Here is a 72,089-nt window from a genome sequence, read left to right on the forward strand (position 1 = left end):
GAAAATTACTTATTTCAGGAAACAAAAGTAGGATGAGAAATGCCATTCTCTGTGAGCCAGAAGGCATGGTCTCTTTGAAGAAGCCACAGAAGCCACAAGGAGAGACAAGTCTGAGAAGGACAATAGCACTGCTGTTAGAAATAATACCACATAAAAAATATTGCATCCTGCTTTTTCACACATATTTATGTGATAAATATTTTCCCAAGACATTCAGTACACTTCCACAGCCTTTGGTGGCTTGTTTTATACATCTGAAGATTCACAATCGAGACTTTTCAGGCTGCTTCGTTTTCTTCTTCTGCAAACTTTTAGACTTATGATAGCTTCTTGATGCCTCTTAATATATTTTAGAATTTAACATATACATGTGTATTGGAAAAACTGATATCTTATGGTATTGAATCCTCTTATTCAGGGATGTACTATATTTTTCAATTGATTCAGGCTGTCTTAGGGGCCAATTAATAAAATTTGAACATTATTTTCATATTTTTGTATATTTGCTTACTAGTAAACTTTAGGCAAGTCATTTGATCTTCTGAAGTCTAACTTTTCTCTTCTTAATAGGATTAATAAGAATATCTTTATAGAAATTGTATTACATATTAAATGAAATAACATATGCAAAAGCATTTAGCATAGTACCTGATATCATAACTGTTCAATAAATGAGTGCAATTGTTACAATTATTGCTAGATTTATTATGATTTTATTTATTTACTATTATATATATTTTATTGTACTTTAGGTTCTGAGGTACATGTGTGGATCATGCAGTTTTGCTGCATAGGTACATACATGGCAATGTGGTTTGCTGCCTCCATACCACTGTCACCTATATCTGGTATTTCTCCCATGTTATCCCTCCCCAGCCTCCCCACCTCCCCATAACTCCCCTAGTACCCCCCACAGACCCCAGTGTGTGATGCTCCTCTCCCTGTGTCCATGTGTTCTCATCGTTCAACATCTGCCTATGAGTGAGAACATGTGGTGTTTGATTTTCTGTTCTGTGTCAGTTTGCTGAGAATGATGGCTTCCAGATTCATCCATGTCCCTACAAAGGACACAAATTCATCATTTTTTATGGCTGCATAGTATTCTATGGTGTATATGTGCCACATTTTCCTTGTCCAGTCTATCATTGATGGGCATTTGAATTGTTTCCAGGTCTTTGCTATTGGAAGCAGTGCCGCAACGAATGTACATGTGCATGTGACTTTATAATAGAATGATTTGTAATAATTTGATTATGTACCCAGTAATGAGATTGCTGGGTCAAATGGAATTTCTATTTCTAGGTCCTTGAGGAATCACCACACTGTCTTCCGCAATGGTTGAACTAATTTGCACTCCCACCAACAGTGTAAAAGTGTTCCTATTTCTCCACATCCTCTCCAGCATCTGTTGTCTCCAGGTTTTTTTAATGATCGCCATTCTAACTGGAGTGAGATGGTATCTCAATGTGGTTTTGATTTGCATTCACTCTAATGATTGTTTCTTTTGCTGTGAGGAAACTCTGGAATTTAATTAGATCCCATTTGTTTATTTTGGCTCTTGTTGCCAGTGCTTTTTAGTCATGAAGTCCTTGCCTATGCCTGTGTCCTGAATGGTTTGGCCTAGGTTTTCTTCTAGGGTTTTTACGGTGTTAGGTCTTATGTTTAAGTCTTTAATTCATCTGGAGTTAATTTTAGTGTAAGGTGTCAGGAAGGGGTCCAGTTTCGGTTTTCAGCACATGGCTAGCCAGTTTTCCCAACACCATTTATTAACAGGGAATCCTTTCCCCATTGCTTGTTTTTGTCAGGTTTGTCAAAGATCAGATGGTTGTAGATGTGTGGTATTGCCCCAGAGGTCTTTGTTCTGTTCCATTGGTCTATATTTATATGTTGGTACCAGTACCATGCTGTTTTGATTACTTTCGCCTTGTAGTATAGTTTGAAGTCAGGTAGCATGACGCCTCCAGCTTTGTTCTTTTTGCTTAGGATTGTCTTGGCTATGTGGGCTCTCTTTTGGTTCCATATGAAGCTTAAGGTGGTTTTTTCCAGTTCTGTAAAGAGGGTCATAGGTAGCTTGATGGGGATAGCTTGAATCTATAAATTACTTTGGGCAGTATGGCCATTTTCACAGTATTGATTCTTCCTAATCATAAGCATGCAATCTTTTTCCATGTGTTTGTGCCCTCTCTTATTTCCTTGAGCAGTGGTTCATAGTTCTCCTTGAAGAGGTCCTTCACATCCTTTGTTAGTTGTATTCCTAGGTATTTGATTCTCTTTGTAGCTATTGTGAATGGCAGTTCATTCTTGATTTGGCTCTCTTTTAGTCTGTTATTGGTGTATAGGAATGCTTGTGATTTCTGCACATTGATTTTGTATCCTGAGAGTTTGCTGAAGTTACTTATCAGTTTTATCTATTTATTTTGAGAGGGAGTCTCGCTCTGTCACTCTGGCTGGAGTGCAGTGGCATGATCTCAGCTCACTGTGACCTCTGCCTCCTGGGTTTAAGTGATTCTCCTGCCTTAGCCTCTTGAGTAGCTGGGATTATAGGCGTCCACCACCTTGCCTGGCTAATTTTTGTATTTTTAGTGGAAATAAAGTTTCACCATGTTGGCCAGGCTAGCCTTCTAACCTCAGGTGATCCACTCACCTCGGCCTCTTAAAGTACTGGGATTATAGGCATGAGCCATCACATCTGGCTGATTTATTGTCATTTTATTTGTCTATTTATGTAAGCATTTATGACTGCATTTATTTACCTATATTTTTAAATTAGTTTTTAGAGGTATATAAAGAGGATTTTTTTGCATATTTACTGCATTCATGATTTTCCAGATTCTGAATATTTCTAATATTTTAGTTGATTACCAGTTTTATCATGTAGGTATCAGAAAATATTATAATAATAAAAAGGATGGATCTTATTTCTAATACCTAAACTTTATTTTAATCACTATTATCTTGGCTGAAACTTCCAGAACAATGCAAAGTAATAGTGACAGCAAGTGCACCTGCCAATGGTAGGAACAGCAGGGGTGTCTGTCTTGTTCCTGGGTTATAAAACATGAGGGATATTTTTGTTAAAGTGTAGTATATGGTCCTGCTTGAGGTATATGATATTTATCATGTTAAAAAGTCAACCTATACTCCTATTTCTTTCTGCATGGGATTTTTCTAATTTAGTGTTTTTGAAAACTATATAAAATAGAATTGCTTTCGTCAAATATCATTCAGGCGTTTATTCTATGATTTATTTTTACAATATTGAGCTAATAACATTTTGAATTAGTAGTTTTGAACCATTTTTACATCAGTGTAGTAAATCTTGCTTGGTTAATGTATTTTTACAATAAACTTCTGGGCTTGAATTCTTAATGTTTGTTAAGAATAAATGACTTGGCATATATAAGTAGGATTAGACTATAATTTAAAAAATTCATTATTTGTCAGAATTTGGCATTGAGTGTGAGGAATTTATTAAATGATTTCAGTCTTCTCTTTGCATATATTCGAAAATAGTTCATACAATAAAGAAAACACTTTTTTTAAGTTTGAGGTAATTAACCCATAAAACCATTTTCAATTTGCACTTTTCTGAAATTAACTATTGAGTATCATTTACCATTTCTTCTTAGTTTATTATTCTATTCAGATTTCCTTTTTTTCATCTTCAGCCCATTTTAAAGTTATGTTTTCTGATGAAATCATTTTATTTCACCAGGATATTTTTTTTTAAATAAGAGAGATAGGTAAAAGTATACTTTTAGTTAAAATACTTTTAGTACACTAAAAGAATACTTTTAAGTATACAGTTACTTAAAATGTTTTCTTAATATGAATTCCATTTTTCTTGTCTAAAAATCAATTGATTGGCTAGGACAAATTCTGGAATCCATTAGAACTGTAACAGTTTATGTCTGTGATTGCTTAATTAAAGCAAATCATAAATCCAATGAAAACATTATAAAATAAATTTCTAGTGCTGGATGTATCTCTATCTTCCCATCTAAGTATCGTCACTCAGACTCTTCCCATTTCCTTACTGAGACACTACTAACTGATTTCCTTTTATTAAGTATCCTCCTGTCAAATTTAGTTGTTTCAATGCCAAATTTAGCTTCCTAAAACCATTTTGCATATAATCCCTGCTAGCATTCAGCCTACTTTCACCTACTTTCATTCTTGTCTTCGTCAAATCCCAAGATTCCCCTGATCTCCAAAGCCCTCTGTGTATGCATTCGTGATTCTTTCCACATTATGGTCTCTTTCACATGTATGGTCTATTCCACCACATTTGCAAATGGTCCCATTATGCTATATTGTCATCTTTCTATGCATATGTCCTGTTTAACTGAACTGATAATGTGATATTGGTAGTGGTGGTGAGCCTGTAGGGTCAGGTGTATATTTGAAAGTAAAAGTCATCGTGCATACTTGGCTGATGGCAGCCTTTACTGAAGGCAATTGGAAAGACAAATGTGGCACCTCTGAGACTGGAGACATTGTCTTTGATAAAATAGTTCCTTTGATTTCCTCTTCTATTCACCCAAAACATCACCTCCACAAATACTTCCAATGTGACAACTAGTTCCTAAGTCTTTAGGAAAGGGGAAAGGTTTCATTAGGATAAATTAATGTAATATATGATATGATATAATAAATATTATAACACAACAAAAATACCCCTAAGCAAAGAGATGATGTGGTAGCTCATGCAGAAGAGTATTCAGTCACTGCTCTGTAAAGTACTGTAGCTGGGCAGAACAACGAATGGCTAAAGTAACTTTTACTCTCCTTAGAAGGAAGACAAAAAGATTTTTTGTGCATAAAATCTTATCCTGACTTTTAAAGGCTGGAAGTGGACAAAACATTTGTGTGTGTGGAGCACCCAAACCTCAAGGTTTTAACTCACTTTTTCCCTTCTATTACCCTTTTCCCCAGTTTCCTCCCAATGGCTATTAATGCCACAGTGAGCTCAAACAAGTTCACAATTCATCAGTGATTTACTCATGGAGCAGCAGAAGATAGGCTATCACATTAAAAATAAGACTAAGCCGAAGACAGATAACAAAACAGAAACTAATGCCAAAATTAACAACTGACTACTTTTGTTTAGTGATAAAATCTCTCAGGATGTCTTGATGGAACTGAGGTCTCCTTTCATGAAAGTTTGGGGAAGGATATAACAGTTTGGAAACTGAAGGTAGAAATAATAAGATCAAAGAATTCTAGAGCATGAAAGAAATATAAACACACCGATTAATGTTTCAGAATAAAATCTAAATTCCTGACCTAGTCCCAAAATACTTTGAAGGACTTGAACCTCTCTTTCCTCTTGGAATTCACCTCCTGCTTCTTCCTGGGCTTCTCCTTACTTTCTGGCTATTCCAGTGGCCTTGTTCCTCTTCCAGCAATGAAAGTTTTATTCTGCCTCAAAGACTTTTTACTTTACTCAGTCTTTGTTCAAAATTTACCTTCTCAGTGTGTTTATACTCAGAGACCATTATAGACAAAAATCAATTATACCGTATTCTCTAACCCTGCATTTTTATTCTTCGTTAACACTTACCATGACCTTGCCATATTAATAGTTGTGTTTTTATATTTCATACATCCTCCTCTGAAAAGAAAGCTCCATGAGGGCAAGTACTTTGCTGGCTCCCTTCAGGAGATGAGTACAATAATAGTCCTTGAAATGTCCTTGCAACTACTAGTCTCTCCCTTCCAATTCATGTGAACATACACCATGATAAATATTCTGAGAGCCAAGTTTCACTCTCATGATTACACTGCTCAAAACATTAAATTGTTGCTTATTTCTTACGGAATTACATCAAAGTTCTTCACCACTGTAATTTGCTTCAGTCTCAGACTAGTTTTTGTAATATTATCTCTCACCATTTCTCTGCAATTTGTTTAAACCAAACTGGATTTTGTAAAGTGCAAAAAACAATGTGCTCTATATCCTTACCTTGTCTCTTTGTGTTTCCTCCATTCAATTATGAGACCATGTTTTACTTATCCCTGTGTGGCCCCAATAGGGCAAAGTGCATGATTCATGGCTAATATGTATTTATTGAGCACTTGTTGGTTGCTAACAGACCAGGTGAATGCTGGATTAGAAATAAAGTAATTAGCTGAGGAGGAAACTATTATCAATTCCATTGTACAGATGAGGTTAGAAAACTCATCTGGGGTTACAGTGAGCTAGGATTTCAACCCAGTCACTTCATCACCATGGTCAATGCCACAGCCAGGACATACCCAAGGAACATGACCTGAAAGATCACCAAAAGTTTTACTTGTGAGAAAACCACAGAATCTGGAGATATAACCTCTGGTTATTTTTGTTGTGAATTTGGGGATTTATGTTTTTCTTTTTTTTTTCCTCATGGCTGGTAGAAAGAATTTATTTCTGAGCTTGACACATCTATGCCATTTTACCTTTTTGATGGAAATGATATATCATCCAGATTTACAAAGCTGTTCTGGAAAATATGCATTTTATATTGCTGCTCCATTCAGCCACCTGATACTTTAAGCCAGTCAATGATGCTTGTTCAAGACAATCAAGGGACCAGCAAACAATTAGTCAGGAGACCTTGACAGCCAGAGAGTAAATTACATTTATGAGCACACTCTGCAGCCATCACAAGAAGCTCTTTAATGAGAACAGGAGCCATTTGTTCTCATCCATTAAACAATGTCTATATGGATGCTTGTTGTTGGCTTGTGCAACCCCCAGCTTTTGTTTTTACAGATCAAAGTGGATGTTCTTTCTGCATATTGTAGTACAGACCATTTGCAAGGGAACATGAACTGTAGTGGACAGGATATTGACATTTCATGGACTTGGAATCCATACGAATCTTTCGAAGGCATTTTAGCACATTTTTATTAGCCATTTGGCCATAAGATATAAAAAAATGCATTGAACTTGAATTTAGGAGTCTAGATTTTAGATATCCTCTCACAGTTTGTGATCTGGGAAAGTCATTTTACTTCTGTGTTGCAAAATTGGAGATAATTGAAGTTTCTCCCACTTAAAAATTCTGATTGTATGCTGGCCATATCGTGGTATGAAGGTGCAAAACTATGGTTTGTAAAAATCTAATATAATTCATAGAGAGTTCTATCTAGTTTCCTAAGCTCCAGAAAGAGATATTAAAATATCTGAAACCATGTCTTGGTAGTTATAGTAAGGAGAAGAACGGGGTTAGATGTGTTTGGTGAAAACCAAGCACGGGAGTCTATTTCAAGGGATGAATTAAGGTAAGTCTATGTGCTTCTGTTCCTTAGATTGTGCTGCTGTTGTAGGAAGAAGTATGTGTAGTATCTCTGGATATAGAGTAATAGAGAGTACTGTATCTCTTGAATTATCTTAAGGTATTCAGCTTTAGGGAGCATGTCATTAGAATGCATTGAAATAGAAGTAAAATAAAATCCAACTCAAACTGTTGTTAAAATCAAATAGAGGAATTAAATTAAAATGTTGTATACATTTCATCCAGAATTTTTTTAAAACACGTATTCATACAGTATATTTACAAATGCTCCTTGACTTATGATGGGGTTACATCTGGTAAACCCATCACATAAATTGAAAAGATTATGGGTTGAAATGCATCTAATACACCTGACCTACTGAACATCATAATATAGCCTTGACTACCTTAAACATGCTTAGAACACAACCTATAGTTAGGGAAAATCATCTGGCAACACTGCAAGTTGTTTATCCTTGTGATGGCTTGGCTGACTGAGCGTCGTGGCTCACTGCTGCTGTATAGCACTGTGAGAGAGTGTCGCTAGCCCAGGATAAGATCAAAATTTGAAATTTGAAGTATGATTTCTACTGAATGTGTATATCATTTTTGCACCATTGTAAAGTCAAAAGATCATCACAAGTTTAACCATCATAAGTTAGAGAGAGTCTGTATATACAAATGTATGTGTATGTTTATAGTATATCTATACAATATACACACAAATATATGGTTTGTGTATGTTGTATGTTTTAAGACATGTAGCATAATATATAAATGGCTTTTAATCTTTTTTTCTGAATCATATATTTTGGATTATAACTTGGGATATAAAACTATTTTAATTCAATTAGATTAGTGTGCAGTAGTAATCTATTTTTAACTTCTCTCCATACGTATATATGGACATTTAGGTTGTTTCCATTTGCTTGCTTAAAGAAAATGTATCCAATGAATTATTTTCCCACCAGGACGAAGAGGTTTTCCAGTTTGGGCCAATTGCATGGTGAGGTCCCTCTTGCTACTTTTCCCTGGCTGTTGGGTTTTTGGGTTAAAAAATTTTTTCATTCATTTGAAAGAAACGCCTAGGTGTGGAATTGTTGAGTAATATGATAGCTGTGTGTTTTACAGCTTAAGACACTGCCAAATTGGTTTCCACAGTGACTATACCATTTTACATTCCCTCTAGCAATGTATGAGTGATCTGTTTCTCCGCACTTCAGCAGCATTTAGCATGTTGGTTCTTATTATTATTACTTTAGCCATTCTGATTTATAGAGATACAGTAATATCTATTACAGCTTTCATGTGTATTAGTTTACATTTATATTTATATTTAATGATATTTTAATTTACATTTATTTAATTGGTGAATCATACTGAACATCTTTTCATATGCTGGTCATCAGTGTGTCCTCTTCAGTGAAATGTCTCTTCATGTGTTTTGCCTATTTTCTGATCGGATTATTTGTTCTAGATAACAGTCCTTTGTCAGATACATGACTTAAATATTTAATCCTAGTCATCTGATTCTTTTCACCTGGGCTTTCACAAGTCGGAAGTGTAATGTTGATGAGATCCAGTTAATCATTTTTTACTTTAACTGATTGTGATTTTGTGGTCAATCTAAGAACTCTGCCTATCCCTGAATCCTGAAGATTTTCTCTCATTTTATTCTTCAAAAAGTTTTTTGTTTATTTGTTTTACATTTTACATTTTACATTTAGGTTTTTGTTTGTTTACATTTTACATTTCGGTCCATGATCTACTGTGGGTTAATTTTTGTGTGAGGTGTGAGATTTAGGTCAAAGTGCCATTTTTTTAATCTGTGATTGTTCAATTTGCTCCATAACCATTTTGTTAAGACTTTCATTGAAGTGCTTTTGTACCTTTGTCAAAAATCACTTGAGCATATTTATGTGGGTGTATTCCCAAGTTCTCTGTTCTGTTTCATTGATCTATTTTTCCATCAACATCATGCTGTCTAGATGACCTTAATACAGGGTAGACAGATTACTCCCACTTTATTCTTCTTTGCCAAGATTATTATCTAGGGCCTGTGCCTTTTCATAAAAAATTGAATAATATGGTCTATGTCTACAAAAACCTTGCTGGGACTTTGATACAAATTACATTAAACCTGTAGATCTCTTAGGGAGAATTCCCTATGTTGAATCTTCTAAGCTGTGAAAATGTGTCTCAACTTTTTTTTTAGGTCACCTTTGATTTCTTTCATCAGTATTTCATGACTTCCAGTGTACAGATCTTGTACCTATTTTACTTGGTATATACATTTAATTTCTTTTGGCACAATTTTAAATGAAATTATTTTTTGAAATTTGGGCTCCACATGTGAATTATCAGTATATTATTTCATTTATTTTGGCATAATTTTAAACAAAATTATTATTTGAAATTTGGGTTCCACATGTGAATTGTCAGTGTATAGACACATGACTGATTTTTGTGTATTGATTTTGTATACTGTCATCTACCTGAACTCAGTTATCGTTTCTAGGAGATTTTTGTAGAATCTTTGTGGCTTTCTATATAGATAATACTGTCATCTAGCAATAGGAAATATTTTATTTATTTATTTCAGTATTTTTGTCATTTATTTTTTCTTGCCTAATTTGTTGCAAGTAAAGTGCTATGTTGAAAGACAGCAGTAACAGCAGACATCTTGCTTCATTCCTGGTCTTACGGAGAAAACTTTTAGTGTTTCACATTGCTGTAAGGTTTTTTGAAGATGCTCAAGTGGAGGTAGTTCCTCTCTATTCCTAACTTGCTCATGGGAATAGGGGTTGATTATTTTTTTTTAATGCTTTTAAAGTGTCAGTAGATAAAATCATATGATGTTTCATCTTTGGCAGATTTCTTCTTTAGTGGATTACATTGATTGATTCTCTAATGTTTAATCAGTCCTACATACCTCAAATACATCCCACTTCATCATGGTGTTTGGTTGTTTTTATACATTGTTGGATTTGGTTTGCTAATATTTGTTAATAATAATTAATGTTATTAATTTTGTGTAGGTTCATAGAAAATATTTGCCAATAATTTTCTTTTTGTGTACGGCTTATGTCTGATTTTTTTGCATATCACGATAATACTGGACTCATAAAAGTGAGTGAAGAAGTGTTTCCTCCCCTTCTATCCTTCTAATTTTTCTTCCTCTTCTACATAATTCTTTTCTGGAAAATTCTGTAAAAGGTTCTACCGTGTGGCATTTTCATTGTCATTTGTCATTATTTGTAGGCATTCTGCAATTTTACTCATGATTTCCAATTTAACTCAAAAATTTATTTCAGAGAGATTATTACATTTTCCGGTTTGAAGGGCCATTTTGTCTTCCAGTTTTAATATTAATTTCTAGTTTTATAATACTGTTGTCATAAATGTGGTATTTCTATACAGAAGGATTTACTGTGGTTTGCTTTCAGGTTTCCTATATAGTCATGTGATTGAAAAGGAGGTTTATTTCTGTTTTAAAGTTATACTGTGAACTAAAATCTCCTGTGACTAGTATGTTACTTACAAAAATATTTATTATAATTTTTATTCTTTATGGGCTCTTTTTCTATGTTTTTTGTTACTAGTTATCACTGTTGTATGTTCAGTGTTGATTATTCCATTTATTATAAAGTACCTTTATTTGTTTCACTTAAGGCTTTTATTTATGAGTTCAGTTTTCTAATAGAAATAGTTACAATTTGCTTTATTTTATTGCATTTTTTGGCATGCCATTGCTAGTTCTGTTGCCTTTTTTAGATTTTCTAAGTTTGTTTTAGATATGTCTGTTGTGTGCAGCATATAGTTAGGTATTGCTTTGTGATCAGAGACCCGATCTCAGAGCTTTCAACTTTTAATTAGGTGATCTTATTTCATTTGCATACAGTGTTAGAGTACATAGTTGGATTTTGTTGTCATTATATTTTATTTTATGCATTTTTACTTAACTTTTTAAAAAATATATTATTCTACGTGGTACAAATTGGCTTTGCTTAATTGTATGTTTGTGTGTGCACATACACATATGCTTTCTCGTTAACTTGGAAAGCTAGTTTTGTGATTTTAATGTAATTTTAGTGTAAACATCTAGAATACTCAACTATTTCTTTATAGAGTATTAGTATGCCTATTATAAACAAATATAAAATTAATATACTTCCATCTGTACCACTCCCTCCTTTCTTCCCTCTACCACATAATTTTTCATAGTTTTTTCTAATAATTACCTTTTTGTCTTTAAATACAATTTCACATCTGTTATTTGATTTATCACCTTTAACTTACATATTTTGCATTCCATATTTATAATTTCTTCCATTTCTTACCACTTTCCTTTCCAAGTTTTATTAGTTATTTTATTTTTATGAGTTTATTGTATATCGCTTTTACGTTCTGTTCTTTGGCCACTCTTCCCATTGCTGTTTCAGCTACATGGTTTTGTGCATATTACTAGTCCTCTTGCTAAAGTTTCTGCATTCATCTCTTTGGTAACTAAAATTAGCCCTGGAAAAGTATCTCAATAATGGTGCATGAAATGTTGTTCCCTAATTCTTGCTTATTAAATTTTGTGTATGTGTGTGATTGGCTGAGCATAAGGTTCTCAATTCATATTTTATTTCTTTGAGGAGTTATCAGGTATTATTATATCATTTTATATTTTTGTGTTTAGGCCTAGGTGATTGTATTTCCTCTTTTAGCTAAAAATCTCTTTGCCTGCATACTCAAATTACAGTATTCTTCTTGTTTGTGTGAGACAGGGTCTCACTCCTGTCACTGAGGCTGGAGAGCAGTGGCACTACCATGGTTCATTGAAGCCTTGATCTCCTAGGCTCAAGAAATCCTCCACTTCAGTCTTCCAAGTAGCTGGAGCCACACAGAGGTACAAACTACCATGCTGGGCTAATTTTTAAATTTTTATAGAGAAGGGGTCTCGCTATGTTTCCCAAGCTAGTCTTGAACCTCTGATTCCAAGCAATCCTCCCACCTCAGCCTCCTAAAGTGCTGAGATTACCGGAGTGCACTGCCATGCTTTGTCCTCAAAATACAGTGTTTCTGATTTAGCTTTAAAGTCAGTAACTTTCTTTGCAAACGTCTTGATGGTGATAATCCTGTTGTTGCTGTTGTTGTTTTAACATAATATGCTCATCATCCAGTGTTTTTTTTTTTTTTAACTGTAGCCTCAGTGGTGATGGGGTTTCATCTGTCTTCCACACTGCTGTATCCCCTGTGTATAGAGCTACCTGATATATAGGAGGTACTCAATAAATTGTTGTTCACTTATGACTGAAACAATTTCTGAAACTATAAAGGTTTCTTTTTTCTGGTCCATAATACACTTATATTTTGAGGGACACTAATTTTTCTCATATTGTATAGCCTTCATCTTTCAAGTTGATTTTTTCTAGTCCTTTTAAATTCTGCCCATTTCAATTTGTTCAATTCCTTTTACCTTGTGTTTTGTTACATTTCTATAAGTATCTCTTCTCCAGTTTCCAAAGGAAAGCTCATTTCCTTAACAGTTTTATATTTTCTTTCATTTCTTTTCTAAGCTAAATCAACTAATTTTTCTCCTTTAAATGTCCGTTTTGTAAAGTTTCTTTTAATACTGGCATTTCTGCTTTTGGCAGGTAGTTTTACAATGTGAATATAGTTTCTCCTTGAACAATGCAGGGGTTAGAAGTGCCGAGTCCCCACATGGTTAAAAATATGAGTATGACTTTTAACTCCCCCAAAACTTAACAACTAATAGTCTACTGTTGAACAGAAGCCTTACTGATAACATAGTTGATCAACACTTGTTTTATATATGTATTACATATTATGTTATGATAAAGTAAGCTAGAAAAAAGAAAATGTTGCTAAGAAAATGTATTTACTTTTTATTAGGTGGAAGTGAATCATCACACAGGTCTTCATCCTCATCATCTTCACGTTGAGTAGGTTGAGGAGGAGGAGCAAGAGGAGGGGTTGGTCTTGCAGTTCCAGAAGCAGCAGAACAAGATCCTCAAGTTACTGGGTCTGCAAAGTTCAAACCTGTGTTGCTGAAGAGTCAGCTGTGTCTCATAACTTTTTTGACTTAATGGCTATGAATTGTAATGCTTTTTTTCAGCTCTATGGCAACACAAGTATCTGTTATTGCCATTTATTTTTCTCTGACTTTTGACTCTTTTTAAAAACTTTTTTAGTTTCTACACTGTCAACATATTTTATTTTATGCATATTTATTTTCTCCTTTAAACAGTATTGCACTACATGGTGTGGATTTGTTTTGCCTAATTATTTGTCAGATTGTGTTCTCAACTATTTTATGTTTGAATGAGTCATCTTCATAGGTCAACTATTTCAAATATGGAGGGGTTTGACCCCTATTTTGAGACAGTAACAATTTTCCTTGATTTCAAATGAAGTCCTTAATGACATCTTTTTCTTATAAGGACACTTGTGATTACATTTAAAGTCCATGCAGATAATCCAAGACAATCTCCCAATTTCAAATCCTTAACTACATTTTCAAAGATCCTTTAAAACAAATACAGTAACATTTACAGGTTTCAGGGATTAGGAATTGATATCTTCAAGGGCCATTATCAGACTACCACACTATGAACCCCTCCCACTATTTTGTTTTTGAGATGGACCCTAGCTCTGTCACCTAAGCTGGAGTGCAATGATGCAATCTTGGCTCACCACAACCTCCGCCTCCTGGGTTCAAGTGATTCTCTGTCCTCAGCCTCCTGAGTAGCTGGGATTACAGGTACCCACCATCACACCTGGCTGATTTTTGTATTTTTAGTAGAGATGGGGTTTCACCATGTTGGCCAGGCTGGTCTCAAACACCTGACTTCAGGTGATCCACCCACCTCAGTTTCCCAAAATTCTGGGATTACAAGCATGAATTACTGCGCCCGACCCCTGAAAAAGTCCATTTCTAACACTTCAGTCATTGGCACATAAATCACATCATGCCGCACACTCTCTATACATATAGAAATGAGTCTTACCAAAGTTTCAGCTAAAAGAAAAGCTGGCTATAATAGAGATAGATAGCATTACATGTGCTAAAATGGAAAAAGACCACCAGAAAATATAAAGCAATGTAACTGGCCCAAAGACTCAAATAAAGGAGACTTGAATTTAATTTATACTAAAATTTATAACAGAGTCAACAAGATTAACTCATCGAACATGAGAAAAATGTAATTGAAGGGAGGATGGTTTCCTTTTCCAAGAAGCCATGCAGGAGAATAGTGTAGGGGAAATAGGATTGGAATGACAGAAGATGAACATGAATTCTCATTGACTAAACAGCTGTGTGACTTCACTTCTCTGGAAGTCCTGGCTTACATTTGAGGATAGGGTTATAATGAGGCAGTTTAAAAATACAATCTCCTTTAGTTGCTCAAGGTGTAATAGTGACGATGCTGGCATATCATACTTTCCCATGTCGTTTGTCTAGGAGCATGAACTTTTGGGTTTTAGAAGCTAAATATGGATAGAATATTGCAATTGATAATGACTAAGACAAGGACAGTTGAATTAATTGCAACTTTTATTTCTTCAGCTGAGTAAAACATGGTGCTAACTGAGGTCGATAATATGGGTTCAGTTCCTCTGAGGGGAAGATGGTTTTGCTTAGTCTGGGGGCAAGAGGCTATCACACTGGCCCCCTATCAGCCACCTCTCTAATGTGGATCGTTGATTCTAGTGGAGAAGAAAATAAATCAGAGTCCATGCCCTATGAACAAATACATCACTATCATTATAGTATCTATGGCACTTAAATAATCTCAGGATTGAAGTGAATAGTGTGACCTTCAGAAGAGAAATTAGCATCGCTATTATGATAATAGTTTAAAACCTAGTGCTTATAATTATAAATTCTTGGATCTCCTTTCTTTGAATGTAAAATTTTTTAGGTTGGCATATTTCCATTACGTTTTGATCAGAAAAATAAAATCATGGTATCTTATATAAAATAGGGAACTCATGATATAAACAGCCCATATAAGGCAGTTATTTCTGCATCTATGCAGGACCTGAAGTTAGCAGGATTGGGAGTCAGGAAAGTGAAGGATGGCAAGTAGGGCAAGCAGGATGGATAGGAACTCACAAGCTGAGCTGGAATATGCATCTGCCTCTCACCACCTCCAGGTCCCAACTTCTTTAGTGTGAGTGACCTGCTGCAGGAGAGACTGCTGTCCTTCCACCATGAGCTGCACATAAACCTGGCCAGGATTTGGAGCAATTGGAAGAGGAGGTCTGGCAGGAGCTAGGGAAGTTGAGGGCCCGGCTGCTGCCTCACACCAATAAGATCAAGCAGCAGTAAGCATGAGCTGCAAAAGCACCTGGTGCCCTGCATCAACCTTGAGAGTGTAAAATGTTGCTTGTTGCTTCAAGCCTGCCTATTTCTGAATCTCATACAAAATGTCACTTGTAGACCTTGCTAACCTGCACATATACAAAGGAGAGGATTCAGGGAAACATAGCTCTGGCTTAGCTAAATTCACATAGCACAAGTCCATGATGGACAAAATGACTGATTTAATGAGTCTTATAAATAAAGTTTTATCAGCTTCATGTAGGTACTTACGCATATATGTAATGTATACATATGTTCATATAAATGTGTGTGTGCTCTTCTCTCAAGAACAATGGTTTGGCCATTTTCTCCCAAATTTCTGGATGTGGACTATCTCACCTGGTAGGTAATGGGCAGGTAGTTAATTGGCAGGTAGATAATTGGCATCTTTCTTTCAGTCGTATAAAGCAGGGATCAGCAAATTATAGGCTCTGAGCCAAATCTGGACCACTATTTCTGTAAAAACAAAACAAAACAAAAAGCCCTTTTATTGAAACAAACCAATCCTATTTCTTGTCTATTGTCTATGGCTGCTTTCCCATTACATTGGCAGAGTTGAGTAGTTGCAAGAGTGACCACATGGCCCACAAAACCTAAAATATTTACTATCTGCCCCTTTACAGAAAAATGTTGCTGATCCCTGGGATAAAGCCCTACATTAGCTTGTTATTTTGACACTTGTAATCCTGAACCTTCCTCAGATAGCTCACAGCTTCCTATTTTGGTGACCAATGCTTGGTGGCAAAATAAAGCCCTCTTACTCCAAATATCTCCCCCATTAATCCAATTATTTTAGTACAATTCAGAAAACGCCATACTGGGATTCAGGAAAACTTCCAGAAAGCATCAAGTAAAACTGCTAATATATCATTAGGTTTTCTACATTTACATTAAAATTGATTAGATTCCACTGAACCAATTAGTGAAGTTCACTTAGTGAGCACTGTCCTGTCGAAACAGAATGCAGAGGAAGAAGCTGTTGCTGGAGGTTCAGGTTGATGAGACAGTCTGTTCAAATCTCAAGGCTTTGTTTGGATTCGCCAGACTTACCTTGGCTCTTATAAAGAAAGCTATGAGTGCCTGTGACTTGTGGCCAATTTAGGAGAGAAACTAAAGTCGAATGCAAGTTCATCTTCCTCTTGTCATCATTTTGTTAAGGACCAGCCTGTTAAAAGAGACTGCTTTCTTTTTCAAGATATGCCAGCTACAAAAATCAGTCCAGAAAGGCCAGTATTGTAAAAGAACACTGCTCATTTACATCAAAGTAGTTAAGTTAGGGTGTCTGCACCCAGGGTATAGCTGTAGGTCCATGTATTAGGCAGGTTATCTCTAACTCCATCAACTTCATGTAATTGGGCAGTCAATGCTGCTAGTTCAGACAGGAAGTAAATCAATGGTCACTAGTTTTTGTAGTTTTTGTTTGTTGCTGTTGTTTTTTAATGGATCCCTGTCACTTTTATCTTCTTGGCCTTCCTTCTTCCCTTATTGTTTATGCAGCATGGTTACTTATTTAGTTACCTGAATTTCTCTCTGAAAATTGAAAACTTTATTAATATGATACAGGTGAAATCTTAGGAGTGTTCCTCCTGGGAGCTGACTTTTAACTCAGCGTGAAGCTAACAACATGGTAAATAAAGTTTATTTCTCAAGGTCTCATGGGCCAAAAATTAGAGCAAAATAAAGGTCTTGCGTTAACTGTTGCAGGGACTGTTTGGCGTAGCTGTACAGCTTACTACTACTTCAGACCACTTCATGAGCAGGAATGATTGTTCACACTGCTCAATTGCAGGGCTCAGTGTGTGTATTTTGAGGTTGCAGTAATTCTACTGCTTGTCCAGGGGTTTCAAACTAGCCAGAGCTCTTTGATTTTAATCCTTGATATTCTTTCAATCTCTCATTTTCAACTGCTGTGATACCCAATCTTAGAAAAAAAGCTCAGTAGAAAAATGCCCAAAGCATGTGAGAAAATCTGCATAGAGAATAACTGTAGAAACTTGTGGTTTCCAAGGAAATGAAATGCCAGAAAGTCACTTAGCTTTCAAGAATGCAGTGCTTAATCCAAGTAATCCAAAAGCAATCTACTTGGCAATCTAATTATATCTTCTTAGGAGGAAACCGCAATAGTGTTTGTTTGTATTTAATTGCCTCCCTTTAATATGTTTGTGTTGTATTCATTTCTGACTCCGTTCCCAATCTAAAGGTCCCTTGTAATATTTGCCTTAGCTTTCCACACTAACCCAGGGCGTTATATTTGGACTCACACGTGATAGGACAAGCAAGCTTTCATTTTGTGTATGTCAGAGCTGGTGTCAGTTTCTAGAAACAATCACTTCTCTTGGACAGGTAGAAAGAAAAATTGTAGATGTAAACTGACTCAACTGTTTTGTTCTACTTATGTATTGAAGCATCAGCAACACATAGAGAAAAAATTCCCTGCCTCTCTTTCTCCCATTATGTGAGGGTGGAGGACTCTAAGAAAATGATCCATCTTCTTCAGTGCTATGCAACAGAGAAGTACCTGTTTAATGATTAGATTTTGATATGAGTTCTATTCTTCTATATCAATGACAGTGTAATTTAGACTTAATTGGAAAAACCACAGTTGCATATCATTCCTGAGGATTTTTTTGTTGTGTGTGTGTGTGTGTGTGTGTGTGTGTGTTTTCCCAGAGATCTCAAAGGAGTTGGGTAAAGGTTGAGGCCAGATGTTACTTCTGACTATCAGGAAAATCACACCACAGGTCTTGAATTCACATAGTCTTGCTGATTTGGAGAAATACAGACATTACTTTTAATCCCAGGCAAGGGCTTCTCTTCTATCTTGTATTCTAGAATCACAGTGGAATTTCAGTTCTTGCCAGACTTCTCTTTACCTCCTCTATTTTCACCACAGGGATGCTGCTACCCCACAAAGATGGAAGACAAACTTCCCTTATTCAGAAAATCCCACTCGTATCTTCAACTTCTAATCAGAGTATTACACATGTCAAATGTTGAATACTCTGATGATGCAGAGCATATTAATTTTCTTTTTAGGGTGTATAGTTGGGAAAAATAAAAAGACATAACAAATGGGCCATTGGGTCAGGAGTGTTACTAGAAATGGAAAGGGTGGAAAGAGATCATTTATTTCCCTTTTTATATTTTTGGATCCTTTTCTTTCATTATAGTAAGCATACACTAAATTTTTAATTTTTAAAATAACCAATACAAACAAGTTTAACATTAAACTTTATTAAAATAAATAATACATCCGTAGAAGGGATTATAACAAAATGTTCTCAAGTCAACTAGGTAAATTGATAAAATCTAGAGCTCTTGGTATCAGTAAGGGTGACGTTGGTTGCACTAAGCCATCCCGTGCCTCCCTGATTGGTTCTATAGACAAATTACTTATGGAACAGGGTCCATCTGGATTGAAATGATCTACTTGTTATCTTTTCATTTTTTTTCTCCACATGACCCACTCTTGAGCGATAATATAAAAATAAGTAAACAAGTAAATAAATAAAACAAAAATGAGAGAACTAATTCAAATACATAAAACTAAAGTGGTAGTAGCTAAGGAATCCAAGGCAGTAATAAGAAACGCCAGCCCCGGCAAGGGGAATTTCCGCTCAGCTTGGCACTCTGCCCTTGGGGTTAGCTAGATGGCCCTCTTCCAGAAGAAATATCAGTAATTCCAGGAAACAAAGCTTGTTTTTCTTGTCCTAGCTTTCACCCTGGTAAAATTCTTGACCTCTAGATTCTGCTTACTTAAAAGCCACAACTTGGGAATTGATATAGAATATGGACGTAGAAATTCTTCAAAGTGATGTAAATTTGGGGAAGAATTTTTCTACTTAAGAACAAATAAACCAACACATTAAACCAAGAGGAATTTCTAACTGTGATTATCCTTCCATGTCCAGATGAGATAGAAGACATACTGCTAACACTACTAGTTAACAAGTATTCCAACAGAAGGATGATCGTTGAGACTGTAAAGATTTTGAATTAGAGCACATTTCCCAAGGTAATAATTTTGTACAACTGGGCATGATGATGCACATCTCTAGTCCCAGCTACTGGGGAAGCTGAAGCAGGAGGATCACTTGAACTCAGAGTTTAAATCCAGCCTCGGCAATATAATGAGATCTCATCTCTAATAATGATGATAATTTTTATTATTTTGTAATTTTCAAGCATTATTCATTTATTTATCCAATCATTCATTCATTAATTCAATGAATGTTTAATTGAATATCCATTAAGTATTTCCAGAGTGGGAGACAGAGGCATGAACAAAAGTTTCTCTGCCCTGGTGCAACTTACATTCTAACAGGTAGTGAGGAATAAGCAATGAACAAACGGATTAATTTGTAATATGTCAGATTGTAAAAGGCACTATGAGGTATAATATATTGAGTAAGGGGATAGAGGCTTCGGGGAGGATTAATTTAAATGGGTTGATTGGAAAACTAATCTGTGATGGGATCTCACTGACAAGGTGACTCACATCTCATGCTTAGTGGTATAAATAGAGAAGATATCTGAAGGCTATATTTCTGACCACCCCAGGCTTTAGAGGCCAGGAAGATGTGACAGAATTGCCTAAGGAAAGAGAAAGTTGGCACCCAGTCAGTGAGGAATGCCCTGCATGCACGCAAAGTCCGAATTAACTTGGTCATGGGCCTGGGTGAGGTTGATTTGTAGTGGCACAGCAGCTGTGTGTGACATTAGCCTGCTCCGACAGGCAGTCTCTGCTCTAGCAGGGTTATATGGGGTGATATTTTCCTGGCCTATGTCTTCAGGGTGCTGAAATTTTGATTGCCATGTCAATTTGGACCCAAGCATTTCCAGTTTCTTCTTAACCATACCTGAATAATATTTTTTAATTTGTCACTTTAAAAACATAACAAAAATGATTTGTAAGGTCAGAACTTAAAACATAGGATACACATGTGTAACTTTAGGAAACAGTAATTTCAACCTAAATGTCTTCTGGTGTTAACCATTGTCCAACAAGGTAGGGGCGAAGAAACAGCTTCTCCTATGACTCTTCTTGCTTGGTCACCATCCTCCTGCATGGATTGTGTGTATCCTGCCATTTCATTTTCCCACAGTGGCCTCTCCAAACTAACCTTTTTTATATATTCAGGTTGGTATGGATACGTCAAGCAATTCTCTGCTATTTGACATTTGTTCATTTTTTTCTGTAGAGTTTTCACTAACTGTGTTTCTAAAGCTTGAAAGTATGTCTCTAATAAGCTGGTAGATTCATGAACATATGCAAAATTGGGAAATCTCATGATCTTTCACTCTGGGTTCTGGAAAGATGCCAGTCATGATTATTTGATAAGACCCAGAAATGGCATTATCTCCAGGATGGTAATTTTATACGTGTCCTTGAATGGTGTACAAATGAAAACACCTTTTAAGTTTGCTTCTATTTCAATAAGAGAATCTTCCCTAGAGAAAAATAGTATGTACCCAAATAAAATAAAAGTATGTAGTAGTGAAAAAACTTGCACTCTGGAGGAAACATCAAGCTGTCCAAGTCACAGGAAGCTCTAGAGAGCTCATCCGGAGTCACTTGATGGAGGCGGTATTCAGAGAATTGCAGGAGAGTGGTGGGATCAGAAATTGCTCACCCCTTTGGCATTATCTTTATGCCTTTCCAAAGAGCTGGAGAACTCACCTAGCATTTGTTCAGCCAATCTGTGCTGTCTAAAAATCACCATCTTCTCCACTTAAGAGACAAAAGGCATCTCCCTTTATAGCTTTTTTTCAGAAAATTTCCTGTCAAGCGCTTGCAAAGCTCATCAGACACGCAGACAGGAGCCTTTGACAGAACAAGGGTGACATTTCAAAGAAAAAACGGTGATAGGATGCCTCACAGCACACTCCAGAAATAAGCACCTTTGAAAGGTACAGTGGAAATTTCAGAACATCAGACTAGTATTTCACCATGGAGCGCGTATCCACCGAGTCCTTTCATGTGGCTCAACATGATTAAATTATGTAGAAGTTGCAAATGTCAAATCACAGAAAGGTGAATTTAAAATTCTTATTTTACAGCTCTGAATTAGTGTGGACACTTCCCATCAAGAAGGACATTTGTTTCACTTGAGTTCTCGGCACAAATATTGCTCTTTTATGAACAAATTGCTGCTGGAAAAATGATACTCCCCACAGGTAGAAGTCAGGTATTGCTTTTACATTCTCAGTAACTAAATGAATATGTATTTTTGATAGCCACTTTAGAAATGCCTTCCTTGCAGGGTGTTAGAAACTATAGTTACCTCATATTTGAAATACTAGGCCTTAAGTACCAAGAAATAGCCTGCTCTTTCCATAATACAGAATTGAGCAGGAGAGAAAGATGCTGTTAGTGGCTAGATTGCCCATTTGGGAGGTATGCAGCGGTGCGATTAGACTCAGTGAGGGCAGAACCAACCCTTTTGGCTAATGTCTTCATGGTCGTGTGAAATTCTTGCAGATGGGTTCCCACAATGTTCTGGCACAGCCATTCTGAAGGGTCTTGGTGGCAAGAACATTGTTATACCAACTTCCTGCCAGGAGTGAATTCATGCACACACCAATGATTTTACCTTGTTCATTTCCTCCTGAAAACTAGGTTGAGAGTTTTGGTTTCAATCCCAGATTCAACATGCAATCTTTGAAAATTTCTCAACATCCCTGAGACTCAATTCTTAAAGCAGCAAAATGAAGAAAAAAATGATTTGATCAACATGTCCCATCGTGTAACTCCTCCAATGCCTGCCCATCTCAGAGTTAAAACAGAAGGTCTTATCCTTGCCCATAAAGTCCAGCTGGGTCAGGTCCCCCTTGTGTGGTTCCTGCCAAGCCCTCTGCCACTTCCTCTTTTTCACACATGATCCTCCTTGCTGTGTTTCAGATATCCTCACAGTCTCACAGGGACTTCATTCTTGCTGTTCCCTTTTTCTGGCAGGCTCTTCTCCTAAACATACTTTCTTTAAGGGACTTTTCACCCTATTTAAAATTGCAGTCCCCTTCACCCTTCAGCACTCTCCCTCTGAATTCCTTGCTTTATTTTCCTCTGTAAGATTTATATATCTGACATACTGTACACCCTACATGTTGCTTATTTATCCACACACACATACACACAAAGATTTGTTATTCACTCCTCTGTCTCAGGGCCAAGAATAGTGCTTAACACACAGTAGGTACTCTATAAATAATTTTTATGATTACATAGTCATGATTTTTATAGATTTTAGAAGTTTCTTGCTTAATTTTTACCTACAAAGAAAAGATCATTTTAATCTCCATTTTAGAGATCATAAAAATGAGAGGTAAAGGCATTGAAGATCCTACAACTGGTGTGCGGTTAGCTAGGACACACCTTCCACCTCTTTTCAATCGATTTCCATATTCCTTTCATGACATTATTCTGTCCCTTTATAGCTCAACAGATTGCTGTGAGAATTCAACTTACAAGATGCAAAGTCTTTGAAAATGGAAATGTTCCATTTTCATGAAAGGCATCCTAAATCTTATTTTTTTTCTTTGTTTTTTAATGAGAACATAAGACAGGGTGGTTTTTAGAATCTGGTTATATTTCCTTCACATAGATTTTTAACAAGCATGGGATGGACTATCACCTACCCTCTGCCCACATTCATTAGGAGACGCAAATTCAAAATACTACTGCATGAGATGGTGAAGAAGATGATGGTGAATGGGAGATGAGGAGCCATATGGCAATAAAGGTGTTGTCTTCCTTGTTTTTCCCTTTGAGAAATACCAGCTGTTGCCGGGTGTGGTGGCTCACACCTGTAATCCCAGCACTTTGGGAGGCTAAGGAGGGTAGATCACTGGAAGTCAAGCATTGGAGACCAGCCTGGCCAATATGGCAAAACCTGGTCTCTACTAAAAATACAAAAATTAGCCAAGTGTGATGGCTCATGCATGTAATTCCAGCTACTCGGGAGGTTGAGGAAGGAGAATCCCTTGAACCCTGCAGGTGAAGGTGGCAGTGAGCCAAGATGGTACCATTGCACTCCAGCCCAGGCAACAGAGCAAGACTCTGTGTTGAAAAAATAAAGAGAGAAAGAAATACCAGCTATTGTTTTCCTCAGTTGCTGCCATCATGGTAGTTGCATGCGCCTCTGGGGTTTAGCCTGTGTCTCTCGGCCTAAGTCACAATTCAAGGAGCGTCTACGGTGCCACCCAGCCTCACCGTGGAGGGAATCGAGTTTGCCTTCTCTTGGCCTTGGTGCCTGCATGCACTGCTTCTGTTGTTTTGCATCCTGCTTCACAGTTCTGTCTCAGATCAGCACTGGCTGTCACTCAGGGAATATGCTCTGCTATGTCAGGTGGGAAACAGAGAAATGTTCAGCAACCTATCATCCTGTCTGTGAGTAGTCATTCATTACCTATGGGTTAAGAATGAGGACCAGACACCCTACTAGGCACCTAGCGTGACAAATAAAGTAGCACACCTAAACAAAAAGGAACCAAATGTAGTTGGAAATATGGCTCCACGCCTCCAGTCACTTACATTCTAACATGAGAAGTGTTTATAGAAGCAAATCTAGCATGAGTCATCTCCGCTATTCCAACTTCTGCCTATGTGCATGCTGCATCTGTTTCTAGCCCATGCCAAACTTAAACAAAGAACTTGGCGACTCTTGGGTTTTCCCCAAAGAATTTAACTCAAAGATCAAAGTAAGAAATGCAAGCTTTAGAGGGGATTTTATTGAGGAAGGTGATGAGGGGCTTATATTAGATAACCTTCAACCATGTGAAGATCCATCCTAGACAATATTGTTTTCCAGAGTCTCTGTTTTCACCACACTGGTGGTGGGAGGGCTTTGGTCTGTAGACCCAACTCCCATGCCCGACTGACTACAAGTCTAGTATATAGTATGTTCTCAATCATGTTTACTGAATCAATAAATGATTGATTCAGTAAATGAATAAATGACTAGAATATGAAAGTAATGTTTTAAGCAAATCGATTTTCTAAATCTCTTAAACTCTAGAACTCATTGAAAAGACTTTCTTATATGCAAAATCTGAATTCTTAAAAAGCTATAAGCATTTTTAAATGAGTGAAGGGCTCTTATATAAAATTATTTTTTAAAACTAAGAATGTATTTGTAAAAAAGTCAATAACAGTTTCAGCAATGTAATGAGCTTTTTATAAATTTGGATTTTCTTATATTGGATTTGTTCAAAGTTAAGTTCATATGCATATGATCCAAGATCTCATAACTCCTTTTCTTAGTCTGGAAGTTCAGGTTTACAAAGCAAGACTATATTTCCTTGTAAACACCCAGGAAGTGAAAGCTGCCAATATCTAACTGACATATTCAGAAGGGAAGGTGGGGAAATCAGCCAAAATGTCACAGAAGTGAGGAATAACTTTCAGTGTCCTATCAAAGGAGCTCTTTGAGTTGTGTATTGATCCCAACACAAGGAAAATATTCCTAGAAAATTAATTTGACATTTATGATCAATAGCACTCAGATGTCACTGGAGCAGAGAGTTGAAAAAAAGATGGCTTTAAAATTACAATCATGAATTTATAATTAAATTAATGAATAGTAGTAATTTATTGAATTAATGTTTCCAGAGTCTAAAGAAAATTGGTCTGTCACAGCACATTACTGAAGATATGGGGAGGTGGCATCTTAGCTTTCCAGATCAGTCTTTATTAACTCATCTGTGCTTTGCTTTTTTCTTTTTTTAGGCCTTTGAGCTTCACTTTCTGAAATGTGGTCATTTTTCACATATGAACTAACCATCACACCTAGTGCAAAGATTGAGCCATTAAGGGACTCAGCTATGACAAGAATGAGCCCCTGTCTATTATCTCATCTCTGTCAAGAAGTCCTAGAGAAAATGTATTTTGTGTTTTGGTGAAGAAATAAGAAAACATTGCACATTTTAGATTCTTGAGCATCTGTATTAAATGAATGAATCAGACAGGAGTCACTGGCATCAGTTGCATCTACACAAGAGAACAATCTGAGTAGTGACTGGATACACTGAAAATAACAAAAAATAGTCTCAAAAAGACTGTGGTTGCACAGTTAGTGCTGTGATAATACATACTTTGGGGCTTCTTTCTCTACTTGACGAATTCTTCCTTGCTTCCTTGTATGCTGTCTTCTCTGCCTACAATGATTTCTTTAAAGACTTATCTGATCTCAGAGTTTTAAATATCATCATTTTGCTGATGGGCAATGCTACATCTCTAGCTGTGAACTCTTCCCCCCAGTTTAAATACCTTTTTACTCCTGCCTACCTAATGGCTACATTTTGATATTTAATGGGCACCTCACACTTGACACGTTTCAAACCCAGGTTTGTAATCTCCCCTTCTGCAAAGATGCTACTCTGCCAGTCTTCTTTATTCCAGCTAATGGCAACTCCACCCCTAAGACAGAGCCATCCTTGACTCCTTTATTCAAAATCGCAACTCGTATGCAATCTGCGGCAGATCCTTGCCATCAGAACATGTACAGAATCTAGCTAATTCTGTTTCCTCCTAGCTCTCCTCCTCAGGCCATCATCTTTCATTGGGTGGAACACGCACGTTCTTGCTCCTCTCCCTGCTTCTGTTCTTTCCTATATCCAACCCTACCTATAGTCTTTTCTCGAAACAATAGGCAGAGATGATCCTTTAAAAACACAGGTGGGACCCTGTCCCTCCTCTGCACTAATATCTGTGGTGTCCTCTCACCTTATTCAGATTAAATGGCAAATTTATACAACGGACTATAGGGCCCTGTGTGAGCTGGATCATCTGCAGCCTCATTGATTTTACCTCTTTCAACTTTCCTTCCCTTTCATTCTCTTCTGGCCAAAATAATCTCCTTGCTATTTTTTAAACATGCCAAGCATATTCTCACCTCAGGATATTTGATCATGCCATTTCCTCTGCCAGGAATTCTCTCCCTACGATGAATTGGCTTTATTACTCAGTTCCTTCAGCTTTCTGCTCGTGAATCATGTAATCTGCGAGGCCTGGCCTGACAATCATGCATGAAATGAATATTACAGAACCCCCTCTCTACTGTACTTTGCCTCTGCAATCCTTATCCTTCTTTGCTTTCTGTTTCTCTATAACTCTGGTCACCATGTGACCTACTCTTTATTGGGCCATTTTATTTATAGCTGGTATTTCCTTACTAGAATATAAGTTCCAGGAAGACAGAAACATTTCTGCTACTTGTGTTTACAGCTATATTTCCAGTGTGTGAAACAATGTTTTAATATATATTTTTGGACAAATTAAATGAATTACTGTTATTGATGTAGGGCTGGTGACCCCCAAGTGGGGCTTAGCCTGTGAGCATTCCTGGCTTCACCCAGTAAATAATTCAAGGATGAGCTGGTGGTAGGGTAGAAGAAAACAGCTTTATTGAAGCAGCAGCGTTACAGCTCTGTGACTGCTCCTATAGAGAAGGCCTGCCCCATAGGCAGTGCGCTGAGAGTAGCAGCTCAGGGCAGTCAGTTTTATATCTACTTTTAATTACATACAGAGTAGGGGGTGGTTTATGCAGAAATGTCTAGGGGTGTTTTACATGTAGATTAAGGGGTAATTATGCAGAAATGCACAAGTCACTACTGGATAACTTCTGGGTCATCAGGTAATTCCATGGAAAGGGTTGGAAACTTCTGGGTGTTGCCATGTCAGTAGTAAGCTGACATGACACACTGTTGGGTGTATCTATGGAAAGCTGCTTCTGCCCCATCCCTGTTTTAGTTAGTCCATGATTCGGTCCCACTTCCAAACCCTGCCTCCAGTGTCGAGTCCCACCTCCTACCTCATTGTTATCCATTCTAAAGCATTGCAAAGTAAAGGTGCATTTACCACTTAGAGGTGTCCCAACTTTCGGATTACTCAGTGCAGTTGTATACATGATTGTGTAATATCTCATGCTGCAAACAGTTTTATTCTGGGTTCCACCTTTGAATTTTTATTCACTAATATATTGTCAAAGAATTAAACATTTTTTCATAGTTGCTCTCGACATGATATGTAGCGATTATTGAATGAGGTCATATATGTTTCTACATGGATAACTTGGCTCCTTAAATTCTCAAGGGTCTTTTTTGGCCATACTGGCTTAAATTTGGTATTTGGCAAAGAAACAGTGCTGATCTGCTGCTGATTTTAGATACTCCAGGAAATATGTTACATGTTTTCTTTTCTTTTTTTTTAAAGAGAGAGTCTCACTCTGTCACCCAGGCTAATAGGTAGTGCATAATCATAGCAATCCAACCTTGACCTCCTGGTCTTAAGCTATTCTCCTGCCTCAGACTCCCAAGGAGCTGGGACTACATGTGCATAACACCACATTTGGCTAATTTTTTTTTTATAGAGACAGGATCTCACTATGTTGCTCAGGCTAGTCTTGTACTCCAGTCTCAAGTGATCCTCCTGCCTCGGTCTCCCAAAACAGTGTGATTGCAGGCATTAGCCACCATATTTGGCTTCTGTCTCCATCTTTAACACATTTCTTGGGCAGGACTGCTGCTGGTAATTTACCAGCAATAGCTTGCAACTGATAGTTGGTATCTGTTTCCAGGGAAACAATAAGTGAAAAAATCTATGATGTTCTCCAGAACTCAGCACTACATCTGGAATCATGCCAATAAATTTACTGGCAGGTAGATTCAGATGAGAGGAAGCTTGTCCCTTCTGGTCATTACCCCTCTTTGGCTCTGGTCCCTCCATGCTACAAAAGGGACTGTGGACAATATTATATATCAAGTCTTCTCCAAAGATATCTGAAAACACACAGGGACATACATGTTAGGGAGATACCTGTCTATGTGTCCAGAATGAATTACCGGGAAGATTTCAAATACTAAAATCCATGCAGATGAAATAATTTCAACATAGAAATATATATTTTAGTTTTAGACCAAAGGGATATTCTCTAGAAAGGATCACAATAAAATGTGAATCAGATTCTTTTGAAGGAATGCTGAAACAGAACCATGGAGACTTGTCCCTTACTTAGGTGACTTGACAGTTGAATTTCTCTTCCTATGTTTATCTTAATCAAGAATCCTCATTCATCTCTATTCCAGCTACAATAAATTAGGAGGAGCTAAACATGTTCTGTACTTTCTTATCTGTGATTTTGGTGATGGCTTCTGATGTTCTCTTCACTTAAAATGCCCTCTTTTTATAACTCCAAATATTTAAGGTGTTTTCATACCATTAAGTACAACTCAAATACTACCCTTTGCACAAAACTTTCCCAATTTTCTCTAAAATGAAAATAAAATTAATCTTTTGTGTCCCTGGACTCTCATAATGTTTGTCTGTAATTCTGTGATTCTTTATTAGGCTGTTCTTGCATTGCTATAAAGAAATAGCAATGAGACTGGGTAATTTATAATGAAAAAAAGTTTTAATTGGATCATAGTGCTGCAGTCTATACATGAGGCATAGTAGCTTCCTGGGGAGGCCTCAGGAAGCATTAATCACAGCAGAAGGCAAAGGAGAGCAGGCATGTCACATGTCAAAAGCAAGAGCAAGAGAAAAAGGAGGTACTACACATTTTTAAATGACTAGATGCCAAAAGAACTCACTCATAAACATGAAGACACCCCCAAAAGATGGTGCTAAACCGTTCACAAGAAATCCACTCTCATGATCCAGTCACTAGACCCCTACTCCTACTAGTCCCCACCTCCAGCATTAGGGAATTCATTTCAACATGTATTTTGGTGGGGACAAATACCCAAGCCATATCAGAGTCTTATTAGTCCGTGACTATGTGTGTGTATACATATTGCACACATATATTTATAATAATTTTATATCTTTTTTAAATTTGCAAGACTGTGAATATTAGAGATCACTCATTATTTTAACTTTCCACTCTGTAGATAAATCTTTCACTCCCTGGTGTCCCCAAGCAATGACTATCAGTCTCTGCTTCGATAGTTCCTATGGCAGTGGTACTCTCTACCTCCCAGGCAGCCTCCTCTAGTGCAAACTTTGCACTCCACTGATAGCAGCTTGGGTTAGGAAGATACTTCTTTGGTATCAGAGCTATAGCAAGGATTTTGAATTGGATGATTTGTTAGAAAAATATATTAATTCTAGTCTAACAATAAGACAGTGATGGCCCACAAAAGGAATTTTCTCCACTGACAACTGAGGGAGAAAATGTGCTGTAATTACCAGGAGCTCCAGGGAGGATTAGATGGTTGAGATGGTGTTTCAAGCGATTAAAGGATTTTTGAAAATGATTTTTTTTTCAGGATTTGAAACAGCTGAACTGCAATAAATAGGTTTTCTGGAGGAGTTTCTTGGGAAATGGTTATCAGTGTTTACGTCCCAAATACTATTTTTAAGTGGATCCCTTGCTCTGTGTTCCCACTGACCTGGGATACTCTTTCTCCTGACTTCTAGCCTATTTTCTAATTTGTTGTAATTGCTTGCTCTATGCATATATTCAATGTCAAACTGTAAACCTGGAGAGGTCAATAATCAAGGTCGTCCTGTCAGTCACTCTGTTCGCTGCGCCAGCAATTGTCTGCAGACTGGATAAACGACTTGTTTGTGTGGTAACCAAGTGGGTTAACTGGTATTTGGGGAATTACTGTGCTGTTTTAAAAATGGCTGTTCACTAAGATATATGGTCCCCAAGTAAAACTGGGTCAGAATGAGTCTCCCTTCTTTACAAGGTAGACACTTACATGGTAAGGTTTAAAACTTTGTTTTATAACTTTCATAGATGAATTACAGTAAACACAGTTTATCTGATAGGATGTCCAGAACTAAGATCATAGAGAGTGGAAGCTGAGAAAGAGGACGCAGCAAGCAGCGGGGAAGAGGAGAATTATGTAGTCACCTAACTAGACATTAATTTCTTTTTTAAAACTGTAAAATTTATTTTAGATTTAGGTGTACATGTGTGGGTATATTATATGAGTACATATTGCTGAAAGTCCTAGCCAGAGCAATCATGCAAGAGAAAGAAAGAAAAGGCTTTCAAGTAGGAAAAGAAGTCAAACTATCTCTCTTTGCTGATGATATGATTCTATAGCTAGGAATATGATTCTATACCTTAAGGACTCCACCAAAAAGTTCCTAGTCTGATAAACAACTTTGGTGAAGTTTCAAGATACAAAATCAATATACAAAAATCAGTGCATTCCCATACACCAATAGCATTCAAGTTGAGAGCAAAATCTGGAATATCATTTCATTTACAGTAGTCACAAGAAAATAAATTGAAAATTATCTAACCAAGGAGGTGAAAGATCTCTACAAGAACTACAAAATGCTACTGAAAAATATTGTATATAATACAAACAAATGGAAAAATATTTTATGCTCATGAACTGAAAGAATCAATATCATTAAAATGGCCGTATTCCCCAAAGCAATCTACACATTCAATGCTATCCTTTGGAACTACCAATGTCAGTTTTCACAGAACTAGAAAAAAATTATTCTAAAATTCATACAGAAACAAAAATGTGCCCAAATAGCCAAAACAACCCTAAGCAAAAAGAACAATGCAAGAGGCATCACATTACCCACCTTCAGACTATATTAGAAAGCTATGGTAACTAAAACAGCATAGTACTGGTACAAAAACAGACACATAGACCAATGGAAAAGAACAGCAAATCCAGAAATATAGCTATACACCTAGAGTCAGCTGATATCAACAAAGTTGACAAAAATAAGCAACAAGGAAGGAACTCCCTATTTAATAAATAGTGCTGGGATAATTGGTGAGCTATATGCAGAGGAAAGAAAGGGGACCCCTACCTTTCAACATATACAAAAATTAACTCAAGATATGTTGAAGACTTAAATGTAAGACCTCAAACTATAAAAAATCCTAGAGGAAAACTCAGGACATTCCGTTCTGGACAGCTAGGGAAAGAATTTACAACTAAGTTTTAAAAGCAATTATAACAAAAGTAAGAAATGACAGTTGAGACCTAATTAAACTAAAGAGCTTTGGCACAGCAAAAGAAACTATCAACAGAGGAAACAGACAACCTCCAGAATGGGAGAGAATATTCACAAACTATGCATCTGACAAAGGTCTAATATCAAGAATCTATGAGAAACTTAAACAATTCAACAAGCAAAAACAAATAACCCAATTAAAAAGCAGGCAAATTACTTTCTTATTTCTCTCCTAAAAACTATAAGGGAATACAAAAAATCTGTAATGCTGATCTAAGTCATGTGTTTGGAAACCTCAATAATGCAACCCAATAATGTAATAAATAATTGACTTATATATTAAATTGTTTGGAATAACAGCAAATGGGTAGATATTGATGAAGTAAATATCTTGAATTATTGCTTACTGTAGCATGAATTGAATAAACAAATAACGACTGAGTACTTATTTAGATAGCCATAATAATAAATTCTTCATTATTACATCCATTAATTGATTTGATCTTTCCAGATATCCAATTAAATATATTTTTTAAATTTTCACTTATTTTAAAAGTGACTAATAAGAATTATACATATTTATGGGATATACAGTGATGTTTGATACATTTAATGCATAGTAATTACATCAGGGTAATTAGCATGCCCATCAACTCAAACATGTGACTTCACGTTGAGAACATTCAATATTCTTCTTCCAGTTATTTGAAAGTATTTATTATTGTTAGTTATATTCATCCTACAGTGATATAGAGATTATTCCTCCCTTCCCTTCCTTCTACCTATGTTTCTAGCTTGTAGTAGTCTATGTTCTACTTTTTACTTCTATAAGGTAACGTGTTTTTGTTTTGTTTTGTTTTGTTTTGTTTTGTTTTGTTTTTAGCTTCAGCATATGAATGAGAACATGCAATGTTCAACATTCTGTTCCTGACTTTTTCACTTACCATAATGTCTTCTGGTTTCATTCATGTTGCTGTGAATGACAGGATTTCATTTTTTTATGTCCGAATAGTATTCCATGGCATATACACCACATTTTCTTTATCTATTCATCCATCGTTGGATGCCTAGGTTGATTTCATATCTTGGCTATTGGGAATAGTGCTGTGGAGTTATAGAGGTCTCCATATTGATTTCCTTTTCTTTGTATAAATTCTTAGTAGCAAGTTTGCTGGATCATATCACAGTTCTACTTATAGTTTTTTGAGGAATCGCCATACTGTTTTTCATAGTGGCTGTACTAGATTACATCCCCACCAACAGTGTATAACAGTTTACTTTTCAATGCATCCTTCCCAACACCTATTATTTATTGTCTTTTTGATAATAGCCATCTTGACTGGGGTGAAATGATACCTCATTGTGGCTTTGATTTGCATTTCCCTGATGATTAGTGGTATTGTTGGCCATTTGTATGTCTTCTTTAGAGAAATGTCTGTTCAGATCATTTTCTCATTTTTAATTGGATTTATTTATTTATTTATTTGGTGTTGCAGTGTTTGACTTCTTGTACATTCTGGATTTTAATCATCTGTTGTATAAGTTGTGTGCAAATACATTTTCCCATTCCACAGGTTTTCTTTTCATTCTGTTGAGTTTTTCTTTTGTTGTGCAAAGGAAACTTTTTAGTTTGATGTAATCCCATTTGTTTATTATTGCTTCTGTTGCCAGTGCTTTTTGTCTTATTCATAAAACATTTTCCCAGACCAATGTCCTGAATTGTTTTCCTCATGTTTTTTTCTAGTAGTTTTATTGTTTCAGTTCTTAGCTTTAGGTCTCTGATCCATTTGGGGTTGATTTTTGTATAGGGTGAAAAGTGAGGGTTTAGTTTCATTTTTGTGTAAATGGGTATCCAATTTTCTCACCACACTTTATGACTGCCCTTTCCCCAATGAGTATTATTGGTATCTTTCTAAAAATCAGTTGGCTGTAGATAGGTGGATTAATTTCTGGGTTCTCTATTCTGCTCTATTGGTCTATGTGTTTATTTTTTTATACTAGTACCATGTTGTTTTTATTACTTCAGCTTTGAAGTATATTTTGAAGCCTGATAATGTGATGCCTCCAGATTTGTTCTTTTTGTTCAGGATTGCTTTGGGTATTTGAGGTCTTTTGTGGTTTTAAACAAATCTTACTTTTTTTTTTTTTTTTTTTTCTATTTCTGTGAAGGATATCATTTGTATTTTTATATGGACTGCATTGAACCTGTAGATTGTTTTGGGTAGTATTGTCATTTTAACACTACTAATTCTACCAATCCATAAGAATGAGATGTATTTCCATTTGTTTATATATGTCTATGTGTAATCATATGAATAATTTTACATCAATGGTCAGATAGAGAAAATATGTAATATTTTCTTAATACACATGAGAAAACTGTCGATGGCAGGTTGTAGTTACAACTGATGAATATAATTATGTGAACATCTTGACATATCCTTTGTCATTAATGAAAGGTATACTGAGCACATACTATATTACATAGCTTGTAGACTTTTTGAGAAAGCGCATAATTCATGTTTAAATATTTTTTTGGTAAAAATAACATTTTTAGATGGAAGAGATGGACACACAGAAAATTATGAACCACATTGTAATCAGGAACTACATTTGATAAATATTAAAACTAAAAGTGTATGGAAGAAATTATACATCATCTTAGATTCTGTAATGATAAAGATAAGGAAAAACATAAGATTGTTTATGCTAACACAGAAAATTATGAACCACATTGTAATCAGGAACTACATTTGATAAATATTAAAACTAAAAGTGTATGGATGAAATTATACATCATCTTAGATTCTGTAATGATAAAGATAAGGAAAAACATAAGATTGTTTATGCTAACAGAAAATTATGAACCACATTGTAATCAGGAACTACATTTGATAAATATTAAAACTAAAAGTATATGGAAGAAATTATACATCATCTTAGATTCTGTAATGATAAAGATAAGGAAAAACATAAGATTGTTTATGCTAGTGTTTACAAGGACACATTTTGAGAACAGAGAAACACAAGAGTATAATAAAATACTTATCTTGTAAGTGGGCAATGTTTATTGGTAAGTTTACTTAAAATTAACAGAGAATAGGTCTTTAAAGAAGGCCTAACACAGTTAAGATATAGCTTTCAAATGAAAATGGCATATTCAATGGAAAGAAGGTGACAATATTAAACTATCTGAGACTGTGCTCTTCACACTTTTTTGTATCCCAAGAAAGGTCTTATTGCAAAGAAATACCTTCCCCAGGTGATTTTCATAAGACTGGCAGATTTACCCTCTTTTTTTTTTTTTTTGTAAACCTATGACTAGGTCAGAAACAGACTGTCTACATTCTCATTCTTTGCCTCAAAAATAATAAGCTATACTGTTTGTACTCACCAATCAATCTGAAGAAAATACCTGCTAACTTGTTGTGACTAGACTTCAGTCAGCTGTCTCTCCTTCCTCAGGACCTTGAACTCTGAGCCTCCCTCAGCCTGAGCCATCATTGCAGTGGGGAATGGGGAATGTTTAGGGTCTCTTTTATGGGCTCTCCCAAGAATCTGCTGACCTTAATTTAAGGAAAGGCATTCCTGCTTAACAGTTCCATCGCTTTACCCTTTTATTTCACTCTCCTATACCAAGTTTTTGTAGGCATATTTATTCCTCTTTATAAAAGAAAATCCCTTTCTGCCCAATCTTATGGTCTGAGAGTTTTCCCTTTTGTAATTTTCTTCATTTATTGTAATCATCTTTTTGAATAAAGTCTCCTTCAATAAGTCTACATTTTTAAAATTTTACTCAGAAAAAAATATTTTAATGAGAAGATTTAATGGAAAATAAAAAAAAATATGATGAAACAAGTCTTCTAAAAATACGGTAGTTATAAATGGATTAGACATACCAATTTAAAAATGAAGACTCTAAGATTAAATTAAAAACAAAACTGAAAAATCTGCCTGAAAGACACATACTTAAAACAAGAAGAGAAGGATTAAGAGTGAAGGGTTATAAAATATCTCAAGTAAAACATAACCAAAGGAAAACTGGGATTGTATTCATAATATCTGAGTAAATAATATTTAAGGCAAAGGTAGCATAATTTTCAAAGAATATTATATACTGTATGAGATACACACATATATACATCTAGCAATATAACCTCCAAATACGTAAAACATTGACTGGCAGGAATTATGACAAAAAGGAATTAATAGTTCTCAGGAATTTTAACACCGTTTTTAGAAATTAAGACATTAAACTAGCAGAAGAAGCAAAGAATTTGAGTACTACAGAATATTAAAAAGATCTATACTCAACAGAGATGGTATTTTTAAAAATATACACAAATATTTGGCAAAATAAAAAAAAAAGGTCTGCATTAGGACATAACAAAAGTCTCAATAAATGTTAAAGAATCAATATAAGACAAAATACTGTTTTTATAAAATCCAATATTTTTGAAGACTAAATAATAAAGATCATTAAATAACCCTTGTGTTAAACAGGAAATAGTAAAGAAAATTTAAAAGTATTCAGGTCTGACGTGGTTGCTCATGCCTGTAATCTCAGCACTTTGGGAGGTCCAAGTGGGCAGATCACAAGGTCAGGAGTTCAAGATAGGCCTGACCAACATGGCAAAACCCTGTCTCTACTAAAAGCACAAAAATTAGCCAGGCATGAAGGTGTGTTCCTGTAATTCCAGCTACTCAACAGGCTGAGGCAAGAGAATCATTTGAACCTGGAAGACAGAGTTTTCAGCAAGCCAAGATTATGCCACTGTACTCCAGCCTGGGCAACAGTGTGAGACTCCATCTCAAAAAAAAAAAAAAAAAAGTATCCAAAATTCATGATCATAAGCATGTTAAAAATCAGATTTTTGGGAAAGCACTAAAGCAGTGTTTACATAAAGAATGTAGAGCTAAAAGAGCTAAAAGTACAATTATCAAGAAAGAAGAAAGGTGGAAGGTAAATTATTTTCACACTCAAGTCAGAAAGACAGGAAAAACATATCAAACCCAAAGAAGCAAGAAACAAGAATATAACCAAGGTAAAAGAAGATATAATACAATTTAGTTCACAAACGATAAAGAAAATTATCAAATGGGAAGCTGATTCTTCCAAAAGATTATTAAGACATACAAACTTCTGTGAAGACTGACCAAGAAGAAAGAGGGAAAATTTGCTAACAGGTAAAATAAAGAATAAAAAGGTAGAAGTAGCTACAAATTAAAAACTAAAAAGGAAGAAATAACTATTGACATTCTAACATGTATTGTGAATTACTATTAGCAATGCATTTGAAATCCAGATGAAACTGGTAAATTCCTTAAAATACTCATACAATTTTAAAAGATAGAGTGACGTGACAAGGGAAATTAGTTTCAGGTCAATTACCCAAAACAGTGTAAATGAATGATTGAGACTGCATTTTCTTGGCCTCTGACTTGCAGCAAGTATTCTAATTAGGTAATTAAATAAAATAATAAATGAATGGATGATACTCGGCTGTCCTTTGTGATACTGAATGAAGGTACAGAGTGATTTCAGAGTACTGTTGTGACGGTGATAATGCATTGGAGGGAAATTGAAATGGCTGAGATTGAAATGACCAAGAAAAGGGGTTAGAGAAATTCCAGGCAGGAAGAGGAATGATGTGGCACGCAGGCGTGACAAATAGTTCTAAGATTTAAGACCTTTATAAAAACAGACTTTGAGAAAAATGTTTTTGCAAACAAGCACCATCACCACTACCACAACAAAACAGATTTCCTTTTCATTGCTCACTTTAATTTTGGGATAACCAAAGTAAAGTTTCCCTCTTTGCCTTTTCAAGCGCTGCATCCTAAAGCCAATTTCCATGATATTAAAATAACAGCATTACTGAGAGCAAGACACTTTTGGGCAACATTAAAAAGCCTGAGGGAAATCTTAATAAATAAGGAAAGAGAGATAATGAAGGGGATTCTTTTCCTCCCATTGCAGAATGACAATTGGCTCTCTATGCAAAAAGTGAGCTTGGAGAGAGAAAAACACTGTGGTGGCAATAACTTTTAGGAAATTGGTTAACTGGTTTATCATCATAAATTTCAGACAAAATTAAGCAGAAAACAGTCTAGTGGCGTGGTACATTGTTAAGACGGACATTCTTAATGGGCATCATATCAAGGCATTCAACTCCAGTTGGGAAATGTGACAGATCCAGGAGGCATGAGTTCCTGTGTCTGTGCCAGTTCCCAGGGTTCACAGCTGGCCTTGATCACTGAGAATATGCACATATGCCAAAGACCATGATTTTTTAAAGAAAAATATAGATTCTGCTCCTCTATATTTTAGGTTTGGGTTTTGATGACTTTTCTTTGGCTGTTGAAAAGCCCAAGATAAGGCCAGGCACAGTGGCTCATGCCTGTAATCCCAGTACTTTGGGAGGCCCAGTCGGGTAAATGATGAGGTCAAGGGATCAAGACCAGCCTAGTCAATATGATGAAATGCTGTCTCTACTAAAAACACAATAATTAACTGGGCGTGGTGGCGCATGCCTGTAGTCCCAGCTACTCGGGAGGCTGAGGCAGGAGAATTGCTTGAACCTGGGAGGCAAAGGTTGCAGTGAGATGAGGTCGTGCAACTGCACTCTAGCCTGGCAATAGAGTGAGACTCTGTCTCAAAAAAAAGAAAAAAAAAAAAAAGAAAGAAAGAATGAAAAAAGAAAGAAAAGCCTGAGGGACATCTGAATAAAGAAGGAAAGCACTAGGGAAACCCAGATCTGACTTGGTTGGGTTAACTCCTATATTTAGGGTCTCATAACTAATGTTGGGGAAGAAAAACATTTTCCTCCCCCATCTGGGTTCATGGCTTAAGTCCTGAAACAAAAGGCAAACTAACCAAAAAACAATCATGTCAACTTATTTAATATGCTTATGTGATGTGAGACCTTCATAAGGAAATGAAGGCCCTAAGAAACAGTTAAACTTGTGTTGTATTTACATGTTCAGTTTAATGACAAGTGGACAGTTATAAAGAAATATAATTGGACAAAGAGGTGTGATCTAAGGCTAATGAACTGGGGGATACTTAACAAGGTCTGTTTGTGCAGTTTCCTCTCTCTGACCCGGTGTCTTCAGAGGCAAGGATGTTCCTTACCTTTACATGCAGGGAGAGCACCTCTCTAATGAGGGTCTCATCCCCTCTTCAGGAAAGGTCAGAAAATCCACTTTAGGTTTTATGATTTCCTTCAGGAGAAGGTAAGAATGACCCTCCTGCTTCTGTTGTGTTCTCAAAATCCTTCAGCTTAAAATATTCAATATTCCAATGTGCTATATTTTGGGATAGCGTGACCTAAACCTCATTGCTAACTTTGTCTCCACAGCTCTCTTTTCTCTCCCATGACCAAAGTGTTCTTCAGTAGATATTTTCTCAATTCCCCAGCTTCACAGAAGTCTTAGAATTTAATTTTGTTCTCTTTAGCATCTGCTCTTTTCTCCTGACTTCTCTTCTGATACTAGATTAAAAATCTTTTTGTATTTTGTTAATGTTTATGGCTTTAGAGCAGAGATGGTTGAGGTTAAAGGATGCAGGCTGGAAACAAAAATGTCTAAGATATCAAAGATGGTCTAATCCTAATTCACTAAATGTAAATGACTTTCTTATGCTCTGCATCTGGTGTCTTAGTCATGACTGACTTCGCTTCTCTAGAAAATTCTGCACACTTAGTCTGGGCAGCTTGCTTTACCAAATGCTACTTCCTTTTGATCTGTAAAATCCTGAATCCTTTATGCCTCACTTGAACTCTACTCAGGTGCATCTTTAATTCACTTTGCTTTAGTTTTTCCACCTGGACCAATTTTTAGCACTTTCTGCTCTCTGGAGGAAGGTACTCTTTTATTCTATCTTAGATTTATCTGTTGACATCAGAGCTTTTACGATTGCTGACATTAGGTCAAATATTCTTTCTAAAATCTGTAGGTAAGTTAAATATTTGAAACAAGTATAGATAAATTGTTAATATAATAATGTATAAAATGTTATGCAAATAGATGAGAAAAAGACCAAAAAGAGAAAAGATAGACTATAAATGCATAAAATACAAAAGATAAAGCAAATCATGTGAAATATTAATGACACTAGTAACCACTGAAATGTAAATAAAAATATTAAGATTAGCTTTTTTCTCATAAACGAACAACAAATAAATTTTATTAATGTTGGAGGGTACTTTGAAATTGTTCTTCTTATAAATTCTATGAATATAAATTACACGAAACTTCTTAGGAAGCTATTTAGTAATAAGTCTTGATAACATTAAAATTTTTTATCCCTTTTAAATATTTTCTCTCATACTAAGAGTTCATTCTAAGAAAGTAATCAGAAATGTTGCAAAAGACTAATGCTAAGCATATTCATTTATTTAAAAATATTTATAAAGAGCAAATGTGAGGAATAGAAGAACAGTTAAATTAGTTATGGTCCCACCAAAGAAAGTAAAATATGATTCCTTTTTGAATATTATATTTATAAAGAATCTTAATGATGTGAAAAAGTACTAAAATGTTAAGTGAAAAAGCAGGGAAATATGAGATACACAGTAAAATCTCAAATATATCTGTTTCATATCTCTGTGGGTCCTATCTGTCTTGTATTTCTTCTATGCAGCTCATCTATTCTCATTGTCTCTGCTTAAATATGGGGAGTTGATTTCTTCTTCTATTGACATTCTTTTGTTTTATTTAATTTAATACCTCTCCCTACTTTCTCAAGTATGAACAGAAGGTTTCAATAGTATAGGTTTTTAATAGTAGGGCTTCAAATTTTAATCAGTCATCATTTAGTCACTTATAAAATGTTTACAGATTAAAAAGCAATGTGTCCAATACAATTCAAGTCCCAGCAAGTTAGCAGTGAAGAAGATAGAGAGAGTTACTACTCTAAGAGGATTATATGCAGGTATATGTGGTATGTGTCTGATGGGAGACGGGTGGAGACAATACAAATAAAAAATTAAAATGTTGAGAACAAAGAAGTGATAAGAAAGATATAGAATATGCCAGTAATAATGAGCTAGCTAGAGTGTGGGGTTGGCTGGAAGAGGCCTCTTTGAGCAAGTGATATTAGGTTTAAGATGTGAGTAATGAGCAAAGTAAAGAACAAATGCCAAGAGTTTGGAATGGTATAGTTGAGGAATGGAAATAGGGTTAGTGTGTCTATTGAAAGGGATAGTAGAGAAAGATGGGACTAGAGAACTGGACAAGGGTAAGTTTATCGACCACAGTAAAAAGTTGGGTTTTTAGAAAAATAATCAGAGGTTATTGGAGAACTAATAGCAGAGGAAAAATATGAACTGAGTTATTCTCAGCAAACTGACACAAGAGCAAAAAATCAAACACCACATGTTCTCACTCATAGGCAGGTGTTGAACAATGACAACACATGGACACAGGGAGGGAAGCACTACACACTGGGGTCCATTGGGGAGAAATGGATGAGGGATGTGGGGTGGGGAGGTGAGAAGAGATAGCATGGGGAGAAATGACAGATACAGGTGAAGGGAAGGAAGTCAGCAAACCACACTGCCATGTGTGTACCTGTGCAACAATCTTGCATGTTCTTCACATGTACCCCCAAACCTAAAATGCAATAAAAAAAATCTTGAGGGCATGGCAAATGCACTTTGAATGAAAAGAGTGGAGACAGGAATAGCTGATAGGAGACGTAGCAGTAGTTCATGCTAGAGAAAACAAGGGTTTGGATAGAACGATGACATTGGAGAGTGAAATGCAGTTGAATCAGACTGTACTTTGAAGTCTATCTTATGGGGCTTGGGACTTACCAATGACTTAGATGTAGAAGGTGAAGAGAAGAAAGAAAACCGGATTTCTGGCTGGAACAACTAGATTATTAGTACATTGTGCATAGCTCCAGAGGGCATAGATTTGAGGATTTGGTAGCATCTACTAACAAGAAAGAAACTGATGCAGGAGAGAAGCCAGTGATGAAATGAAGTCCTTCATATGACATCTAGGGATAGAAACCAGGGATCAAGTGAAATGAGTTGTCTAGAATATTAGTAAGTGCACATATTTCATTGAGATGGGCAAAAAGAAAGAGCACTGCTCTTTCTTTTAAAAGGAGTTCTTGGTGGAAATGATGAATAAGTGAGATAACCTATCTAATTTCCCTAACAAATCCATGTTGAGGTTATCAGATGCATATAGGGTATAAAAGAGGGAAGCTGGACAATTTGATGAGAAACATGTATAAAACAATCCTCTAAGATAGTGGAAAATAAATTTGATCAGCAAAGTGAGACAAAGTCTAATGATGTTGAGTGCCCGTTTTAGAATTCTAGTCTAATCTGAAATTTGAGGTGAGTACAGTCACCATGGTCCTGTGACTTTTCTCCCCATAGGCAAAATTCAGTGGACCATGTACAAATGTTGAGTAAGTAGACACTTGAGTTTAAATAAAATTGAAGTTGTGTGGGACAAGTAGGGTGGAGAGAAACAGATTGGGGGTGAATTAAAGAGGGAAGGTGTTTGCTATGAATTCTAGACTGGATAAGGAGGAAAGGGAGGAAAGTAAGGAGGAAAATGAAGAGTGAAAATGTGGAAGTGTCAGTAGATGTAAGACTTCACTGAGGACATAAAATTGGAGTAAGTAAGGTAGAAGAGTAGAGCATGATTAACCTTTAAACTAAGAGTGAAATGTAGTCACTGATGATTACTTTAGAAGTGGGTATCAGGTAGGATAAAAGGTAACACTAATGTGTTCAAGAACTGAGAGGCCATCTACATAAGGTTTTGTGTCTAAAAATTAATACTAAAAGTGTGGCAGGGAGAAAGTGAACAAGATGTTGAAATTATAAATTAAGGATGGGGAGTGATTAGAAGATCTGCAATGAAAACAACATAATAAGAGATGGTAAAATCTGATGACATTTGCAATAATGGGGCCCTGAGTTTTGAAGAAGAAAGTAGGAAAGGCAATTTGGAAACATCTGTGGAAAGTAAGAGGAATTCTTACCTAAATCTTAGGACTTGAGGTATATAGATTATGGAGAAAAAGACAATCTATAGCTGAGATGTTGCAGGCAAAATGGTATTGAATTTAGTTTCAGTTAGTGTCCAGAAAATGAATTTTGAGAATGTGTTTAGGGTTGTGGGGCTTGATGGCAAATTCTGAATTCCAGAGTGTCAATGGAAGAGCTTGGGAAGGCATTGAAAGATGAAAGATTAGGAGTAGTATAGAGAAGCACTGCAGTATGAAAATAAGAAATCATATGATGAGGCTTGGAATCCACAGGTGCCTAAGGAACCTAAGCATGTGAGGCTGATACCATTGGCCCTAGATGCCAGAGCACTTGACAACTGAATGTCAGCTTGTTCCATTTGTGGGTGCAATACTTTAAATACACCCAAGTATAATATAAATAATGTTTCTTAGGAAGTGATTTCCCTGCAGTAGTAGTGCACTTCCACTGGAATGGTGGGAGGGATTTAAAGGGACCTGGCCAGGGTGTCAGGAATGTTGAGGCAAGTCATCATGAAATAAGCAAATGACAGTCAGAGTGGGTTATTGCACAGGGTTCTGAAGCACTGAGGTTGAGGTGGTTAAAAAACCAAACTAGCAGAAACAGGAAAACCAGAGTAAGGACCCTAATAATAATAATGTACTGTATTTACAGGCATATTTCATTTTATTGTGCTGCTCTTTATTGCGTTTCACAGATATCGTGTTTCTTACTAATTGAAGGTTTGTGGCAACCCTGCATGCTGCAAATCTATAGATGCCATTTGTTCAACAGCATGTGCTCAGTTAATCTCTCTGTGTCACATTTCAGTAATTCTCAAACTATTTCAAAGTTCACTGTTATTATATATGGTATGGTGAACTCTGATCATTGATCTTTGATGTTACTATTGTAATTGTTTTGAGGTACCATGAATAGAGACCATATAAGATAGCTTACTTAATCAATAAATGTTATCTGTGTCCTGATTGTTCACTTGACCAGGCATTCCCCATTTCCCCCTTTCCTCAGGCTTCTTCATTTTCTGATACACAACTATGTTGAAATGAGGTCAATTAATAACTCTGCAATGGCTTTTAAATGTTCAAGTAAAAGGAGGAGTCACACATCTCTCATTTTAAATTAAAAGCTAGACATCATGAAGCTTAATGAGGAAGGCATGTTAAAAGCTGAGATATGTTGAAATCTAGGTCTTTTGTACCAAATAGCCAAGTTGTGAATGCAAAGGAAAAGTTCTTGATGGAAATTAAAAGTGCTACTCCAGTGAACCCATACATGATAAAAAGCAAAACAACTTTATTACTAATATGGAGAAAATTTTTGTGGTTTGAATAGAAAATAAATCAGTCACAATATTCTCTTAAGTCAAAGCCTAATCCAGAGGAAAGCCCTAACTCTCTTTAATTTTATAAAGGCTGAGAGAGGTGAGGAATCTGCAGAAGAAAAGTTGGAAGCTAGCAAAGATTGATTCATGAGGTTTAAGGAAAGAAGTAATCTCTGCAACGTAAATGTGCAAGGTGAAGCAGCAAGTGCTGATGTAGGAGCTTTAGCAAGTTATCCAGAAGATCTAGCTAAGCTCACTGATGAAGGTGGCTACACTAAACAACAGATTTTTAATGTACACAAACAACCTTTTATTGAAGAAAGATGCCCTCTAGGACTTTCACAGCTAGAGAGAAAATATCAATGCCTACTTTCAAAGCTTCAAAAAACAGGCTGAATATCTTATTAGGAATGAATGCAACTGGTGACTGTTAAGATGAAACCAATGCTTATTTGACATTTTAAAAACAAGAGTTATGCTATATCTACTCTGCCTGTGGTGTAGAACTGGAACAATAAAACCTGAATGGCAGCACATCTGTTTTCAGCATGGTTTACTGAATATTTTAAGTCTGCTGTTGAGACTCACTGCTCGAAAAAAAGGACTATTTTCAAAATATTACCTCTCTCATTGACAACATAGCTAGTCACCCAAGAGCTCTGATGGAGATGTATAAGGAGGTGAATGTTGTTTTCATGCCTGCTAACACAATATCCGTTCTGCAGCCCATGGATCAAATAGCAATTTTGACTTTCAAGTCCTCTTATTTAAGATATATGTGTTGTAAGACTCCAGCTGTCATAGATAGTGATTCCTTTGATGGGTAACTATGTATCAAATGGTAGAGTAAGTTGAAAACCTTCTGAATACATTAAGAATATTCATAGTTTATGAGAGGAGGTCAAAATGCCAACATTAACAGGAATTTGAAAGAAGTTGATTCTAATGCTCATGGAAGACTTTGAGGGGTTCAAGATTTCAGTGGCAGAAGTAACTGCAGATGTGATACAAATAGCAAGAAAACTAGAATTAGTAGAGCCCAATTTAGGGAGATGTGACTGAATTGCTGCAATCTCATGATGAAATTTGAAGAGAGGAATTGCTTTTTATGAATGAGCAAAGAAAGTGGTTTCTGGACATAAAATATACTCCTGGTGAAGCTCCTATCAACATTGTTGAAATGACAACAAAATACTTAGAATATTGCATAAACTTAGTTGATAAAGCATTAACAAGGTTTGAGAGAATTGACTCACATTTGGAAAGGAATTCTACTGTGGGTAAAAATGCTATCAAATAGCATTTCATGTTACAAAAAAATATTCTTTGAGAGGCGGAGTCAATTACCATGTCTTACTTTACTGTTGTCACAGCCATCCCAACCTTCAGCTATCATCACCCTGATCAGTCATCAACAGCCATCAAAACTGAGGCAAGACCTTCCATCAGCAAAATAATTACAGAAGACTCAAATGATTGTTAGCATTCTTCAGCAATAAAGTATTTTCTAAATAAGGTATATACATTTTTTCAGACATAACACTATTGCACGTATAACAGACTATAATATACTGTAAACATAACTTTTTATATGTACAGGGAAACCAAACAAATGTTTGTGACTCACTTTATTGCAACATGTGTTTTATTTCAGTGTTCTGTCCCTTAACTAACAATTTCTCAGAGTTACGTTACTATGAATAAGCTTTTTCTAACTATTTTACGAGCATTAATCCATGTGGTCCTCAAACAAGTCTCTAACGGAGGTATTTACATTTAATCATAGTCTACAGATTTGAAAACTGAGGTACAAAATGGTGAAAACTGCTAGAAGACACCCAGCTAAGAAATAGCAGTGTTAGAAAGGAAACACAGAGCCTGTTGTCAGAGCCCACGCCTGCACTATCCCTCTGGGCTCCAAGTCAGGAAGTGCCAGGTACATGTTATCCAAGCCAGAAACTATGGAACCATTTCAGAGCCCAAGTTCTTTCTCATTAGGTTAATCACCAAGAGCAATTGGTTCTGACCTGTAAATAGCTCTTATTCTGTTCACTTTTTTCCCATCCACACTACTACCATTCTACACCAATCCCTCATCACCAGGATTACAGCAATTACTTCTTATAAGGTTTCCTTGTACCTTACCTTGTCCCCTCTAAGCGAAAGTCTTTAGTGGTATTAGATCTTTCAAATGCTCAATCTTATCACATCACTTTCCTGCCTAAAGCCTTTCTATTGCTTTTCACTGCTCTTGGGGTAAAGTCAGCTGCATAGTAAACTATTAAAAGTTCTCCATGATTTCATGTCAGCCTGCCTCTCCAGGTTTACTTCTTTCCTCCCAGAGATTCTGTATAATATATACCTTAATGTTGCTACTAGACTTGTTTCAGTCCTTCACCAGTATGTAAAGGTGTTCTCTCACATCTTGGCTATTTTATAAGATGTTTCCTTTGCGTACATGCTACCCTGCTCTTATCTTTTTCTAAATGTTAAGAAGTCTTCATAATGGCTGCAGTGCAATGATGATATATCTAAAGTATCCCATAAATGCTCTAAGAGATCTAGGTTACTTGTTTTTAAGAGTCTATCATTTAACAGACCACTAGGACAACTGAATACTAGAGAAGAGAGTTTTATTAGTTTGCAAGCCAGGAAGATACAGTCTATAGGCATCTACATAAAGTGCTCTCTCTTTGAAGAGAAGAAGGGCAAGTTTGGTTTTATGCCTCATAGGGCCAGTATCATACATATTCGGCAGGTTTTGGGGAAAAGCTATACATATATGTTAGGGGAGCCAAGTGCATGCAGATTGGGTAAACAGATATGTAATGCTACCCATGTTTACCTTGGGTCAGAGTTTTAGCATTAAAATGAGATGTAATTTGGCTCTTTATGTTAAAAGATAAACTATAGAACACAAAGACAGTTTGTGCGCAACCTCCATAAGCTGGCTGAAACCAGCTTACGGTCTACAGTTGTTTATCAGAAAAAAAAGAATGTTTGTAAGGCTGGTCCTGTGTCCAGCCAGAGTTTTAGTGGTCTGGGTTGTAAATCAGACCTGATAGCTCCTATTGTTAGGGAGTTAGTAACAGATGTTTAGAAATTTGCTATACAAGCAGGTTTCTGAATCCTTGACCTATAGGTAACTTTGTTTCCTTAACTTTTGGGTCTGTCTCAGTTGATAAAGGGATGTCTATTTTGGCCTCTTAGTTTACAGTTCTAAGAACCAGTCTCTTTCCATTCTGCCATTTTTAGAGTGTTGGCTTTTATCATTATGCATATAACTGCAGGAGCACAGATGGTGTATGTAGCCTATGAAGAAGTCACCCAAATATTCTTTAATGAAAGGACCTGTTGGTCCTAGTTTTGGAAATACCCTCAGCAGGCAGCCTTCATCTTTCAACTTTTTAGGGATTGCCTTGGTTGCAAAGAGCTACGTTACAAAAATTCAAGACGTTTTTGGGGTGGCCTATATGCAACTACTTACTGATACAGGTGCATAAACACTTGGCCATCTAGTCCCAGTGGGCACAATTCTGAGGGGCCTTTCTTGCACCAGAGTTCCTGGTTGGCTAAGGCATTATATTCAACCTCTTAGTCTCTCTGATCCAGCATCTGCTCTTCTTCTTTCACAGGTTTTACTTCAAGGGTATTCTCAAACATCCCACATACTAAACTCTATCTGAGAGTCTACTTCTGAATGTCAGTCGTTGGTACCTTGGTGGTCAAGACATCAACCAGTAAGAGCACATTTTTTACCTGGATCACTTACTGCCAGGCTAGTGATGAGAATCCCATTAATGGAAGTAGACAGTCCCTGGCACCACTGGTGATCAATTGCTAGAACTCTTACCAGCGATGAAGTGGGTTGGTACATCACTGAAAGAGAAGGTACTGGCTTACACAACTCATAAACATTGGAAAAATATAAAGTAATAACTACAAGAACAATAGAACCAGATGAAGTAGCATGTGCCTGTAGTCCCAGGTACTCTGGAGGCTGAGGTGGGAGGATCCTTTGAGGCCAGGATTTCAAGAACAGCCTGGGTAATATAGTGAGGCCCTGTCTCTACATAAATAACTTTTTAAAAAACAGCCTGTCATGGTTATACTACTACTGACAAGCATGGTTATCACTCAGAAGGCTGAGGTGGGAAGATCATTTCTGCCCAGGAGTTCATAGCTGCATTGGGCTACGATCACACCCTTGCACTCCAACCTAGGCAACAGAGTGAAACTCTGTCTCAAAAGCAAACAAAAAAAATGATATCAAACTAATTGAGCTTTGGAAAAAGGTAATAAAAAATTGAAAGGAAATTAATAGCCGATTGAAAGGTAAGGGCAAAAGCCGATGTCCTTGTTGAAGGCAGATAAAGATAGTCTCACCTTTTCCAAAAGCCGGGTAGACACCATTGTGAAACAGGCCCAGGACTGAATTTTCATAGTAGCGGGATTCTGCAAGTAGGTCTCTTTAAGATTTCTCAAATGCACAGGGCTTAAACTCTGCACTTCGTGTCTCCTGTGTGAGACAGCAGCTGAGTTCTCTTGCTCAGCCTTTAGAGCTGACGATCTGCTGTATTCCTCTGAGCATCTTGTAATCTTCCCAAAGCATATGCAGTTTAGGGGTTAGCTTAGTTTTTGAGGGAATCTTATAAGCAGAATGGAGATGCCCCTCTTTAGCTCAGGCTAAAGGATTCTTCCTCTTCACTTCAACTTCTATCCACCTGTGTCCAGTAAGACTGAGGTTTTCTTCCTGATTTCTAATTGTCCAGCACGATGTGTTCTTGGAGGAAAAGCTATGCAGTAATGGGCCTCACCCAATGTGATTTCCTTTTCTCAGTAGTGAACTTTCCAAGTGTCTTTCTGCCTTTGGCTTCTTTTCAGTGACTTTGAGTAGCTGCTTTTTAAATATTTTGCCCAAAGCTTGTACAGAAAGGATTCATTTCATTACAGCTACTCCAATATTACTCAAAGGAGAGCTCTCAATATTACAGTTTTCTGAATAAGAAAGAAGTAAACCATCCACTCATCACCACATAACACAACTGTTTCCCTGGCTAAGTCCTCCTCAATATTTAGATTTGAGGTTAAACATCCTTGTCCATATGTGTTCTGTTTTCCTGAGCTTTAGAGGAGGTTAGGTCTACTCACTTCGGATGTATCTTCCTATAGTTTCCTGTATGCTTGCCATGACAACATTCATCATGATTTTTTGAAGTGATGTTTTTAATGTCTGTTTATCTGAATAGACTAAAAATTCTCTGAGGATAACAATCATGTGTCTCATGTTTTTTGTTGTATCTCAGGGCCTCCCACATGGTAGACAAATGATAAACATGAATGAAAAAGTGAATAAATCCAGATTGGTAGGGAAAGTCACATAGTTCAGAATTACAAAATAGAACAGAAAGAGAGAAAAGGCTCTCTAAGCCTTAAACACCGACATTGTCTCTACCAACTGGAAATAGCTCATTGGACAGCTCTTGAGTCTCTACTCAATCTCTCCTTTGAGATCCTCACAGGATCCCACAAAGACACCCATGTGGGTTGAGGCCAAGGTTAAAAATAGTCAGGGGAAGGTGCCACTGAGAATGTCTGTGGTTTCTCCAAGAATTTTAGAATTTCTTTCCCGTAAGAGAGAAGCCAAGCCTGGGCAACATAGCGAGGCCCCATCTCTACAAAAATAAAAATAAAATAAAAAAATAGCCAGGCATGGTGGTGCACGCCTGTAGTCCCAGCTACTTGAAAGGGTGACATAGGTGGATCATTAGAACCTAGGAGTTTGAGGCTGTAGCAGTGAGCAATGATTGAGCCACGGCACTCCAACCTGGGTGACAGAGTGAGACCATGTCTGAAAAAAAAAATAAATAAAAAGAGGGAGAGAAAGGCCAGACATCACTAGATAAGAGAAAGTCCAAAGGTCTTAAATGCAAAGCCAGGTTTCTCTGTTAATTGTCCTCCTCCTAATAAACCAATCCAGTCAGCTGCCAATCACCTACATACTCTCTAAACAGATATTAAACTCTTCATGTTTTGAGAGTACTTCTGACCTATACCTTTTGTGTTTTAGTTTTTGTTCGTCAGGTTAGGAGTTGGTAAATATATATATTTGTATTATATCTTCACACATTGATAAATAAGCCTTGGGAAATAAAAACACTTCAGTCAGTACCTATAATCTATTAAGGCAACTAATCAAACACACACTTTGTCAACCTGTTCTTGTTCTGTTATGTTTTATGACTTTATTATTATTTCACCAACACAATAAAAGGAATTAATCTTTATTGCATGGAAAAGTTTGGGAGATAAAGAAAAGAAACTTAGCTGCCAATCTCCATATTGTGGTTGAAATCAATCATCTGGCAGATTGGATTATTTTTAATGGTAATGCATTCATTAGGCCTAATGAATGCATTACCACATATATCTTGAAACTAGGATTTTCACATTTTAATGAATGGTAGGATTCCCTCACTATCGGAATACAGACCTGTCACTCAGAAGGAACTTGCTTAACAACTCAGATGCCCTTCTATTAGCTCTCTTCTGTAATAAGATTGAAATGCCTCAGAAATCAATAGTTGAATAACAGCTACTTATTTGCAGGAATGCTCATAAGTGCCTTGAGAAAGGCATGTAGGTACACTCAGAAGAATTTTTCAAATCTAGAAATAATTAATACTAGAGGGGATTCAAGTTTTCTCAAGAGGACACTTATACACGAAGGGGTTCATTTGTTTCTAGGTCTGGCTCCTCAGACAGTTGGATTATTTCTCTACATCTAGTGCAACATAGTCATAGACATCCATAAAAATAGGCACTTCTCAGTGGATTAACGTGTACTTACTGAGCATCTATTATGGCATGAACAATAAATTAGGCTCCATGGATCTAGAAATAATTCAAACATAGTCTCTATGGACAATGTACTTTAATCTAGTTGGGAAGATTCTTATGGGAGTACAATGTAAGTTCATTGTTTGCATCAGTATATGAAAATTTCTAGCAGACTGATGTGGACATATGTGTCAATCAAGCGCAAAAAAAAAATGAATTGGAATATGTTGCGGGCTTGAGGGATCTTCTAGACCCAGGAGGTGGGTTCAATGTGTCATGTGGGCCTAGGAGTTGAGGAAACCCACTGCAGTCCTGCTGAGGATCTTGTAGAAAAGTTTTTAGGTGATTTCACATACTTTCTCCTTGCTAGTATGATTAAGTTTCAAATCTGAAAATTCTACCAGGATAAACCTATGTGAAAATCCTAGTTTCAAGATATATGTGACTTCCCCTAAATTGCCTCTTCAAAAGGACTCTGTTTTGTCTTTGAAAATGCCCTGAACCATCCATCAGGTCCCTGGGTAAATGGAGCAATTATTTCACCTTCTGAGCCTCAGTTTTCTCCTGTGATGAAGAGAGCACCAAACTAGAGAGTCATCGTGGTCTCTTATTATTCAAAAGCAGTTTCACGAAGAGTTCCTTTACTTTTTATTGAGTAGAAAACAGGTATCAGAAAACACAGCTGATCTTCTCTTTCTGTTTGGTGGCTCCATCTCTGTCTTTCAGTCAGTGCCCTGCCCCGTTTTGCTTGGCACAGGCAATTCACCCATGCTGCTGAGAGAGGGTATGGAGGTGAAGGGAAGTGTTCTATTCTAGTTAGTTATTCAATTCTAAATTTTTAATGCCATTCCTGTTCTCCCATCACCTTGAAGTTGTTGGATGCCAGTGGGTATTAACAAAGGATAAGTTTCATGAGGTCAGTGGGAAAGTCTCCAAAACATTTTCTGTGGTTAGCCAAGCAGAAAGCTAGGGGAAACAAGGTTAGGAGAAAAGAAAGAGTGACAGGAAATAAATGTTTAATTTAATCCTTGATTCTCAAGTCTATTAAAAAGGAGGAATAGTATAATTGAGAATTCTCCACACAGAATTAAGTCTACAATAAATTCATATGTTGGAGGACCACTCAATATAAACAAGGTTTACACTGAGTTGAAAAGTTCACTTTAGAACAGAAATGTTTGGACTTGTTTTATTTCCCTTAAAATTAATCTTCTTCAGAAAAGAACATTTTGGAAGTGGCAGAAAAATGCAAATCATCTCTAATCCAGAGGTTCTGCTGTAACTACTTCTAGAAAGTCCAAGATTTGGTTCTGTGACCCAAACATGAAAAGGAGTGATGATCCAAGGTAGCAAGACTCCCAAAGTTTAAAGCGTACAGTGGCTTCCCCAAAGGTGCTGCCTGTTTTAGGGCTGTATGTACCACAGATGAGTCAAGCTGTTTGATATGTGTTCTGGGCACTGAACTGAAACCAGGAGATAATGTCACAAAACATGTGTGATTGGGGCAAATCTGATTATTTATTAACCATATTAACAAGTTAACTAATAAAAATCACATGATCATGTCAGTCGATACAAAAGAAGGTTTTGAAAAAATTTAATACCCATTCATGATCAAAACTCTCAGAAAAATAGGAATAGAGAGTAGCTTCCTGAGCTTATGAAGAACATATCCAATTAAACTACTGCTAACATTACAGTTGGTAAAAGGTTGAATGTTTTTCCGTAACATTGAGAACAAAGCAAGGATTTCCACTCTCATTTAACATAATGCTGGCAGTTCTGTTCAGTGAAATAAGGCAAGAATAGGTAATAAAATGTACATATAGATAGAATAGGAAGAAATAAAACTGTTGCTCTCTCCAGATGACATGACTTTCTACATATTAAATCCCAAAGAATCTACAGAACAAACCTCCTAGAGCTCACAAATTAGTTCAGCTAGGTCACAGGGAACAAAATAAACATATAAAATTCTAATCAATTATATGTCTATATGCTAGTAACAAAAGTGTGAGCCCCATAATTGAAAACACAGTACAACTTACAAGCTAAAAAAGCAAATAAGACAAATATACATTTCACAATGTAAGTAGAAAACTTTCGTGCTGAAAATTACACAGTGCTGATGAAAAGAACAAAAGGAGATCTGGTAAGGAGAGACACCCGGTGTTCATAAGTTGGAAGACTCAGTGTAGTAAGGATGTCAATTCTCCCCAACTGATATACACATTTACCATAATTCCTATTAAAATATCAGGAAGATATTTGGTGGATATAAACAAGAATACTCCAAAATTTACATAGAAAGTCAAAAGAACTAGAAGAGATAAAGCCATTTTGAAGAAGAATAAAGAGAAGTGATTCAGTTCCTAGTGTATTAGCTACAGTAATCAAGACTATGGATGACTAATGAAGGTAATCAAAGTCTTGATTATGTGATGGGAGCTAAATCAATGGGATGAAGCAGAGGACCCAGAAATAGCCTTACACAAATATGCCCAATTGATACTTGGCAAAACTGAAAAACAGTTTAACAGAGAAAATATAGCTTTTTCAAGAAACTGTGCTAGAAAAAGTGAGCATTTCTGAATTAAAAACAAAAGTAAACTTCATCATAAGTCTTATACCTTAGACAAAAAAACCAACCCAACATGGACTATGGATTTGAATGAAAAACATAAAACTATAAAACTTTTATGAAAAAATACGCAAAAATCTTCAGGAGCTAGGGCTAAACATGACCCAAAAAGTAGGGTTCATAGAAGGAGAAATTAATAAATAGGCCTTCCTCAAAATTAAAAAAATAAGCATAGAAAAAGGTGCTAAACATCATCAGCCATGTGCAAAATGCAAATTAAAACCACGGCAAGATACTACTACAACCCAATCAGAATGACTAAAATAAAAACTACTGACAATACCAAATGCTGGGTTTAACCTGAGCCATAGAGAAATTGAGAAACTAATGAAATGTGCAGGTCTGTAGATTTAACAGTGCAGTCAGTTCACTGTTAATTTCTTGATTTTAATAATTGCACTGTGTTGGTGGGAATCTGGGTGAAGTTTATATGGATACTTTTTACACAGTTTATCAACCTTTTTTAAGTCAAAAGCTATTCACATATAAAAGTATAAAAAGTTTTAAATACTTTAAAATTTAAATTGATGCTGCACAAAATAGATGAGAAACATGGACTTGTCATTTGTTTATTGTTGGGTGAAATCTGATGCCTAAGTACCCTTCCTCCATTAGGATAGCCGAACATCTCTCATTGGCAGAGACAGGCTGATAAACTGTGGACAGTCTTATTGGTATATTGCAAGATGCTCATTTCATACTGGGGAGTGGCACGTCTATTTTGGAAGTTTGGGGTTTTGTTGGTATGATGAAGAATTGTATGATTTTGAAGAATTGAGTTGTGCAGCCTCGTAAAATAGATTTTAAGGCTGAGAATGATTCTAATTTGTACACTCTTCAACCTATTTAAGTTGTCTTATTTTCATTCCAAGGAAAACTTCCAGCTCTGTGCGGGTTGCTGTTCTAACGTATGTAGGCAGTGGCTGTTTAACACATTTTGGTACGAAAGTGGAAGAATCCGACACCTTCAACCTGTCATCTCTATGCTTTGATTTCATTTATTTTTCCAGTCTTCTTCTCTGTTCTGTGGGAATAGCAGCAAAGACAATACAGTCTCTGGCAGCAGTCAGAGTGGCCTAAATATTAGTGATAATTGTAAGGTACAGTAATTGCAAATAGCGGTGATTAATTCTTACAATAATGGCTGTCTTAAGAACAATTGATTTCCCTTCCAGTCGTGTTCAAGTTTCCCATGAGAAAGCTTTAAAATGGTTATTATTATTAGTTTAAGCTTTGGGGAGAAAAGGGAAGATGGAAAGAATGGTGATTACCTTGGAGTTGTCAGCACTGATTCTTCATTAGTGTGGGGAGCAAGGGCATTCATGGCAATGCAAGTGGAAGTAATATCCTACCTTGAAAGAAAATCAACCTGACTCTCAAAGCAGAGGGAAGCATGACTCAGTGAAGGCGAATCTCACAATCACAGCCGTAGATATCCTGAAAACTGTGATGACACAGCACAGAAAAGGAAGAGACAAATTCCTACTCAGCAGTCACTCTCTCTTGCAGAAGTCTTTTCCAGCACTGTGCGATTTGGTTTTGAAACCTTCCTGCTATAGCCATCTAGGTATTAGTGTCTCCAGTAAATATACACGAATGGACAGAAATAGGAGGCAGTAAATTGCCTCTTTTAGACCACTGAAGAAGTCAGTGTTGAATCTGGAATTTAAAATTAAATAGCCATGACTCCCATTTTTATGATCAGATTAAGAAGCTATACCAAAATTTCAAGGCTAGTTTCCCTCACTGACTGACTTCCACCCCTCTTCTTCTTGATTAAGCCATATGTTAATTAATAGATAGAATTTTTCACCATGTATTCAGTAGTTAGCTAAAACCAATCAGTCTATCATATATTAATATACAAACTTCTCTCAGTATTAAATATCATTTTTTTATTTTGCTAACTCTCCAAATTGGGAAAAACAATTGCTACATTTATTCACTAGTGTCAAATGTTTTTGAGGAAAATCACTAGATTTTTGAGCAGTATATATGTGTATGCATAAATTAAGCAGTAAAAATAAATGTTTTATTTTTAAGTTTTTCATTATTTATTTATTAAGACAGGGTTTCACTGTCACCCAGGCTAGAGTACAGTGCTGTAATCACAACTTACGGCAGTCTCAACCTCCTGGGCTCAAGCAATCCTCCTGCCTCAGGTCCCAGAGTGAGTAGCTGGGACAATAGGCAAGTTCCACTATGCCTGGCATTTTTGTTTTGCTTTGTTTGTTTTTTTAGAGACAAGGTCTTACTGTGCTGTTCTTGAACATTTGGACTCAAGCAATGCTACTGCCTTGGCCTCCCAAACTTCTGGAATTACAGGAATGAGCCACCGTGCCCAGCCAGGAATTTTAAAAGTTCACTGCATGTTTAACATTTAATGAAATTATGTCTACTTTCACATACTTGACTTTCCACACAGACATTCACTTGGAAACCTATGGATAATTTTCTGACTTCCCCAGATTTTACTAGACTCTCACATCCATGATAGCAAGTGTTCATCCTTATATACTCAGCTCATTCCTATATCCTTAGGCTCTGGTACAGAATCAAGTACAGTACGAGGTTCTAAGTAATTAGTACCTGGTACAGTGTCTAATAAGTACTTGGTATAGTTTCTAGTACAGTGACAGGTGCCAGGTACATTGTGATTAGTAAAGTTTGTCAAATGAATAGATAAATGGATTATGTCCACATTATCTCCATATATTTCAAGAAATCCGATACTTAAGTTTTTGGGCACTTGCCTGCCTACATACCCCAGGAGGCAGGGGTTTTAAATGTATCAGGATAGCTATTTCTGTGTAACAAATTATCCCCCAAATTTAGCAGTGTACAACAGACATCTGCTATCTTACACAGTTTCTGAGGGTTAAGAATCTGGGTTTTCCAGGCTCAGAATTTCTCACTAAGTTTCATGAAGCTGTTGTCTAAGACTGTGGTCATCTTAAGGCTCAAATAGACCTGGAGAATCCATTATCCACTGACTCATGTAATTTTTGGTAGATCTCAGTATGTTGCTTGCAGTAGACCAGAGACTTCAGCTTCTTGACCTATAGGCCTTTTCCTAGGGCTCTTAACAATATAGCTCACAGCATGCCTTCTTCCAGCATAAATAATCTGAATGAGAGGGGGTGATCTGGTAAACATTAGAGCATATAAAATAGAAATATCAATTTTTTATTACGTAACCTTGGAATGACAAACCATCATTGATTTATTAGTTACTAAGACCAATCTTTTTACAATGGATTGGGAGGAAACCACAAAAGAACATGAATGTTAAGATGTCATTGAGGGACCGTCTTGGACCCTGGCTTCCATAAGGATGACGTAACATTTTACATATAGCTCTCCACTTCAAGTTTATGTAATACATTGTTAGTATATTGTTTCAGATGGGGGTAACTCTTTAAAGAGGACACAACCGTCTCAGATTTGAGAATCTCTGTAGTAGGTGTTATGCTGAGTTCATTGACGAGATTTCAACAGTAATCTGAACTGTAAAAGAATTGGAGGTAAAGTTGGGAGGAGGGCCTAAATGAAGTAGGGGGCAAATGTTAATTTGCATGCATCTCCAATAAGCAGTCATGGGTACTCATCAAATTCCCTTTTATTTCTTCCAACAGTTGAAAGGGCTGACTTAATAGTGTGAAACACGTAGTGGGGATGGCTGATAATTAGTAGAACGACCATATAATTTATTGCCCAACCCAGCACACTATTTAGAGCAAAATGAAACACTACTAATAATTATGCCAAGGCAACAAGCATACACTGAGACCGTCTGGGGCAGTCTCGGACACATATTCACCCCATAAATGAGAGCCATTTATTTTGGGCCATTTTTTACTGTGAGGTGCTTGGAATAGTGAGTTTCGTAAACAGTCCCTTGAAACTTGCCTTTTGTGCTTTTCACATGACTATCTTGCTCAGAAGGAAGAATTGAAAAAGAAGCAGGCAGCCCCGTGTACTGTTTCTTAACAAAGGACAACCTCTTGGAGAAGGACTGATTTGTAAGGATGTTGTCTAAGAATTCATGTCCCTCTCAAGGAAATTACCAGTCATTAGGGATTTGAACAAATCTTTTACTGCAATTTTCCTCATATCAGTTGCAAATAGAGAGTCTGTTTAATTTTGCAAAATTTCTTTTCATATGCATCTAATTAAAGTATCTGTTGAGTCCATCATGTTGTGTTCAAGTTAATTGAATAGAAAAAAATTTAATGGCCCTCTATTAGATTTTCCTGGTTAATGTCATAGGCATCCATTGATTTTTTTTTTAAATTAGGGATTTTTGTTAATGGATTTGCACAAATTAAAGTCTGTCTAATAACTGGTGCTCCTCTGGCAGTTCTGAGGACACTTGCTGGGATTTTGGCAAGTCCCCTTGATCGAATTCGGGGGAATTTGCCTTTTCAATGATGGGTTCTTATAGAATTGTAAAATGAGATTAGAATTCCTGCTGATAGACTTTGCTACTCCATGGATTTTTCCTCTTTTTAGAAATAATCATGAGACTCTTACTGAGACTAGTTTATAAATAGTAACATTCACTTGCACCCAAACACAGAACATTAAGCCTAATGCACTAGAGGCCAAGGACTGCTTGGAACCCCAGGTAGAATGCTACGCTCTTGGTTTCCTCTGGGTACAGTAATAATAGGAGAGTCAATGAAGGGCTGGCTAACGTGGATGTTTAGCATGGCTGTAACGAGGAGAAGTAATTGTATCCGAGGTGATTAAATTGCAATCCAGTCCCCATTTTTCTTTCTTTTTATGTTTTCCAAAAGAGAGTAAAAGAAGCAACCAAAATTGTCTAAAGGCTTTGAATCAATTTGAGAGAGTACTTTTATTAATTCTGTTATTTTCCAGGAGTAATTTTCAGTCTTAGACGGGACCATAGTTCTGGTCTTGATGGTTTATGAGGGTATAAGGTTAGAAAGGGGTTAAACAATATTCTTACTGTAACTTATTTCTTCCCAGCAAATTACTTAACATTCATTCTGGACTCGAGTCTGCTGCAAGACAAAAAGAAACCTGAGGGAAACTCAGGGGTGAAATAAACGCTTTTCAGGGTCAGCATCTGGTGTGAGAGAAGAGAAAATATGGGACCGCAGGGCAAGAGAGAATGGAATTCCGTCACCTTCATGGACTGAGTGGCTTTGAAGTCGTTCGGAGCACACCAGTCCCCTCCTACCATTTCCTTTAAGAAGGGAAGAAGAGACATCCTCTGATAACCCTCCTCTTCACAGAAGCAGATCACAAGAGAGCATGCAACTGACCATCTTAGTTAGCCTACCACTTGCCACGTAGTCAAGAATACACTGACTTAATGCAATCTCACCTCCACTCAAGGAGAAAACTATTAATCCATTCTCTTTCATTCCTTTGAACCGTCTTCAAGGAATAAAATGAAGAAGTCAGCAAAGACGATAACAAAGGCCACTCAATTTTACATATCGCCTATAAAGATAAAAATCTTTCCATTTATATCTTTCAGGCTCTGCACTTGTTCTCTATTCATCCAAACCCTACCCATCCTTTCATTTCCTAGGCCTCTATAAAAAATCCTCTGTGAACACTGCCACTAAAATTGCTCTCTTCTCTTTTATCTGAATACTGGCAGTACATGCAATAGAAAGAATAAAAGTTAGTGTTTAATTACAGGTTGCCTTTCATTATTCTTTATCTATTTCATGTAAGTATAAGGGAAATGATATTTGAAAATACATTTGTGCATTTTTCTTTTATACTTCCTGATATCAACTGCTCCACCAACTCCCTTCCTTAACATACTCCATTCCCTTCTCTCTCTCTCTCTCTCTTTCTTTCTCTCTCTCTCTTTCTCAAGATGGGGTCTTGCCCTGTTGTCCAGGCTAGAGTGCAATTATGCCATCATGGCTCACTCCAGCCTCAATCTCTCCAGCTCAAGTGATCCTCCTGCCTCAGCCTCCAGAGTAGCTGGAACTAGGGGCATGAACCACCGTGGCAGGCTATTTTTTTTTTTTTTTTTTTTTTTTTTTGGCTGGGCGGGGAGGGTAAAATACAATCTCTCTTTGTTGCCTATGCTGGTCTTGAACTTCTGGTCACAAGCTATTCTCCTGTCTCAGCCTCTCAAAATGCTGAGACTATAGGCATGAGCCACGATGCCTGACCACCACTCCCTTCTTTCTTTCCAGAAAGAATTGTTCCAGAAAAAATTCACGGAATAATAGCCATTATCTTTATAGTGCTTATTATGTGCCAGTTTACATATGCACAGTCATAAAATCTGTACAAGAACTCTTTCATGTAGACGATATTATTACTATTTCACAGTTAAAGAAACTGAGACATAGAAAGCTTAACCAAGATTATGAATCTAGTAAAGGTGGATATCCAAATTCAGCAGTCTTGTTTCATAGCTTGTGCTCTTAAACTGCTCCTATAGACAGAGGTGGAGTTTAAATTAAGCTTCTGATATTCAAGTTGGATTTTGCAACAAGTTAAAAGTAAAAAATTTAGTTTATGTTAACAAATAAAATCCCATTTAGCAGGCCACAAATAAAACCTAAAGGATTCAATTACAAGGTGTTTTGCATAGAACAGAGAAGAGAGTCCTTTTGCTAACAATGACTTGGGCAAAGAGACCCAAGACAGAAGAATTATCTGATTTAGAGAAAGTTTAAATTCTGAGTCCTTTCCATTCAACCAGAGGAATAAAGACTAGAGACAAAAAAAAAAAAAGTAAGAGTGATAAATCAGACACTAATGATACTGTTCTCGTCTAAACTCAATAATGGTAACTTTAACAACAACTATAAGGAACAGGAAAATCAAAGCTAATGATTCATTTCCGTGGTCATATCTTGGGGTTTTCTATGGCCTTAGGAAAATAAAAGCCTTTACTCAGGGTTATATTCCCTATGATATGAGGATGATGGTATGGGAGGGTGAGTATTGAAAATTGGATAACTAAGTGGGATGGAAATCATGTTCTAGGCTCCCTGTATTCTGGATGGGACAAGCAAGTGATGCATAAAGCCCCACATGTTCTGAGAGATGAAGAGAGGTTGAGAACAATGGCAAATTGGAGAAGGCCTTGTTTAGGAAAAGAGACAGCTCTTTACTGAGACCTCAAAAATGAGGCCAATATTAACGACACCAGCTTATTTCAAAGGGCAGATACAACCATTTACCCCTCATTGGGACTAGACCAAAAAGAATAACTGATAACTCCTCATAGGAATGTAAGGATGAGCTAGAGAAATCCAAGTACATCCAAAGTCAATTATTACTCTCCTCGACTTCCATAAAAATGCACTGAGCCCCTTTCTCACATCTAGATACTATTCAGTCAAATTAAAGGAAAAAATGAAATATAAAAGACTGAACTACTACTTGAAGAGACTCAATCATCCAAAGTTACCATTAAACTATTACTGTACTATTAAGCTTGAAAAGAAAACTTTGTATAAAACAAAAGTGTAAGCTAGAAAGAAACTTAGACCTTTCAGAAAAGATTCCATTGGTACTGAGATAGTTGGCTAGCCATATGCAGAAGAATGAAACTGGACCCCTACCTTTCACAATTTACAAAAATTAACTCAAGATAGACTGAAGATTTAAATGTGAGACCCAAACTGTAAGGATCCTAGAAGAAAAACCTAGGAACCTTCATTCTGGACATTGGCATTGGGAAAGAATTTGTGACAGATTTCTCAATAGCAATTCCAGCAAAAACAAAAATTTTTAAGTGGGGCCTAATTAAACAAAAGAACTTCTGCACAGCAACAGAAACTATCAAAAGAGAAAACAGACAACTTACAGAATGGGAGAAAATATTTGCAAACTGTGCATCTGTCAAAAGTCTAATATTCAGAATCTCTGAGGAACTTAAACAATTGAACAAGCAAAAACCAAATAACCTCATTTAAAATGGGCAAAAGATAGGAACAGACACTTCTCTAAAGAATACATAAAAGCACTAACAAACATGAAAAAATGTTCAGCATCACCAATTATCAAAGAGACGCAAATGAAAATCACCGTGAGATACCATCTCACACCAGTCAAAATGGCTATGATTAAAAATCTGCTATTGCATCATGAGGTCCTCTAAAAGAAAATTAAAAACAACAGATGCTGACAAGGCTGAGTAGAAAAAGAAATACTTATACACTGGTGGGAGTGTAAATTAGTTCAGCCACTGTGGAAAGTGGTTTGGAGATTTCTCAAAGAACTTTAAACAGAGGCCAGTAATTCATTATTGGGTCCATACCTAGAGGAAAATAATTCATAAGTCATTCTACCAAAAAGACACAGGCAGTCCCATGTTCATCACAGCCCTATTCACAATAGCAAAGAAATAGAATCAATCTAGGTGCCTATCAGTGGTGGATTGAATAAAGAAAATGTGGTACATATACACCATGGAATACTGCACTACCATAAAAAATGAAATCATGTCCTTTGCAACAACGTGAATGCAGCTAGAGGCCATTATCCTAAGCAAATGAATGCAGGAACAGAAAACCAAACACTACATCTTCTCATTTATAAGTGGGAACTAAACATACTGATGGGAACAGTAGACACTAGGTACTACTAGCATGGAGACAGGGTTAGGGGATGGGGGAAGGGTCAAAACACTAACCATTGGGTTCAGTGCTCAGTATCTGGGTGATGAGATTAGTTATACTCCAAACTACAGCATCATGCTACATACCTAGGTAACAAACCTGCACATGTACCCCCTGAATCCAAAACACAAGTTAAAATTATAAAAAAGTAAAAATTAAAAAAAAAATAAAAGTCTTGGAGACACACCCATACATAGACACACAAAAGAAAAGATGGACAGGTTGAAGTGCCCTTACTACCCAATAGATTGGTATCTGTCACATGTGTTACAGAAGAAATGCAAAAATCACATGTGTCACAGAAAAAACATCAAGATCATTTTCTTTGTACATCCAAGTTATTCTTTGAGCAAATTTGGAACCACCCGATGTGACTACATGATTTAATATTTTCTTCTTACCAAGCTAAACACTTTGAGATTAGGAAGTGGCTTATCCTTTTTTTCATTTACTGCAGGTTCAGCCCACAATTGAACACAGTAGATTCTCAGGAATAATTGTTGAAATGCTGCTTTGGGTCCCAAAGAAAGGGAATGCATCTCTCTATTACCTTTTCCCAGCCAATTAAAAGAAAGAAAATCACACACTGTATGTGCTTCTTTTCAGACCCTTTTTTTTCCCCTTGCATCTGTCTTGCTAAGTATTGGTTTGGGAATCAGATCCAGCCTTACTACAGCCTCCTCTGACTGTGTTATAACCCAGGGAGCAGCTCCAAAACAAGACAGGCCAATTAGTAGTGCATCTAATTTTCCTAATTTCCAAAACCCTCAATCACAATAAGGCTATTACAGGAAAATTAACCTCTAGCAGTTGAAATCACTCAGTGTGGAGTTTAGCCAGGGGCAGAAAACAAAGCTGGGACTTACACTGACAGAAAGCAGGGAGCTTTTCCTTTTAAATGACTGTGTGAAAAGTCAGCCAAAATGCGGAAACCTTTTTATTCCATTGACTTTTGCATTTCTTTGGCAAGCAGACAATTTAGAGCAGGAGCTAGAGTAAAGCAGCAATAAAGTGGAATCCATTTGGAAGGACAGATTTTCACCCAGTAACCTCGAGTGAATGGGAACAGAGAACAGAAAACAGGACAGAGAGAGAAAAAGGAAAAAAGAAAAACAGCTTCTGAAACAATCTTAGTTCTATAGCGGACAGGAATTGAAAGCTTTAATGAATGCATGAAGATCTGTAGTTAGTATGTGTCAGGTAACATAATAGCTATGTTCTTAGAATTGAAGGTGAATAAATTTTTGTATTAAACGCTGTTAGGAAAACATAGCAAAAGCTGTTATTCTTCATTAAGTCAAAAGTAGCCTTTAATGAATCTGTTTTGCAAATTTGTTATTTCTTTTATGCATTTATCAAAGCGGCCCAGGAAGTGCTCTGATCTCCAACCTGGATTTAGACTCCAAGGAGGAGTTTCACGTACTTCATCCTGCGCCCGTGCAGTAAAACCCCTCTACAACTCCCTCGACACAAGTGTGCAGAAAGTATTCACTTTACTTGCTTTAATCTGGCTAGAGTTCAGAGAAACAGCCTTGTCTGCTCAGGTAATCGGATGTTTCATATTACATGGAACCTGGTTAGAAACACCATTTTATTGTAAAATAACTTAGCGGAAAGCTCCATTTACTGCTACTTCATTTACTGAGTTGATTTAAAAGCAAAGCAAACAAACAAACAAACAAAAAAAAAAAAAACAAAAAAAAAAACAAAAAAACAAAAAAAAACCCTTCTATTTATTTGGTAGTAAAAGCACCCAGAGCATGTTAAAGTTGGTTCCATCAAATCTTCTCTCCAAAATGTAAATTTATTGCATTCATGCAAGCCTGGGCAATGAGTCCAGGAGCTAATCACTGTTTCTCTGGCACTGGAAGATAATTAACCAGAGCCCTAGTAAAGGCAAGAATAGGAAGATGTTGGGAGCATGTGCACCTACCTGATCACTTCTAGTCGTATGTGGACAGAGCAGCCAAAACAATTCAGACAACTCAGGATTGTCTAGAACTCATCAGGAAGGGCATTAAAAAGAGCAGTTTCTCTTCAGGTACACAGGAGTCGCCTGAAGATTATGTTGTTAAAAATGCAGATTTTGCTTTTTGCTCTGTTCTGGCATTTAAGACGTCAAAGTGAGGATGTGGTGAGTCCTCTTGGTGTGAAATTCTGGATTTCCCTGGGTCTTCCATAGGAACTGTGATCAACTGTGCTGTTAACACAGAAGCCAAATTTCTGTATGTCAGCTCTGTTGAAGGGGATCATGGATGAGCTGAACAGACTTCCTGCTGCTAGTGTGGGTGATATGGTGATGGCCACAGTCAAGAAAGGCACACCAGAGCTCAAAAAGAAGGCAGATCCAGCTGTGGTCTTTTGGCAACAAAAGGTATACTGGAGAAAATATGGCATGTTCCTTTATTTGGAAGATAATGCAGGGGTCACAGTGAACAATAAAGGAGAGATGAAATGGTCTGTCATTACAGAACTAGTTACAAAAGACTGTGCAGACTTCTGGCCCCATATTGTGTCCAGTGCTGTCAGCAATGCATGATTATCTCTTGTATTTGTAATAAAAAATTTTAAAGCCATGAAAAAGTATTTGTCCCCACCCTACACTCAAAAAGTGCAGATTCTGATTCAGAAAGTCTGGAATGAGGCCAGGATTATACATTTCTATCAACACTGATGCTGCTGGCCCATGGTCCACATCTTGAAAAGCAAGGCACTGGCTAACATGACATATTCAAGATCCAAAATAAAAACCGTAGCGTTAAGTTCCTTTGCTTCTTTTTTTCTCCATCATTGCCATCTAGGTAGGTGGCATAAATGTCAGTTTAAGAATACTCAAGTTGCAATCAGTTGTGGTTACGGGATGATGGGAGTAAAAATGTACTTCTTTTTGGTGTTCATATCCTTCATGTGATGTAGTAGATTTTTATTTTTATTTTTTTTAGACAGGGTCTCAACTTTGTTGCCTAGGCTTGAGTGCAGTGCTAGGAACACGGCTCACCGAAGCCTCAACCGCCTGGTCTAGGGACATGGTTCACTGCAGCCTCAACCCGCTGGACCTCAACCCACCTGAGAAGCTAGGACTATATAGACACTGCCACCATGTAGAGCTAATGTTTTGTACTATGTGTAGAGACAAGGTTTCACCATCTTGCCCAGGCTGGTCTCAAACTCCTGAGCTTAAGCGATCCTGCCTTCTTGGCCTTTCAAAGTGCTGAGATTACAGGCGTGAACCACCATGTCTGGCCAATAATTCCTTCTTTCTTCTTACTTTTGGGCTACATGGACTAAAGGTTTGATGTTCAGAGATGTGTCTTAAACTTTAACCTTTAAAATATCACCAGGAAAATGCTACTGAGATGGGCATTAATCAGAAAGCTACAGGAGTGTAAGCCTAAATGACTTCCCTTCAAATCCAATAATAAATAAACAGCAATTTTTAATTTATTTCTTTCTTTACAGGCTCTCAAACCACTGTGCATTTTTTATGCCAGGAACATTCACAATACTAAATAATAAAATAGAAGACCAGTAATTCAGTGTTATCAAGCCATAGGTGTGCCCTACATCTATGTTGTGAAACATAAAAATTAATGTGGCAAAAAGATCAGTTCACCTTGTAGAGTCAATAGCCAAGCTATGAAAGAATGATAAAGGTCTGGACTTCACACGTTAAGCTTAGAGAGTCTTTCCTAACACGATTACAGTACGAGAAACTCTCAAGAAAACAGCAGTGCGGAGTGGAGTTAGAAGGGCTTGCACTTGCCGAATTGACAGTGAAGAGGAGATACGTAGCAGGTCTCAGAAAGGTGTATGCATGCTGTGAGTGAGAGTTAGGTACTCTTTCTGTTGATAATGAGGGGAAAAAAAGAGCAAAACCAATCATTTAACAAAAAAGGAGATTGATCTCAGGATTATTCAGAAACAAAGTTCATTCCACATTATAAAATATCACATATCGAAATTAGATGATTCAGCCTCATGGCTGTATATTTACACTAAATAAAAGATGCCAAAATGAGTCCATTCATTTTATTCCTTGAAGACGGTTCAAAGGAATGAAAGGGAATGGATTAATAGTTTTCTCCTTGAGTGGAGGTGAGATTGCATTAAGTCAGTGTATTCTTGACTACGTGGCAAGTGGTAGGCTAACTAAGATGGTCGGTTGTATGCTCTCTTGTGATCTGCTTCTGTGAAGAGGAGGGTTATCAGAGGATGTCTCTTCTTCCCTTCTTAAAGGAAATGGTAGGAGGGGACTGGTGTGCTCCGAACGACTTCAAAGCCACTCAGTCCATGAAGGTGACGGAATTCCATTCTCTCTTGCCCTGCGGCCCCATATTTTCTCTTCTCCCACACCAGATGCTGACCCTGAAAAGCGTTTATTTCACCCCTGAGTTTCCCTCAGGTTTCTTTTTGTCTTGCAGCAGACTCGAGTCCAGAATGAATGTTAAGTAATTTGCTGGGAAGAAATAAGTTACAGTAAGAATATTGTTTAACCCCTTTCTAACCTTATACCCTCATAAACCATCAAGACCAGAACTATGGTCCCGTCTAAGACTGAAAATTACTCCTGGAAAATAACAGAATTAATAAAAGTACTCTCTCAAATTGATTCAAAGCCTTTAGACAATTTTGGCTGCTTCTTTTACTCTCTGTTTAATTTTGCAAAGTGTGTGGTTAGGGCATTCAAGTGTCTTTGAAATCCAAGCTTTAGATTTGAGAAAAAAATTCTAACAGCAACCAGATAGAAAATAAGTAAACTATTCCAAGGCTGGATGTATTTTCTTGTCTAGTGATAGGAAACTGGAAACAAACAAACAAACAAAACATGGAATAAGTAAACATTTTTAAGATGAAAAAATGAAAAAACACTAGAATTATAGAAAAATGTTTTTTAAAAAGACACTGCAGAAAACAAATTTAAGAATATATTACTTTGTACTCTTCAAAATTTCAAAGGAATATAGGCTCTTAAAGGATTAGAGATAAAATAGTAAAACTGCAAATTAATATTTGATATGTGACAGAAGCTTGCTGAGCAGTACACAATTTTTTTCAAAGTAGAATAAAAGGCGAATATATCTATTTTATTTTAAACTTGAATTTTACATTCAGGGGTACATGTGAAAGTTTATTATATAGGTAAATTGTGTGCTGCAATTTGGTGTACAGATTGTTTTGTGTTCCAGCTAATAAACATTGTACATGATAGGTAGTTTTTCAGTCCTCACCCTCTTCCCACCGTCCACCCACAAGTAGTCCCTGGTGTCTACTGTTCTCTTCTTTGCGTCCATGTGTACTCAATGTTTAGCTTCCAGTTATAAATGGGAACATGATGTGTAGCCTCCAGGTGACCCACCAGCATCTGGAGGGCCCTTACCCATGCTGCATCCCTCAGGGACTGGGTGTGGACTTTTCCTGGCACAATGAAAAATGTCCATTCAACTCTGCCAGCAAAAGCTCGCTCCCTCTTCATGCTCTGTGCTTCCAGCTGCTTCAGCACCTTCTCCATGATTGTGGGGGCCCGTCTACACCACCCAGGTTTCCACTAAAGCTCTTCTGAGCAACACAGCTCAGGATTCTGTTTGTGATGACAATTGTCAGGTTCTACTGTGGTCTGAGGGGACTCAGTGGGTGAGTGGCAGGTACCTGGTAAAACACTCAAGGAATCATAGACAGTTTCGACATAGCTTTACTCTCTCTCTGGGTGTGAGCAAGCCTGGGCACAAGCAAGCCTGGATAGGAGCGGAGCCTGGGTGTGAGCTGAGCCATATGTACAGCATTAGCAGGGTAATTATACCTTTTACGGACAATAGCGGCTCCGAGCTAAGTGTGAGTTCACATGGGTGATCACCTAATGTGTCCCATGTGGTGTGGTTACATAATGTGCATAGTTGTGAGCCTGCACTCCAAACTCACTGAATCATACTGGATCAGATCTTCAGTTTAAGAAAATTGTACATTATATAACATAATAAACAGTAATTTATATGTTATATAACATATAAATAATAATAAATTATTATATAATATATAATTATATATAGAACAGGAAGAAGAAACTAGTGAGACACAATGTAAAACTGGTTTTTGAATATTGCCTTTTTCTCTTTTTTGTTCCCTTCCTCCTCCCCTTTTGATTTCTCTACCTTGCCTTTTTTTTTTTTTTAACCTATTTTCCTTTACTTTTCTTTAAAATAAAATCCTGGAAAAAAACCTGGGTATATGTTTGCCTCCCTTTCTTTTCCAACAAATTGGTACTTAAAAATCAAGAAATCAAGAAGGAACGAGGAGTCAAGACAAGTGAGAGAGCAGCGAAAAGTCATGAAGGTCTTCAAAACCTGTCCTAGATTCCAGAGGGCATTCTCTCCGGCCTCCCCTGCTCTGCCTGAAATCAGAGCAGATGCCTCTGCCGGCCGGCCATCTGTTTGGACATGTGCAAGGGCATCTTACGGTTTCCATATGAAGTCTATTTGCCTGCTTCAACAGTGTGCCAGACTGGGGATCTAAAAATCTAGTGTCCAGTAGGGATCTACCATCATCCGTAGCTTTCTAGTTTGTTCCCTCTGCTCTTCCTGGAGTCTACTTTTAAATAGAATTCACACATTGTATGTAATTGCCTCTCTCCTACAATTCAGCCTCTGAGAAGAAGGGCAGTGGATGCCAGAAATCAAGAGAGATGCTAGATCAAAGATACTAGAAAAAATATTATATTAACGAGGTACAAGTCTGGGCCAGGAATCAACAACGAAATAACCCCTTCCAGTAGGCACCTCCTCCTAAAATCTTCACTTATCCTCAGCATTGCTTTTCTCTGGTCCCATTACTTGCATGAAAGGTTGAGCCAGAATCTATCTGTGACATTCACCGTGGAACACTCCTGAGGCCTCCCATTTCAAAACATTTGGAATAAGCTGTCCTGGAACACTTGGTGAAAGGGCGATCAAATACCACCCTGCAATCTCCTGATTAATTATCTTGTTAGGAACACACTGTAGCATACTGCATCTAAATGCAAATTTTTGTATTTGAGATTTTTATTAAATTTGATCAGTCAAATGATTGCTTCTTTATACTGAAAGGGGATGAGACTGATTACCTGTAGAAGCTCAAATGATCCACAAGGAGACAACTACCTTCTTGCTTAATTTAAAATAGACCCCCTTGTCCCAGTTGTGTTTTCTTTCTTTTTTCTTTTTCTACATTTTCTTTCTCCTTTGTGTTGCTGGGCACATTTTGCTGATGAGGAAGTTGAAGATAAATAGTGCTTTGAGGAGCAAACTGCAATAAGACAGTAACATAGCAGTGCAGGGCAACTTGCCCCAAGACTAGCGCTTACTGAATAGAGGTGCTAACCGTTAGATCGGTGATTCTCAAATTTGGGGTCCATATTTTGCAGGATTATACACACAGACACAGTGTGCATTTAACATTTTATCAGCCTATACTTTTCTATGCCACTGTACTTTATTTATTTTCCATTCTATTCTGCTTTACTTTATTCTATGTTTTTAATGTTTAAATGTTGGTTGCAACCCAGTTAAAACTCAATAAGCAAACTTGATCTTCTGTTTAAGAGAGACAGAAAGAAAAGAAAATTCCATTAGATGCTGCTCCTGCTCATGGCATTTCTAAACTTCATTAAAACCCCAAAGGAATGATGGAAACAGTGTTCCTAAACAATACCTCCAGCCCAAAGTGCTCATTATAAAGGGTCAGCCTAAAATCTGATAAAGCAGCAGGGCTGAGAACAGCGGCATAAGTGTGCAGTAGAATTTGCTGAAGGTGGCAGGCTTGGCAGCAGAAAGTATTCCCTGGCGCATGGCATTATATTTAAAATGATGCCAGCTTCCAAGGGCATTTTATGTTCCAAAATGTAAGTGCTGGCTGTGCTTTAATGGTTTTCCAGCACTGCTCCCCTCCCCATCCCCCCTGCTCAGATCCTCAGACCATTGGGTATCTGTGAGGTGAGATGGCCTCATGTCCAAGGCTGGCCATGACTATCATTTTTGTCACTGCTTTCCAGACTGAGTTAGGCATCGTTACCTTTCATGGCATCCTTTTATGGTGGACAGATCTGTTTTATAGATTCTGTATTGTCAATCAACATGTATCCTTTGTCAAGAGTAGTTCTCAGTTAATCTGGAGCCCGCCACATTAATGTCAAACATTCCATTTTGATGGTGGAAAAAACATTCATTCAATGTCTTCTCTTTGGAACACAATGGCAGACACATTATTTAATTTAATACTAATAACCCCATAAAATGGTAATTAATCCTATTTATATGAAAATGATCTTCAGGAAGGTTGAGCTAAATTTTCCAAAGTCTTGTAGCTAGTGGGTGATGAGAATGAAAATACAATTCTGTCCGGGTCCCCTGAACCAGCTCTTCCTAGTATGCACATAGGCAGTATAGTTTCGCTTTGACCCTGAGTACATCAACTGGAATTTTCACAAAGAAAAAAACGCTTTTAGCTAACACAGTGGCTCATGCCTGTAATTCCAGTGCTTTGGGAGGCTAAGGCAGGAGGATCACTTGAACTCAGTAGTATAAGGCTGCAATGAGCCATGATCGTACAGCCTGCATGGCAGAGAGAGACCCTGTTTCTACAAAAAAGAAAAAAGAAAGGACAAGCAACTCTTGATACTGTACTCCCACACTCAAAATTTCACTATATATCCAAAAACCCTAAGAAGACATTTGAGATTGAAAACTGAGTTGGAGGTCATGAGACTGAATTTGTAGATCACTTGATGGGTCAGACAAAATATTTCCCTTGAAACTTGAGCGAAGAGATAAAAAGAATGGAGTGAAAGGAAGTAGAACTGGAGAGAGAGAGACATTTAATTAGATACACCACTCAAGGAGAAAAAAAAAAGTAAGATATGTAGTCTCAGATTACAGGGGCTGCAATGGAAAAGATTTGATTAAAAATCTATTGTTGGCTTCATTTTCTGTCCTCTTCCCTGAGATCATTATTGACAGTGCATTTACTCTTTACAGATTTGGACTTAGTTCCTGATTAGTTTAGACATGACCTCTTTTCAGAGGCCTAACCTTCTAAAGCTTTCCATCAAATCAATTTGACGTTTTTATGATTGTTACTTAATGTTTTTGTGTAAGGAAGTTACCTATTTATAATTGAAAACAAGGAAAAACAGTTTTATTGCAGTTTGGGAAATGCTCCCTCAAAGAAGAGCCCTTTGCCAGGTGCTAATTGCATTCCTATTGTATTTTGGCTTCATGCTTCCCACACTAGGGAGAGGAAGAGGGTTTGTGGGGAGGGGGTAGATTTGAAGATAATTGAACAAGGTGAAAATGAATGCTCATTAAATTCCAGAATACAGGAGGACTCATTTCATATGAGAAGGCTGTAAATATGACTTTTAATGAAGTTATGACATGGTTGCCAATAAAAGTCATTTACTCTGCAGTATTACAGTTAATTATACACAGCTGGAGCCATTTATGGCATGTCCCTTGTTAACTTTGCCTTCACTGCAGATTAACACTTTCAGCACAGGATCAGCAGGAAGCAGGCAGTTTCACACACAAAGAACACATAAAGTAAACGTCCCACATGACTCAGGATAATCATCACTAGCTGCAGGAGAACACACCCACCTGCCTGTCCCTCCCCTTGGCTGGCCCTTCCTTGCAAGAGCAGGTTGGAAGGTGACATGCAAATAAAGAAAAGAGAAGGAGAAAGAAAGATGTGCTTTTTTCTTTCTTAAAAATAAAATGTGGACACTTTTCTTGATTTGTGAGAAAATTTATAGACATTTTTTACTAGTTTTAGGAACATTTTATTAAATATACGTCACCTGTACTGATAGCAGTTAGCTAAAATACTAAAATAAAGCCATCACGAAAGAGTGAAACTGACATGTTGTCCTTAGCAGCTTAACCCTCTTGACAAGGAGCCTGTACCACAGCTTGGCTGGAAGAGATTTCTGTTTCTGAACATCTTGCATTCTGCGATGGGTCGATAATCATAGGAGCCTGTAGGAGAATAGTAGTTACAAATAAGCAAGGCATCCTGGTTGGTTGTACCAGGAGACAGAATA

The sequence above is a fragment of the Saimiri boliviensis genome, chromosome 13, assembly GCF_048565385.1.
Source record: "Saimiri boliviensis isolate mSaiBol1 chromosome 13, mSaiBol1.pri, whole genome shotgun sequence".
Classification (NCBI taxonomy): domain Eukaryota; kingdom Metazoa; phylum Chordata; class Mammalia; order Primates; family Cebidae; genus Saimiri; species Saimiri boliviensis.